This window comes from Chiloscyllium plagiosum, chromosome 11, assembly GCF_004010195.1.
Source record: "Chiloscyllium plagiosum isolate BGI_BamShark_2017 chromosome 11, ASM401019v2, whole genome shotgun sequence".
In the NCBI taxonomy this organism is placed as follows: domain Eukaryota; kingdom Metazoa; phylum Chordata; class Chondrichthyes; order Orectolobiformes; family Hemiscylliidae; genus Chiloscyllium; species Chiloscyllium plagiosum.
In genome coordinates, this window is record NC_057720.1 from 65,337,737 (window position 1) to 65,409,825 (window position 72,089).

At 39.5% G+C, this 72,089-nt stretch overlaps 3 protein-coding genes and 1 long non-coding RNA gene across 6 annotated transcripts in view; 1 reads left to right on the top strand and 3 right to left on the bottom strand.

The window, feature by feature from the left end:
• Positions 1-1,916, top strand: part of dusp12 (dual specificity phosphatase 12) — a 17,940-nt gene extending 16,024 nt beyond the window's left edge. For both annotated transcript variants that reach the window (XM_043699590.1, XM_043699589.1), the window contains exon 6: positions 1,672-1,916. In XM_043699590.1, the coding sequence (XP_043555525.1) occupies positions 1,672-1,833 (162 nt within the window). In that variant the 3' untranslated portion in view covers positions 1,834-1,916. The remainder of the gene's footprint in view (positions 1-1,671) is intronic.
• Positions 1,917-15,467: 13,551 nt separating this feature from the next.
• LOC122554487 (E-selectin-like) lies at positions 15,468-26,800 on the bottom strand. Of its 2 annotated transcripts, XM_043699594.1 has the most exons (5): positions 26,722-26,800; positions 26,432-26,617; positions 21,439-21,558; positions 20,600-20,627; positions 15,468-16,551 (listed from the first exon to the last, which is right to left on the bottom strand). In XM_043699594.1, the coding sequence occupies exons 2-5, from the start codon at positions 26,574-26,576 to the stop codon at positions 16,518-16,520; spliced, it is 327 nt and encodes a 108-aa protein (XP_043555529.1). In that variant the 5' UTR covers positions 26,577-26,617; positions 26,722-26,800; the 3' UTR covers positions 15,468-16,517. The 2 variants fall into 2 exon arrangements, with proteins under 2 accessions (XP_043555529.1, XP_043555528.1); XM_043699593.1 differs by lacking the exon at positions 26,722-26,800 and having other exon boundaries at positions 26,432-26,678.
• Positions 26,801-30,447: 3,647 nt separating this feature from the next.
• On the bottom strand, positions 30,448-40,058 carry LOC122554488. The gene is made up of 4 exons (XR_006313006.1): positions 39,984-40,058; positions 38,639-38,711; positions 35,374-35,747; positions 30,448-30,569 (listed from the first exon to the last, which is right to left on the bottom strand). It is a non-coding gene; the product is annotated as an uncharacterized LOC122554488 (long non-coding RNA).
• Positions 40,059-49,509: 9,451 nt separating this feature from the next.
• LOC122554486 (L-selectin-like) lies at positions 49,510-61,539 on the bottom strand. Its single transcript, XM_043699591.1, has 11 exons — positions 61,382-61,539; positions 59,357-59,450; positions 58,366-58,758; positions 57,926-58,033; positions 56,462-56,647; positions 56,153-56,338; positions 55,398-55,583; positions 54,246-54,347; positions 52,456-52,483; positions 51,582-51,652; positions 49,510-51,388 (listed from the first exon to the last, which is right to left on the bottom strand). The coding sequence occupies exons 1-10, from the start codon at positions 61,382-61,384 to the stop codon at positions 51,598-51,600; spliced, it is 1,341 nt and encodes a 446-aa protein (XP_043555526.1). The 5' UTR covers positions 61,385-61,539; the 3' UTR covers positions 49,510-51,388; positions 51,582-51,597.
• Positions 61,540-72,089: the final 10,550 nt, after the last annotated feature.

Here is a 72,089-nt window from a genome sequence, read left to right on the forward strand (position 1 = left end):
TTTTATTAGCTCTGATGAAGGGTCACTGGACATGAAACATTAACTCTGTCTTCTTTCTGCAAATGCTGCCAAGCCTGCTGAATTTCTCCAGCAATTTCTGTTTTTGTGATGATTTACAAAGTTTTTCTTTTGTTTTATTTTACTCCGTGAATAATCTTGGACTATTTACTATGTCAGAATAGCATTTATATAGCATTTTCTGAGATGCTGTATTAGTTTCAAACCTTCCATGTTTTCCTGCTGACTTCACACCCTTTTTCCTGTTGTGTACCTCAAGCTTCCTTCCAACCTATACATACCTGGCCTTTGCCTTCTGACAGCCCTAAAGCTGGGCCTAAATTTCCCATATGACAGGTCAGTAATATTATGATGTGATGGTGCTGGTGTTGGACTGGGGTAGACAAGTTCAGAAGTCACATGACACCAGGTTATAGTCCAACAGGTTTAGTTGAAATCACAAGCTTTTAGTGTGCTACTCCTTCGTCAGGCAAAGAGTTCAGCACTGCAAAGGCTTGTGATTTCAAATAAACCTGTTGGACAATAACCTGGTGTCATGTGACTTCTGACCCAACGGATAGTATGGTGGAGGGACAGCAGTTGACCTTTGTGGGTTCTGCTTTCCCTGATCTTGAGGAAACTAGAATGATGTTGCTGAATGACTTCCTTCTTGCCAATAAAGGATTGGGAAGAACAACAGTCGAGTGAAAGGAAATTTAAAATTGGTGTTTTGCGTTAAGGTTTGAGAACCAGACATGTTTGAAAGAGATCAGCGGTAATCGAAAGTGGAAACAGCCAAATGTACTGAGTCCTCATCGTTTTAAAAATGTTTAAAAGTAGCTTGTCCCTTGAAATTTTGTTTTCTTTTTTAGATAAATTGTTATTATGTATCAATAATGGTGGCAAAAATGGTATCCTTGCAATAAAATTATATTTATGCTTTCTGTCAAAGAGTGACTATCTCTGTTTTTAAATTCATTTGTGGCATGTGGGTGTTTCTGACTGAACCAACATTTATTGCCCATCCCAAGTTGCCCTTGAGAAGGCAGTGGTGAGCTGCCTTGAACTGCTGCAGACCATGTACTGTATGTTGACCCACAATACCATTAGGGAGGGAATTCCAGGGTTGTGACCCAGCAACAGTGAAGGAATGGTGATAGGTTTCCAAGTCACGATGGTGAGTGGTTTGGAGGGGATCTTGCAAGTGGTATTGTTCCCATGTATCTGTGGTCCTTGTCCATTTGGATGGAAATGGTTGTGGAAGGTGCTGTCAAAGGATCTTTGGTGAATTTCTGCCATGCATCTTGTAGATATTACGCACTGCTGCTACAGAGCATCATGGTGGAGGGAGTGGATGCTTGTGAATGTTGTATCAGTCAAGCCGGCTGCTTTGTCCTGGATGGTGTCAAGCTTCTTAAGGGTTGCTAGAACTACATTCATACAGGCAATGAGGGAATAGTCTCTTACACTGATGACTTCTGCCTTGTAGCTGGTGAATGTGCTTTGGGGAGTTTTGGGGGTGAGTTGCTTGATGCAGTATTCTTAGTTCCTGGTCTGCTGTTGTAGCCATTATATTTTACTGAGCATTACTTGTTTCGTTCTGTTTGAAATGATTTATAAAATAAGCATGAGTTACTCTTTGCATTTCTTTTCAATATTTGATCTTTTTTCCAGATACTTTGCCCGAAGTGCAGATCTAAGTTAGGATCTTTCAACTGGTATGGTGATCAGTGTTCCTGTGGTCGTTGGGTAACCCCTGCCTTCCAGATTCACAAGAATCGTGTTGATGAAGTGAAGCATTTAAGTTTCTCCAATGTGAAAAATGTCAGTAGTTGAATAATACTTTCATGTAAGTGTTGAAAAACTGGATTATCTGATCAGCTACGAAAGCAGAATAAACTTTTATCATCACTCCTTAATCTAACTTGTAATATACGATATGTGAAGGATAGATGGTGGTGTTTACTTAATTTATCCATTTTATATATGTATTTCAAAAATTGTCAAACTATGTACATTATATTGGGAAACAGTTTATCAGAAATGATCTAAAAAATCTTTAAAGTAGCTATAATCTGTTACAACCCCTGACAAATAATCAATGATCAAGATTTAGTTTCCAAAGGGTGAAATTTTCTTAAGTCACAGTTGAGCTATAAAGAGCAATGATAGCCAGATTTTGCAATCAAAATGACAATAAGGCTGTCTGGATTCAACACACGTGGAGCTAACTGCAAAACTCAATCTAAGTTAAGCTAGTCCACCAGAAGCTGTGTTCCACCAGTACTTTGCCAAGATACTGATCATTAATAACGTTGTAACAACCTAAAGATTGGTGTACTTATCCAGTAAATATACCAGAAAAAGTGGTGCATGCAGGTTGTAAGTTCATTTTTAAAAGCATAAGAACTCTGAAGTAAGGCTAAACATCATCTCTGACGTGGATCCTTTTAATTTTAGACGGGTGAAATTTAATTTCTTTCTAATGTAATTATATTTGTCTTTGACTTATTTATCACTGTCTCAATCCCAAGCTTTTTCCACCACTATCATTATTTCTTCACTGTTTCAAATGAATTAAATGTTCTCATTCATACTTTAGACACTGCATATTTACCTGCTTCCTAATCTATGTCTGGTCCATGAAAGTTCCCTGCCTGACCTGAGTTTAAAGCCAATGTGTTGATGCATAGTAACGAGCCAAAATGGCTGCCCTGTGACCCACTATTCATCTACATGGAAAGAGGATTGATTTTTTGAGGTCCTCTAGGCAAATGATCTCATAGAAGTTCATGGTGTTAGTTTTAAATGTCTGTACCCATTGGTCCAACGCAGGCTGTTTAAGCCATTCAAAGTCTATAGTTATGTGCTTTGTCAGGTAGAGTAGAGGAGGTGAGTATTAATTAAACAGAGAAAGACTGCAGGTAGTTGCAGCACAGACGGATTTCTGAGTCCTTATGCAAAAGTTGCAAAACGAAAGAGTCCACGTTCAGGGGATGCTAAGACTTTATTTCAAAATCAACAGAGTATAAAAATAGGGAAGTTTTCCTGAAATTATGCAAAGCAGTAGTCAGCCCACCGATGGAATGTGAACAGTTTTACCACCTTTACTAAAGAAAGATACAATGGCATTAGAAGCAGCCCTGAGAAGGTTCACAATGTTGATCTGGGCATGGAAGGTTTATCTTACAAGGCAGGCTGAGTAGTTTGGACCTGTCCTTTTTAAAAAATTTTATTCATCTTGTGAGATATGGGTGTCGCCGGCTAAGCCAATGTTTATTACCCATCTCTGGTTGTCCTTGAGAAGGTGGTTAGTGAGCTGCCTTCTTGTACTGCTGCAGTCCACCTGCTGTGGGTTGACCCACAATGCCATTAGGGAGGGAATTCCAGGAAATTATCAAAGCGACTATGAAGGAACAACAATATATTTCCATGTCAGGATGATGAGTGACTTGGAGGAGAACTTGAAGACGGTGGTGTTCCCATATATCTGCTGCCCTTGTCCTTTGAGATGGAAGTGGTCATGTGTTTGGAAGGTGCTGTCTGAAGATCTTTGTGAATTTGAAATTCAGTGGAGTTTGGAAGAAAGAGAAGCAACCTTATTGATATCCACAAGTTCCTTAGGGTCTTGGTAGAGTAGTTGTGGAGATCGTTGTCAAAAGGTGAGGAGCTGGAAAAGCATAGCCAGTCAGGCAGGCAGCACCTGAAGAGCAGGAAAGTCGATGTTTCAAACATAAGCTCTTCAGGAATTCCTGATGAAAAGCTTATGCTTGAAACATCGATGTCCTGCTCCTCGGATGCTGCCTGACCGGCTGTACTTTTCTAGCACTACACTTTTTGACAAAGGTCTTCAGCATCTGCAGTCCTCTCTTTCTCCCAGGTGTGGAGATGTTGCCCATGTAGGAGAGTCTAGGACCAGAGTAAGATTGCCCAGTTATGTCGGAGATGTACAGGAATATCTTTTCTCTGAAACTATTTACTGAAGAGGGCTATTGAGGCTGGAATTTTAAGTTAATTCAAGGCTGAGACAGATTTTTAATCTGGAAGGGAATCAAAGATTATGGGGAAAAGGCAGCGTTGAGGGTTATCAGATCAGACATGATCTCATTAAATAACAGAGTAGACTAAATGGGCCGAATGGCCGACTGCTACCTCTACGTCTTATAGTCTTCTCCTCCACACTATATAATAAAAATGAAAAAGTTTGGGTCTATATAGTACATTTCCAGACCTCAGATTGGTTGCAAAGTGATTTGCAACCAATGAAGTACTTTTAAAGTGTAGACAGAGTTTGGAAAAGCTGCAGCTAATTCATCAAATTTCCAAAGAAATAATGACCAAATGGGAAGTTGGTTGAAGGATATAGACCAGATATAGTAAGAACTCCCGTGGTCCTCGAGGTCTTTTACATCACCTTGAGAATACAGACAACATGTTGATTTAACAATACATTTGAAAGCTGGCATCCCCTGCACTGCAACAGTCTCTCTACTAAACTGCAGTGTTAGCTTACATTATGTGCTGAATTAGAATTTGAACCCACAACCATCTGACCCAAAGGCAAAACTGCTAGAACTGAGACAATACTGACTCTTGATGCCAAGTCGTTTTAATGTTTAGTCAGTAGGAGACGCATTTCACATGACAAAAATAACCAAAAAAGCATCGTATATTAAGCACACCTCTCATAATGCTTTTGAAATCTCTGAACTGATAGATGCAGATAGTATTGTATATTCTCCCTAAAATGGTTATTCATTATTCTGATGAAATACCTGTATTCATCATTGTGTTGTTTTACATTGAACGATTAATGAAAATCAAAATAATCCTTCGTAGAGATGGTGTATTATAGGAACAATGCAGATTGATGAATTTTTTAAGGAAAGTTATCATTAGCATGTAGTGTATTTGTATTTGCATTTAGTACCATGGGATAACCAGAGTTATGTGAAATTTCTGCTACTTTGCCTTGTTACAGCTTACAGTAATAATGGATATGAAAGAATATAAAGTTGAAATCTGGAAGAATGAATAGTAATCATAATGAGTGCCTAGTGGTATTATTGCTGGACTGTTAATCCAGAGACCCAGATAATGTTCTGGGGACCCGGGTTCAAATCCGACCATGCATTATTCTTCAATGTAAAAAAAAAGAAACATCTGGAATTAAGAGTCTCATGATGACCACGAGTCCATTGTTGATTTTGGAAAAATCCAGCTGGTTCACTTAAGCCCTTTAAGGAAGGAAATTGCCATCCTTACCTGGTTTGGCCTACATGTGACTCCAGAACAACCCCACGACAATGTGATTGATTCTTGACTGCTCACTGGGTAGTTAGGAATGAGCTGCATTGCCAGCAACACCCTCTTCCCATGATGGAATAAGAAAAAATAGGTTTAAAGACCAATCCATTTGAAAATGTATTCTGTTGCGTTTGACACATTTCAAAGTACTTCACTAAAATGTCCTGAGCATTTTACTGGATCCATAAATTATCATTCAAGATTAGGATGCTACAATTTCTGCACCAATAGAAGGTTTAGTTTTAAAGTATCATGTATATGTTCTTGTAATTGGTTCTATAAAATCCTTTTATTTCAGTTTTCAACAGTACAAGTTCATGACTTTTTTTAAACGAGGAAGAGTTGTCAATCTTCAAGATAGGTTTTGATAATTTTTCTGTGATACTTAATCAGCTTATCAGTCCCAGTGTTTACTTTCTTGTAATGTCTTGGCTCTTTGTTAAGCTTTCATACTCAACTCCCTTACTTGTGCTGACGCCAATTTAACCAAAGGGGGGGAGAGAGAGCTGTTGAATTACTAATTCACCAAATTGAACACCTGATGATATCAAGATACGTTGGAATCAAGGAATACTTTGACTTTTAGTGTTATCATAAGTGACTTCCCCAGATCATTTTTCCACTGCAGTGTTGTAGGAAACTTGGAGGTTAAAAATGTTTAGCAAGGGAACGAATGATTATAAATTAACAAATATGTTTTTAAGAAGTCATTTAATGTATCCAGAGGCAACTTTTGATTTGTAGACTAATGTTCAGCAATGCCTAACAAATGGAATTCAATTGCACTTTCAAAATATGCAAGTGAAACAGTATTATTGAATCATTATAACTTGAATGATCCAGACATCCTCATTCAATGGAAAATGAAGAAAATGCAGTTTTAATTCCATAAATGTTTACTTCATGAACGAACTTTAGAGGCCTTGCTGATTTTTCATTATTTTTATTTTATCAATTTTGGTTTGGAGCTATAAGTTAAAAATGACTTTTGAGCTGTAGGGTAACAGCTTGTGTTCAAAGGAAAACAGACCAAATGAAATTTTGTTTCTTCATGAGGCCAGTCCTGAAGTTGATTTCAGGTAGGTACCTGCTCAAAAGGTTCTGCAGCCACTTTGTCATCAGGGAAGAGCATTGTGTTTAAACATAGCAAAATTTAGCTATAAATGAGATCAGAATCTGGGTATTAGTTCCAGCAAGTCTGGAAAATGCGTTATACTCAAGCAGATGGCTGATGCTCAATGGTAACTCGATGCAGAGGAGATAGTTTGTAAGTTTGAATTGGGTTTTGGACTGTTTTCTGTGAGAAGGAACCTGGCTGTTGCTGCAGCATGAAGGTTTGAAAGCTTCATGTCTCACTCCCTGGTGCTCCTTGAAGCTCATAGAATAGAAAATTAAGTTATAAGTATTGCTACCTTTTATCTGAGTGAACTGAAACCCTGATTGACATCTTCAGAAAATCGACCATAAAACCATCATCCATGCCTCTGGAACAGTGCTTCATGAAATCATTTAAGTAATTTAGTCGGCTTTGTTATTTTCTTTTATTTATCCCGCTATGGGCGGCACGGTGGCACAGTGGTTAGCACTGTTGCCTCACAGCACCAGAGACTGGGTTCAATTCCCACCTCAGGCAACTGTCAGTGTGGAGTTTGCACATTTTTCCTGTGTCTGCGTGGGATTCCTCCGGGTGCTCCGGTTTCCTCGCACAGTCCAAAAATGTGCAGGTTAGATGAATTGGCCGTGTTAAATTGCCTGTAGTGTTAGGTGAAGGGGTAAATGTAGGGGAATGGGTCTGGGTGGGTTGCTCTTTGTAGGGTCGGTGTGGACTTGTTGGGCCGAAGGGCCTGTTTCCACACTGTAAGTAATCTAAAAAAAGTAATCTAATCTAATCTTAACTGTGTGTGTTTGTCTGTCTCTTGTGTGAATGGGTTTAAAGCATAGTCCAATTAGATTGCTCTGATTAATATTTGCTGTGCTGAAGTTACTACTTTGTTAATAAATCATTAAGTCTTTCATTAAGGTATAAGTCAGTGTCTGGAATTGATTATTTGCAGAGTCTGGAATTGGTTATTCAAATGTCTGGCTACCATTGGGGTCAATTTTGAGTGTCTTTGAAGGTTTTAATTTTACTGTGTTGTCAATACAGAGGTAGAAAGGCTTGGTTCTGTTTGTCTCTGTTTTGTAACATGAGCAGTAAATGAAAGTTAACATGATTTTGAATGATGCAATTTCAATAGCATATCATTAATTTTGCAAAACATTCTGCCCCTTCTAATTACAACTGGTTTTTCCCAGGCTCCTCATTTGCATGACATGAGCAGTTCATATATAATTAGTTCTTTATGCAGTCGATTTCACAACCCACCAGACTGTCACACTGTAGACATATAATGTCTGAGGTACAGTCAGGTTCTGCTATAAAGCGGTAGTTCTGTTCTCGTGCAATCCTGTGTTATAAGAAAATTTGTGGAACAGCAGCACCATTTAAACTAATGAGGCTGCAATCGTGTTATAACCAATACACACTTCAGAAGTTTGTGCGATAGAAGCAGTGTCCCTAATTTGTCAATTGCGTTACAGTGAATTTGCATTAAGGAAACACGCATTATAACAGAATGACCTGTTTTAAAAAGGGATAACATCAGGAAGCAAGTTTGGGAAGCACTGCCATACTTGCTACTTGCTTCACTAGTGGCATTTAAATTATGCTTTGAGGCGTTATGTACATCATAGGATCCTGGTTGGCATGTTAGAATATGCAAAACTGCTGGGCCAGTCTTATGAGCCAGTGACAAAAGCACCTGGGCAAATTGGAATGGGAGCAGTGCAATAGATCAGATTCAGTTTTCAGGCTGTCACCACTTTTGTTCTACCTTACTGGATGATGTAAAGTTTGGTCAAACATACTCATCTGCAAGGTCAATTTCTATCAAAAATAATTAACAGATACAACGTGGTGGCAACAGTATATCAAGAGAAACTTGATCATTTGAAGTGCTGCAGCTAATTTTTAAAGATGTGAATTAACTAATAATGGAGTTGGCTCACAGATTAATATGTTAGTCTGTTGAAAGGCACAATAGACCTTTAACAATAAGGCAGAACAAAGTGCATATTTTGTATGCAGGGTTTGTTTCGATTAGGAGCAAGTTTTAAAAATATGATTGATAATTGACTTGGTAGATTAGAAATAGTAAGGACATTTCTGTAAAGATGTTAAGTGATAGTATTTCCACTCAGCAGCCTTACTTAATTCTCTGTGTTTGTATGAGTTGGTCATATAGATCTGAAATAAAAATACAGTGACACTGGTATTGACCATGAGTTCTGCAGGTGATGAATGAAAAGTACAAGCTGTAGAGAAGTTGCCTTCACCATAAAAATCCATATTCTCAAATAAAGATGTTAATTTAGTGTAATGGAGTAAAACATAAAAATTCAGAATAAGCATCCGCTCCCAAAGAGTGGTAAGAATGTGGAACTTACAACCACATGGGTTTGAACTGAATAGTAAGGAAAAGACAAACACGTGAATCAGAATGAAATAAAATATTGCAATGTTAGATTTTGATGAGGAAAAATGGGAGGAAACTTGTGATACACTGAAATGAGGTCAGAAATGGTAATGCTGTTTTGTCTCCAGAGATGCTGCCAGACCAACTGAGTTCCTCCAGCAATTTCTGTTTTTGTGTTTATTGACATGAGCTGGTTCTGTGCTACATTTCTGATGTTATTTGTTCGCATACGTTTCAGAGATGGGTGTGTAAAGGTAATATTAAATGACTGAATTTGAACACTTAAGAAAAACACAAAGTAATCTCAAATAACGTAATCTTACATTAATGTAAATTAAACTTGTACTGTTGTTACAAATAAAATAAATGAAACATCATGGCTTTGCATTTGGCTATTTTTCCATTTATTTTAGGACTGGTTACTGAATACATTCAAAATAAATTAATTCCCTACAGTCTGGAAACAGGCCGTTTGGCCCAACCAGTCCACACTGACCCATCGAAGAGTAACCCACCCAGATCCATTTCCCTCTGACTAATGCACCTAACCCTATGGGCAATTTAGCATGGCCAATTTACCTAACTGCACATCTTTGGAGTGTGGGCGGAAACCCACGCAGACATGGGGAGAATGTGCAAAAACAGGCCGTTTGGCCCAACCAGTCCACACTGACCCATCGAAGAGTAACCCACCCAGACCCATTTCCCTCTGACTAATGCACCTAACCCTATGGGCAATTTAGCGTGGCCAATTTACCTAACTGCACATCTTTGGAGTGTGGGAGGAAACCCACGCAGACATGGGGAGAATGTGCAAACTCCACACAGTCGCCCAAGGTTTGAATCTTAACCTGAGGTCCTGGTGCTGTGAGGCAGCAGTGCTAACCATTGTGCCACCATACTGCCCCATATTATCAAATAAACTTGATATTCTTAAACAAAAAAACACACACTAAGAACTGCAGATGCTGGAAATCTGAAACAAAAACTAAGTGCTGGAAAAACTCAAAGTCTGGCAGCATCAGTGGAGAGAAAGCAGAGATAATGTTTGGAACACTTTTACTTAGAGTCTGAAATATTTATATGAAAATGAATACTTAAGGAGTAAATATTATAACTTTTAACTTCATTACTGAACTGTTTATGCATGCTGTTCATTTTTAAAATAAAGTTGATCCAGCCATTGCATAATTTTACACATTGGACATTTTGATATGATGCATATTATAGCTTGTCAGCAACATTGAAGGCCATTGGATAAAAGGGCTGTCACAGAATTGGCGCAAAATTGCGAAAGGAATTAAACAAAGTTGTGGTGGGCGACTGATTGAAGGCAAGTATGCAAGGATACAAATTGTGGCAGAAGCAGAGCATTTGATCCCTCAAACCTCCACCACTCAACATGATCAAGACTGATCTGCCTATGCTTTCAATCTGCTTGTGTTTTGAATTCTGTGTTTCCATACATCCTGACCACTCCTGCGCACCCCTTGATAACTTTGACTCCTTTAATAAGAATCTATTCACTTCTATTACAAAAATAGTCAAAAAGTATGGTGCTGGAAAAGTGTAGCCAGGTGGGTAGAATCTGAGTAGCAGGAGAGGGGTGACCTTTTGAGGGGCATGGATAGGGTAAATGGGCAAAGTCTTTTCCCTGGGGTCGGGGTGTCCAGAGCCAGAGGGTATAGGTTTAGGGTGAGGGGGAAAGATATAAAAGAGACCTAAGGGGCAACTTTTTCACACAGAGGGTGGTATGGGTATGGAATGAGCTGCCTGAGGAAGTGGTGGAAGCTGGTATAATTGCAGCGTTCAAGAGGCATTTGGATGGGTGTATGAATAGGAAGGGTTTGGAGGGATATGGGCTAGGTGCTGGCAGGTGGGACTAAATTGGGTTGGGATATCTGGTCGGCATGGGTTGGATCGAAGGGTCAGTTTCCATGCTGACATTTCTATGACTATCAGGAATGTCAGGAAGACCTTATGCTCGAAACGTCTCTTCTGCTTCTTGGATGCTGCCTGACTGGCTGTGCTTTTCCAGCACCACACGTTTTGACTCTGATCTCTAGCATCTGCAGTCCTCGCTTTTTCCTCTATTATAAAAATACTTAATGACTCTGTCTTGACTGCTTTGTGACAGAGTTTTAGAATTATACAATCTTTTAAGAGAAAAGAAAAATCATTTCAGTTCTGAGAAAGTAACCCCTAGACAGATCCACAAGAGGAAGCATCCTTTCCATATCCACCTTGTCAGGATCGTGAATACTTCAATCAAGTACCCCTCACTTCCATGCTCTAATGAAAGAAGCCCATTTTTTTTTGATTACTTAGTGTTAAAACAGGCCCTTAGGCCCAATAAGTCCACACCGACCCACCAAAGTGCAACCCACGCATACATTTACCCCTTCACCTAACACTACGGGCAATTTAGCATAGCCAATTCACCTCACCTGCACATCTTTGGACTGTGGGAGGAAACCGGAGCAAACCCACGCAGACACGGGGAGAATGTGCAAACTCCACACAGTCAGTTGCCTGAGGCGGCAATTGAGCCCGGGTCTCTGGCGCTGTGAAGCAGCAGTGCTAACCATTGTGCCACTGTGCCGTCCAACGTATCTCTAAGAGACAATGTGCTCATTCAGCTATCAAAGTGATAAACCTTCTCTGAACTGCCTTCAACATATTTTCATACTGTCATAAATAAACAGACTGAAATTGCATACAGTTTTCAAGATGTGATCTCACCAATGCTATATAACTGAAACAGAACATTTTTATGATCATGCTCAATTCTCTTAACAAAGGACAGAACTCCATTGTCTTAATTATTTGCTGTAGCTGTATTCTAACTTCTTGTGACTTATGCACTAGAACACCCAGATCTCTCTGCACCTCAGAATTTTGCAATCGTTCATTGTTTTAGCCTCTGACAAAAATGAAGTATTTTACATTTTCTCGTATTTCATCTCCCTGATTTTTGCCCACTCATTTAACAAGGTTACAGACTAATGTAGATAGGTTTTGTTCTGTTTATGACATAAATGCCTGTTTATCTTTGTGTAAAGTTTAGCTACCATGTCTTCACTCCCATCATCGAGCTCATTGATATTAATTATAAAAAGTTAAGGCCACAGCACAGACTGATACAGGATCCCACTTATATCTGGCCAATCAGAAAAAAGGCCAATTAATACAAGCTCTGTTTTTTGGCAGTCAACTAAACTTCTATCTATGCTAGCATTTTCCTTCTGTACCATGAATGTACTTACTATTCATTTGTCACCTTTTATGTGACACCTTGTCAAATGTCTTCTGAAAATGTAAGTACATAAGGTAAACAGGCTCATGTTTATACTCTGTGCAAGTTACTCCTTCAAAGAATTCCAATAAATTGGGTAAATGTGATTACCCTTTCACAAAAAAAAAGACTTTTCCTGATTAACTTTGAATTTTCTATCGCAGTTATAATTTCCTTAAAAATTGATTGAAACACCTGCACCACAACAGGTGTCAAGCTGACTAGTCCATAGTTATCAGTGCTGTGCTTCTCTCCCTTCTTGAATAGAGGAGTTATGTTTGCTACTTTCCAGAGCCTAAGAGCTTTTAGAAAATTAGCACTGATGCATCTGCTACCTCATTAGTCGCCTATTTTATACATTTAGGATGAAGTCCATCAGTACTCAAGGACACATGAGCCCACAGCTCCATTAGTTTGCTTTGTACTGCTGCCATGGTGATTGTAATGTCACTATGTTCCTCTATTTCTTCTGCCTCTAGATTTGCTGCTATTTCTGTTTTTTTTATTCATTTGTTCCACCATTTCCTTATCTACCATTAGCTTCCAATTCTTTCTCTCATTCTAGAGGACATACTCCTAACTCTTTTAGATTCCTGTAGAAACTTTTACTATCCATTTTTACATTTCTAGCTAGCTTCTGCTCATATTCTAATTCCTTTCATCAGATTACGTTTTTAACCATCCTTTGTCACTTGTATTCTGACCAGTCATTAGACCTACCACTTACCTTTCCACAATTGTATGCTTTTTACTTAAGTATGTTGAATACAATAGTTTTCCGCAGATGTAGCTACCAGGGCCACTGCTGTTTCTGATATGCATTACATAATTGAGACTCAGGATTATGGGGCACAATTTTGAAATTTGCAGATGCCCTTCTCAAATTGAGCAGTGCATTAACTGAAAGTTTGTTGGTTTGAGACCAACCATGGATTTAAACATCAATATTTATTCTTATTCACATTCATTGCCACACAATTCTGAATTTTTATCTATTCTCATAAATAAGCCCTTATCTAGTAAATTATGACACAAGCAGTTTGCTAAACACCATCATATAAAGGCCAAATGCTGGAAAATAGGACTAGAGTGGTTAGGTGCGTGTGACTGATAGAGACAAAATGGGCTGAAGGGTCTTAAAACTCTACGATTCTATGATTGAATTGAATTTATTTATTACTATGTGTACCGAAGCACAGTGAAAAGCTTTGCCTTGTGAGCAATACAGGCAGATCACATAGTTAAGTTGCATAGTTAAGTAAATAATAGGTAAACAGCGGCAAAAACAAAAACACAGGTACAGGTGAATATTAAGAGTTTGAGAGTCCATTCAGTATTCTAATAACAGTAGGGTAGAAACTGTTTCGAAACCAGCTGGTGCGTGTATTCAGGCTTCTGTACCTTCTCCCCGATGGTAGAGGTTGTAGAAAAACATTGTCAGAGTGGGATGGATCTTTAAGAATGCTGGCGGCCTTTCCTTGACAGCGGGCCTGGTAGAAGGATTCTATAAATGGGAAGTTGGCCTTTTTGATTATCCGGGTCGAGTTTACCACTCTCTGTAACCATCTTTGATCTTGAATGGTACAGTTACCATACCAAGTAGTGATACATCCAGACAGAATGCTCTTGATGGCACACCTATAAAAGTTGGCAAGGAAGAAGCTGACTGAGGAAGAAGAGACGTTGTTGGGCCTTTGTAACCAGTGTGTCCACATGAAGAGTCCAAGAAAGCTTGTGGATGACCACTCCCAGGAGCTTGACACACTCCACTCCTTCCACCTTTGCGCTGTTATCTTCCTTTTTCTCCAGTGGTTCTCTACTGTTGCCCATCTGGGTGGGACTATGCTTGTCTAGTCCCATTCTTAACTTCTAATTGTTATCAGAGTATGAATCATAATGGATTTTTTCTTCAATTTCACAGTTACTTCTGATGTGCTCCAAGCTCAACAGTCAACATTTGGCCCTCGTATTTCATACATCCTCAAAAAGCACTGCAGCTTTCTTCAATAGCAACTTCTGAACTTGCGATCTCTACCATCCACATTACTTATAACCTTACAATTGAGGGAAGGTCATTGATGAGAATAGTTTTGTCTAGGACACGTTCCTGAGGAACTGCAGCGATGTCCTGAGGTTGAGTCAATTGAACCCCAAAACCACAGGCATCTTCCTTTGTGCCGGGTATAAATTCAACTAGTGGAGAGTTTGCTGCCCCGATTTCCATTGATTCCAATGTTGATGGGCATCATTGATGCCACACTCTGTCAAATACGGTCTTGATGTCAAGGGTTGCCATTCTCACCTCCCCTCTGGAATTCAGTTTTTGTCCATGTTTGAACCAAAGCTGTAATGAGTGGCCCTGGTAGAGTCCAAACTGAGCATCAATAAATTGCCACTTGATGGAACTGTTGAGGATCCCTTACATCACTTTGCTGATGTTAAAGAATAGACTGACTGGGCAGTAATTGTCTGGGTTGCATTTGTTGTGGACCCTTTATTACATTAAATATACCTTAAAAATTCAAGTTGCAGTACAATACAAAGCTAAGCAGTGCAACAAACATTGTGGAGGCGTGTAAAAGACTCTAGGAGGTTATAAGCAAGTGAAGTAGTCACACACACAGGAAATTTGGCTCAGAAAAGTGTCGTAAGATACATTTTGATTGGACTAATGAGAAAATAATGCAATTTTAAAGGATGTGTAACATCAGAGCTACACGAATGTTTGAAACTGGTAGGAAACATTAATGTAGGAACCTGAGCTTTATAAATATAGGGCAGAAAATTGGTCTGCCCCTGTTTTTAGGTGTGCAAGTTACTGTGTATATAGCTGCATGAAAATTTAAAGGGCCTGTACAGTCTAAAAGCAATTGGTGGAGACATCAAGAAAAGCTTTTTCATTCATGAAGTAATTATGGGTATGGAAACAATATCAATAATAGTTTTCAAATGTTAAAAATCACACAACACCAGGTTATAGTTCAACAGGTTTAATTGGAAGCACGAGCTTTCGGAGCGTTGCTCCTTCATCAGGTGGTAGTGGAGGGCGCAATCCTAACACACAGAATTTATCGCAAAAATTTACAGTGTGATGTAACTGAAATTATACATTGAAAAATTGATTGTCTGCTAAGCCTTTCACCTGTTAGAATACCGTGATAGTTTCACTTCTTTCATGTGTAAATCACAAAAATGTTTTTTTTTAAAGTTGCATTCTCGGGTTAGCTGTTAACAATGGTGATAGCTAGACAATATGTTGAAGGTGTTAGCCCCCTGTATTCTCTGTCTATGCCATGATGTTTAGATTGATTCTAATCTAAAAAGTGAGATAACGGAGTTTGACATGAATTCATGCAGTTTTTGAGCTCAGAGTTCTACATGTATGTGTGCAGTTTTTGAGCAAAGTACAATGTAACCCTGCAGGTTTTCAAATGGAAATGGTATAAATACTTGAAGAGTAGAATTGTAGGGGTTTACAACAACAGCAATGGAAGAGAAGTATGTTGGACAACATAAACCATCAAAATATGCTGATTTTAGTTGTGCATAGTCTAATCTAGCAGCATTATTAAAATTAAAAATGCCAGGAATTACAAATGCAAACCAAATGAAAGGAATTTCAAATAGTTAAAGTATTCTGTATAACACCACTTACTTCTACGTTTTTCATATGATTCCCAGAAGTAAATATAGTTTTTTCACTGTTTACATTTTCTGTCTCTGTCCAAGCTACATTAACCTCCACTTAGATTTAACATTGAGTGATTGATCTACTTAGCAAGCTGTTCCTGCATGACTGGGTACTGTCTAACTGTTGTGTTTCAACATACATTATTTCTAACCTCAAGTAAACATCTGAGCCAAGCGGAAAAATATGGAATTGACTTCACTTGACATATTTGGCTGAAAAGAGTGAAATATTCTTTGTGACAAAGAGGTACACGAACAGGAATTCATGCATCTAAAGCACTTGAATATATTACAAACTTCTTTTTACAAAATGCAATTTCAAATTTAAAGGGAAACCAAACCTTGAATTTACAGATTTCATTGTTGATAGAATCTTCAGATCAGTGCTACTTTTGCAAATCCTTATAGGCTTCCTTGATTCTCAGGTGATATATTTTGTTTAAGATTTCAATCTTTGCAAGCAGAAATAAATCTTCCGGAGCAACCCACTCCATCTCCGTTGCACAGCATGCCAATTTCTGCATCATCATTCGAGTAAATCGAGTAAAAGAGACTGCTTCCTGGATTTGCTGCAGAATTGTGTCTTGCTTTTTAAAGAGTTGCTTCACTGCAAGTCAGACCATGTCAGTCTTTTATGTTGTTGAAAGTTACTAAATCCTCATTTTACCAATGTGAGCAATTGAATGCTAGTTGCAATTTAGAACACATCACGATTAAACTGGAGTTGTTTCCATTTTTTCATCATTTCTGTAAGAGGCAATAAAATATTTGAAGCTTTACTGTTGGTGTTGAGTATATGTGTTTAATAAGCAGAAATGTGCCTACATGTTCTAATTAAAGGGTTTCCGCATAGCATCATATTTATGAATGGTTTATTTCTCGCATGAGATAGATCATGGCCTTGAACATACTGCTTTCCTATCTAATTTTTATAATATATATACTGGAGGCCTTTGTTAGTGTCACTTCTTTTTATTGGATGCGAGCCATGTTTATTGCTCAGCCCTCATTGTGACGAGAAGGAAGCTGCTGCTTTGAACAAGTGCAGTCTGTGTAGCATGGGTAATGTCAGACTGGGAATTCCTGGATTTTGTGAAGGAATTGCAATATAATTCTGATTGGACAGTGTGTGATTTGATGATGATGTTCCCATGCATCTGTCACCTTAAAGTTTCTGGCTATTGAAGGCCAAATACCTTTAGAAGGTCTTGTCAAAGGAGTCTTGGTGAGTTGCTGCAATACATCTTGTAGATGGTTGGTACATACTGCAGCTACTGTGTGTCATTGGTGGAGGGGGAGAATGTTTAAGTTGGTAGAACAAATGGACTACTTTGTCCTACCTGAATCGTCTCAAGCCTCTTGAATGCTAAAAGTGTTAGCCTTATCATTAATATTTGCTTTGTTTGTATCAATAGAAATAAGATTACACGTTCTGTGGAGAATGGATGAAATAATTCGTCAAGTACATCAGACTTGATGTACAAGTACAAACTCTACAATGCAAACTTGCCACCAGGTTACATGAACATCAACTGGCCACCAAAAGACATGACTCACTATCACTAGTTTCTATACATACAGACAAAGAAGGACACCACTTTGACTAGGATAACTCATACATCCTAGGACAGGCGAAACAAAGACATCCACGAGAATTCTTAGAGGCATGACATTCGAACCAGAATTCCATCAATAAACACATTGATTTAGATCTTATCTGCCTTCCCTTGAAAAAAAAATAGAAATGACATCACCCACCTTAAGAAACCAATAACTATAAATAGAGAGGTGGGACATACCACTAACATTTCACTGGAGACTCTCACTGATGATGTTACCTAGTATGGTGATGAAATGTCTGAAAACAAACCTTCAAGCTCAGTGAGCTAACTTACATACTTATCATTAACCTGAGCTACAAATCTTCTCAAAAATCATTTTACAATGATGTCTACAACAAACAACTATGTCATTGTCAAGAGTAAAATTCTCTCTTCATAATAGTTCTGAAGTTCCTTTCCAAATTTCAAAATACATAAACTGTCCTTCTATGATAAGAGGTGTAGTATTAAAATAATCTGGAGATTTGCTTTCAAATTCCACGACGGCAGTTTATAAAGTTGAATCCATTCAATTAAATAAATCCAGAAGGAAGAACTAGTATCAGCAATGGTGGCCGTCAAACTATTGGGTCATTATAAACTCTACTTCACCAATATTGCTCTAAGGAAGGAACTGGTTTGGTCTATGTGTCACTTGAGTTGAATTCCAACATGTTTGCCTCTTAACTGCCTTCTCAAATGTCCTAGCAAGCAACTTAATTTTCACAAAGCCTTCTCAAGGACAGTCATCAATGGATTTTGCCAAGAATAAGTATTCACATACCATGAATAACTGAATATTAAAAAATATATACTCAGACTAAGTTGTATTAACAAATCAACAACACAGTCTGAAAGCACAATTGAAGGGGTAAAATCTTTTTGTGAGTATTTGCCATGAGCTGACATTAGTCATGTTTTTCCTAATTTCTTTCGACATAGTACAATGCATATCCCTCTAAATTACTAAGGACATTTCAATAATCTTTTTCATTTTACTTTTGAAAAATAAGTGGCTTAAGATTTATCATGTAAGTCTTCAGTGACGTGGAAACTAAGAGGGAAGAGGTGTGATTGAACAAATGCTCAACCTGTAGGAGGTGTGAGTTGTATCAGTCATAGAATGAGATTGAAGGAGCCAAGGAATTCCAAGGTTTTGATATCCTTGGAAAAATCAATGAAGTGGCAGACAGCTGGAGGTGTAAAAAAGACCAGTAGCACAATTTGGACACATTAGACTTGAGCTAGAATCTAATGTGGGTGAGAGCAAGTGACTCTATATGGTGGTTACTCAAGGAGTAAATAAGAGTGAAAGGGAAGATCAAAAAACAACAGTGCTTTGGGTCTAGTGACACTTGGTCAGAGTGGTTCTGAAGAAGGGTCCCTGGACTCGAACTATTGATTCTGCTTTCTCTCCATAGATGTTACCAGACCTGTTGGAGATTTTCTCCAGCAATTTCTGCTTTCGTTTCAGATTTTCAGCATCTGCAATTGCTTATTTTTTTCTTTCATGTAAGAAAATAATATAAAATTAAGTTTCAAAAGATGTTTGAATGCTGAATGAGCAGAAGATACGAAAGTTTGAATACACGTACAAACAGATTCAAGAACTGCTTCTTCCCCACTGTTATCAGACTTTTGAATGGACCTTGCAAATGTTAACGATAATCCCTCTCTCTTTGCACCTTCTCTGCGGCTTGCGTACTGCACTTTATTTTCCTAACCTGACACAATTTATATGGCATGATCTGCCTGTATAGCACGCAAAACAACACTTTTCACTGTATCTCAGTACATGTGACAACAATAAGAACAAAAGAAATAGGAGCAGGAGTAGGCCATCTGGCCCATTGAGCCTGGTCCACCATTCAATAAGATCATGGCAGATCTTTTTGTTGGCTCAGCTCTGCTTACTCACCCACTCATCATAACCTTTATTTCCTTTACTATTCAAAAATCTACCTGTCTTTGCCTTAAAAATGTTCAATGAGGTAGCTTCAGCTGCTTCACTGGGCAGGGAAAAACACAGATTCATAACCCTTTGGGTGAAGAAATTCCTCCTCAGTTCAGTGCTAAGTCTGCTCCCCCACTATTTTGAGGCCCTGCCCCCTAGTTCTAGTTTCACCTGCCAGTGGAAACAACCTCCCTGCTTCTATCTTATCTATTCCCTTCATAATTTTATATGTTTCTATAAGATCCCCCCTAACTCTTCTAAAGTCCAATGAGTATAGTCCCAGTCTCCTCATAAATCAACCCTCAACTCTGGAATCAGCCTAATGAATCTCCCTGCACCCCCCCCCCCAGTGGCAGTACACACTGTTATCAAGTAAAGAGACTAAAACCATACGCAGTATTCCAGATGTGGTCTCACCAGAACCCAATACAGCTGCAGCATAACCTTCCTATTTTTAAACTTCATCCCTCTAGGAATAAAGCAAATCAAATCAAATTAAACGGTGGCTAAAGCAAAGACGTCTGAACCTAAAGGAGAAACTTCCCATCCAGCTATAGTTTAGCTGATGTCCTAACAGTCGTGATTCGTAGAAGGCAAGCTAACTCTCACTTTAGAGACTTTAATGCAAAATGTATGCTATTCCTGTGTTGCAGTACCGAAGGAGTGATGCAATGTTATGATCAAGATGAGACTTTAAACCAAGAAAATATCTGCCCTCTAACATGGGATTCCATAGCATTCTGAAAAATAGCTAAAGGGTTGTGTTGTAGCCAACATTTATTGCTCAGTTGACATCAATAAATATTACTGTTAGTGGCACTGGCTGTGCTCCAAATGGCTGTTGTATTTATGACATTACAATAGTGACAATACTTCAGAAGTATTTACTTTGGTGTAAAATACATAAGGATGTCCTAATGTTGTTAAAGCTTCTTAATAATTGCAAGTCCTTTTCTTTCTTTTGAGAAACAATTTCCTTCATATTTACCCATTTCCTTTCAATATTCCAAATAATAAATGTAAATTATAAGGGATTAATTCACTTGCCTTTGTTACTGTGAAGGCAGCAGTGACTGGCTTTTCCTCTGGGAGAACACATGGGCATTTAGCCACCTACTGCCTTCTGGTTGTTCCTACTATGAATGGGTGAACACCAGAGACTCTGTGCACTCTGATAGACCAGAGAATGAGGTCTCTGCAGCTCAGATTTGTAAACCCTTGTAATGAGTTAAAGTATTACCTTGTGATTAAAAAATGTTCTTGTTTTGCTATAAAAGAAAATTGACAAGTCGGTTAATACATTTGCCATGGCCTTTTATAATTTACATAATCCCTTTATCTCCTCCCCACTATAGTGCCTTACTACATTTCTCTAGATTCTGCATTCACAGCTGCAAGCTGACCAGTTGCTCCTAGAAATTCGTTATTGCTGTTTTTGAGAAATCTAACTGGACATGCATTGGTATAGCACAGAGTGATGTTTAACATTTAGCTCATTGTTATACCCGTTGTTACTTGCCACAGAGTTCAATTCAGAAACCACCTTCAGGACAATAAGGAATGGCAATGGGTACCTCATTGTTCCAAAAATACTGTAGCACAATTTTGATGACAGTAGGAAGTTCACTCAGCATCTTAAGAAGTTGTTGCCCATCCTTCACTGCCATTAAGATAGAAAATCTCATTCTTTTTCTCATTTATTGTCAATAGGACCTTGTGGTGTAAAAGAAATCTGCTGTGTTTTCCCAGGTAGCAAATGTGACTACAGTTCTAAAGTAATTAGTTGCAGTACTTTAGAAGAACCTAGTGATGTGGTGGTCACAATATGAATCTAAGTTTGTTTGTTGGTTCCTTAGTTTCCTAATATCACTTGAACCACCAAGAGAAAGAGAAGGAAACAGCTTGAACCACCATCTTCATTTCCTCAAGCCTGACTATCTGACAGCATTTCTAGAAAAACATCAAGCTTCACAGGTCACTCTTAAACACAAAGTGATGGAAGGCCTGCAGAACATTGAAACAAGCAGAGCATCACAGAAGTCATGCAAAATAATAATAAAAATTATGACAAGATCTTACCCTTCCCATGATGGCGTATAATAGCACAAACTAGAAATGACAATAGAAGAAAAACTAATGATGGTCCAATAATTGCTCCTATAGATTTATGTAATTCCCACATCCTGTCTGAAGTATGAACTGCAGCAAAAGAAAGTTTAAAACCTAGAGGTTATGTTATAAGTGTAGGAAAGCAGTGTTATAGTAACAGCACTATTAATCCAATGTTGATGGACAGCAAGGCTTCGACACATTATTTCTGAGAAAATGGTGCTAACACTGGGATTTGGCCACAAAAGTTTAGCTGCTGTATCACTTCTTATCCCTTGAGAGAGGAGTAAAGCATCAGAACTGATATTATCTTCCTTTCACTGAGCTTATAAATAGACTGGAGATCTGTACCACTGATGCACTCATGGCTTACACAATTCCACTCATCAGGCTCTTATTTAATATGATTATGATTTTGGCTCCACAGTTCCAGTATGACTCATTTTAAGTGACTGAAATCCCAGTCATTTGGAAAACAGATGTATTAATATGTTAAGCTCCAGCTTTAACCAGGACCTTGATAATGCGCTGTGACCTCGAATCATCTGATTTCTAAATCCTTGACTAAATCCCAGCTTCCTCTCTTGAACTAATTTTCCATGTTGAGAGATTTTCACTGTAACAGAACCATAAGTCACTTTACTTTGTTCACTGATTGAGCCTCAAACTTTTTGCATGAAATCATCTCTGGATCTAATCAATGTCCTACAGCGTGACTAGGATGTGTCATCTGATTTGTTCAGTGTTGAGGTGTAGGAGGATGTGTCTGTGAGTGAGGTGCGTAAGTGGACCCAGAGGGCAGGGGCTTCAGTCTTTTCAATTATCCAGTGGGTTTGAGGTCCTTTCAGCTTGTCTGATTGAGAGTGAGGACGACAGGGTGGATGAGATAACTGTCCAGTACAGGAAGCCACTCAAAAGGGGAGAGTAAGAAAGAACATAGTGGTAGTAGTTGATGATATAGCAAAGGGTTTAACAATAATCTCTGCAGCAAAGAGATTGACTCTCGGTGACTGTGTTGCCTGCTCTGTGTCACAGTTCTGGACATTTGCTCAGGACTGGAGACAAAATGTGAGTGGGAGGAGGAGAGAATCCATTTGTCGTGATCCAGTTAGGGACCAATTGCATTGAGCGGACAACAAGGAGGTGATTGAAAAGCCATATAGTTGTACAAAACATGAAGATTAGACAATATAAAAGAAAACAAAGAATAAATTTTAAAATGAGGGAAAAATTAGAGTACAAGATAACGAGTCAATTTTTTATATTAACAGCATGTGGCTATTGACACATTTATTGTCCATCCTTAATTGTCCAGAGGGCAGTTAAGTGTTAACTGCATTGCTGTGAATACGGAGTCACGGGTAAGGATGGTAGTTTCATTCCATAAAAGACATTAAAGAACAAGTTGGGCTTCTTCCCCCAGCAATTGTTTCAGAGTCAACATGAGACACCTAAACTCGAGGTTCTTTTATTGAATTCAAATTCCACCATCTGCTGAGATTCAACTGAGATTCAAACCCAAGGCCTCCCAGAAGATTACCTCGGACCATTAATAATCTTGGGGGAATACCATTAGGCCATCACCTCTCCATATTAAAAGCAGACAGTAAGAGTTTTTATAATATTTAAAGAAGAAAAGAATTAACAAAATTGTTCTTCTAGAAAGTCAGACTAGAGAATTAATAATGGAAAATGAAGAAATGACAGGTGATTTAAACAGATATTTTGCACTAGTCTTCACTAAAAGGGATACAAGTATCATTCCAGAGGCAGCAATAAATCAGGAAATTGTTAAAAGAAGGATGTAAATGTGTTGGAGGTAGTCCAGAGAAGATTTATTAGACAAATCTTTGGAATGGGTAGATTGTTTTATAAAGAAAGATTGGAAGGAAGGCTTCTAACAGCTGAATGTAGAAGTGTAAAAGGCATCTTGATTGAAACCTGTAAGGCCCTGAGGGGCCTTGACAGAGTTAATATGGAAAGAATCTTTCTTGTCAGAGAATCTACAACTTAGGGTTGCTATTTAAAAATCAGACTATTTAAAACCGAGATAACACAAAACATTTTGTCCCAGAAAGTCATGAGTCTTTGGAACTCTTTTCCTGAAAATGTGGTGGAAACAGAGTCAATAGACAATAGACAATAAGTGCAGGAGTAGGCCATTCTGCCCTTCGAGCCTGCACCGCCATTCAACATGATCATGGCTGATCATTCCTAATCAGTATCCTCTTCCTGCCTTATCTCCATAACCCTTGATTCCACTATCTTTGAGAGCTCTATCCAACTCTTTCTTAAATGAATCCAGACACTGGGCCTCCACTGCCCTCTGAGGCAGAGCACCTCAAATTTGGAGACCAGAACTGCACACAGTACTCCAGGGTGTGGTCTCACCAGGGCCCTGTACAGCTGCAGAAGCACCTCTTTGCTTCTATACTCAATTCCTCTTGTTATGAAGGCCAGCATGCTATTAGCCTTCTTCACTACCTGCTGTAACTGCATGCTTGCCTCCATTGACTTGTGTACAAGAACACCCAGATCTCTCATTACTGCCCCTTTACCTAAATTGATTCCATTGAGGTAGTAATCTGCCTTCCTGTTCTTGCCACCAAAGTGGATAACCATACATTTATCCACATTAAACTGCATCTGCCATGTATCTGCCCACTCACCTAACTTGTCCAGGTCATCCTGTAATCTCCTAACATCCTCATCACATTTCACCCTGCCACCCAGCTTTGTATCATCAGCAAATTTGCTAATGTTATTGCTGATACTATCTTCCATATCATTAACATATATTGTAAAAAGCTGCGGTCCCAGCACAGATCCCTACGGTACCCCACTGGTCACTGCCTGCCATTCCGAAATGGAGCCGTTTATCACTACCCTTTGTTTCCTATCAGCCAACCAATTTTCAATCCAATCTAGTACTTTGCCCCCAATACGATGCGCCCTAATTTTACTCACTAACCTCCTGTGTGGGACTTTATGAAAAGCTTTCTGAACGTCTAGGTACACTACATCTACTGGATCTCCCTTGTCCATCTTCAGAGTTACATCCTCAAAAAATTCAAGAAGATTAGTCAAGCATGATTTCCCCTTCATAAATCCATGCTGACTCTGTCCTATCCTGTTACTACTATCCAGATGTGCCGTAATTTCATCCTTTATAATAGACTCCAGCATCTTTCCCATCACTGAGGTCAGACTAACTGGTCTATAATTTCCTGCTTTCTCTCTCCCACCTTTCTTAAAAAGTGGTATAACATTAGCCACCCTCCAATCCTCAGGAACCGACCCCGAATCTATCGAACTCTGGAAAATAATTTCAAGAGCCACCTCCTTCAGTATCCTGGGATGCAGACCATCAGGCCCCGAAGACTTATCAAGCTTCAGACCTAACAGTTTCTCCAACACCAAATCCTGGCAAATATAAATTCCCTTAAGTTCAGGTCCTTCAGCCACTGTTACCTCAGGGAGATTGTTTGTGTCTTCCCCAGTGAACACAGATTTGAAGTGCCCATTTAATTCCGCTGCCATTTCTTTGTTCCCGGTAATATATTCCCCCGTTTCTGTCTTCAAGGGCCCATCGTTAGTCCTAACCATTTTTTTGCCCTGCACATACTTAAAAAAGCTTTTACTATCCTCCTTTATATTATTGGCCAGTTTACCTTCGTACCTCATTGTTTCTCTGCTTATTTCCTTCTTAGTAATCCTCTGTTGCTCTTTAAAAGCTTCCCAGTCCTCAGTTTTCCCACTTATATTTGCTAGATTCTCCCAGTCTACCTGCATGTTAAAATCCCCCATAACAACTGTAGTAACATCTTTACGACAGTCCAATTTCAGCTCTTGATTCAACTTACATCCGACATCCAGACTACTGTTTGGGGGCCTGTAGATGACTCCCAAGAGGGTCTTTTTACCCTTAGTATTTCGCAGCTCTATCCATACTGACTCTACATCCCCTGACTCTAGGTGCCCCCGTGCAAGAGACTGAATATCCTCCCTTATCAACAAGGCCACCCCACCCCCTCTGCCCGTCAGTCTGTCCTCACGATAGCACGTGTAGTCTTGAATATTCATTTCCCAGGCCCTGTCCACTTGAAGCCATGTCTCAGTTATCCCCACAATATCCCCACAGTTATCCCCACAAGTCCTTGAATATTGTCAAAAGTTTAGTACATTCTTGTTAAACAAGGTGTTGAACAGCTGTCAGAAGTAGGGGGGCTGTGGATTTGAGGTCAAAATCATATCAGCGACAATCTAATCGATTGGTGGAGTGGGCTTGAGGGCCTACATCTCCTGATTTGCATTTTTATGTATATGTTCATAACAGTGTTAATAATGAGTACTCTAAGGTGCCTCCCCTTTGCTAGCCAAGATTTTGCTTTTGTTTAAACTTAGGAGAGCACCTCCTACTGTTTAAATGCACAATGTACCATCTACCACTAGTGCCACTTAAAATCATGTGGATTCAATAAAGAGTGAATGATCCATTCAAGCCAGGAACTGAAGAGGAAAGCCTATCTCTAGTTGCAAGTTGAAGAAAGATTCCATTCCCACATCATTAAGATTCTTTACCAAACAGATCCGATTCTATGGAAATGATTGTATCTGCTGACTCCAGTAGCCTTTATGGTTAATGACCCCACTTCCTGGAGTCCGGGGAGCAACTCCACCTTTGCAGACGGAGCATGCTTTCTAAGCATTATTCAGAAGCTCCACAATGGAACCTGATCTATAAGGATCAGATCTTTGAAATAAGATGGCTTGGAGTTGTAAATGAAATCTCTGATCTGATGGGAACAGTTCATCAGTCCTTATCCTGAACAAGCTGCGAGTCCACACCTTGCATTGAACCATAAAGTTTAGAGTTCAATGCAGATTTGCAAACATGAATTACAAACTAATATAAAACCATAGGTGACCTTTGTTCTGTATTATGGTTCAGTATTGTATGTACCTTCACACATGGGGTGTTCTGCAGTCCAGTTCCCAGAAGCTCCATACTCCAACTTATCAGATCCATAAAGATCAAACCCTTCAGTACAGCTAAAGTGGCATGTTGAGTTGTAATTGAATTCTCCAAAGGGATATGTGCAATTCATCAATTCTTGTTCAATAATCTGAAGATTTCTACACTGTATAACTAAAGAATATACGTCAGGTACATCTATATTAAATTAAGCTAGTCAGGTCAGACAATCATCCATCTATCATTATTTTTCCAGTATTGCTTTTCACTGATTGTACCTTACAGTTGGGTTCCTGCCCTGTCCATTGTCCAGAGGTTCCACACTGTAATCTGACTGCTCCATGAAGCTCAAACCCCTTATCACAGCTAAACTCACATGAAGAGCTGTAACTGACAAACTCAAAGGGATGCATGCAGTTCAAAAATCCATGCTCAGGAGTTCCAGACTTTCACATTTTACTGCTAAAATCAAATAATAAGAAATTTGATGTAAGTAAACAAATGCAAAAATAATGAAATTATATGATTGATTTTCTCAAACCTGCTTCTAAATGTTCTCTTTCTGTTAGTGGATCTTATTTGAGTGCATACCTTCACAGTGGGGGGTCATCGCTGTCCACATTCCTGTTGCATTACACTGGAGCCTCTGTGGGCCCCGCAGTGTAAATCCTGCAGCACAGTGGAAGTCACATGTCGAGTTGAAGCTGAAGTTTCCATTAGGATGGGTGCAGCTCATTGTCACTTGGTCAGGAACATTGAGGGTGGTACACTGTTCAACTGCACAGGGGGAATTGGAATAATTTCTGAATTATTATGTGGTTAACGATTATCATGATTACCTGCAGTTAAATGCTTCCCTGAGAAATTGGACGTATGTAACAAATTGGAGATCTGTTCTATTGCTAATCATAAAGAGAATAATTATTTTATATTTATTCATTTACTAATATTGTTTCACGGCATGGAGCCATCTTTGCCTGACTAGACGTCTTGCTGAATGTTAATTGAAGTGTCCACATTAGTGACAAGAACACAACATTGATTATCATGCTATGAGATGATAACGTAGCTCTGGCTAAGACTAAAACAAATTACTCACAACTTAAGTATGCTCTGAGTCTTTTCCACCACATAGACTGCCTACTTTCAATTCTGGATGGAGTCTTTTAATTTCTAATGAGAATGTGCCTGTTGTTCCAACCTTTTTAGTTTAAGTCCTTTACTTTTGGTTCTAGAGCACTCTTACCAAATTCACATTCTGGACCATGGAATCCTTCATTGGATTTACATTTGTAATTTCCAATAGTTTCCACACATTCTCCATGTCCACTGCATGAAGTAGGCTTGCATGCTCCTATTAAAGAAAGCAACACAAACCCAGAAACCTCTTTATGATCAGAAGAATATGAACAACGTCTTATACGCAGTTATTGGTGGAACGGTGAGAATTTAATTTTGCCTGCATTTCAGTGTAAATCTAATTAATTACCATTTCTTATGTAGGTGGTTATCAATTTTTTAGATTTAAAGAAGATGAATCTCGAAGGCAATAATTAGTTGAAGAAAAATTAATTCCTTCCAATTGTGCAAATATATTTTTAAAATTGTTTACATTTTAATGCAGTCATTCTCCCTTTATCTTATTAGAGTTTTGAAGAACACAGGAAGTTATTTTACAGTGTGCCATTAACATGCTCATACCAGAAGACATTAAATTTCCAAAGGTCACTTCCTAAATCAGTAACTCGTTAGAACTTGAAAAAAAAGGTTGAAATTATGAAAAGAAATTGAAGTGGCACTTGTGACCATAGTTTGATTAACACGCAATGGAAGTGGACACCGAATTTGGTTTGACTGAAGTAAACAATTCCATTCACGATCGCTGCATTTATTAATCTTGAAGTGGCAAATGATGCTTGTTGTCCAGGAACAAAATAAATGTTTTAAAATCTTTCAAAGCAGCTGAATCAGTGCATCCTGTTGTAAATTTAGGTTTTCCCAGAGTGGCAATCCTGGTAACAGAAGCAGAAAAGATGTGAAAAATCAATCGCTGTTTTAATTTAATCAAAAGCTCCAGAAATCACCCTCTCATTTTTATGTTTTTAATATTTCATTTATGATTTAGTATCTCTTTATTTCTCTGTCATCTCTCTCCATTCAGGCATCGTTCTAACAGTGCTGCGGTGTAGGTGATTGTGCAGTTTAGAAATATTTATGTAAAGGTATTATTTCTGAGACATCAAATCATAAGGCAAGAGACAGAAAGAAGAGGTAGCATGTTGCTTTTCAAACTGGAAACCTGTGACCGGCAGTGTTCCACAGGGATCGGTTCTGGATTCTCTTCTGTTTGTCATTTATATAAATGATTTGGATGAGAATATAGAAGACATGGTTAGAAAGTTTGCAGATGACTCCAAAATTGCTGGCATAGTAGACAGTGAAGGAGGTTTCCTAAGATTACAAAGGGATCTTGATCAAATGGGTCAATGGGCTGAAAATGACAGATGGAGTTCAGTTTGGTTGCAAGGTTTTGGTACAACAAATGGGGCAGGACTTATACAACTAAAGATAGGGCCTTGGGTGCTGTTATAGAAAAGAGGAACCTAGGAATTCAGGTACATAATTCCTCTCTGAAGTTTGTGTCGCATATAGACAGGGTGGTTTAAAAGGCATATAGCATGCTTTCCTTCATTGCTTTGAGTATAAGAGTTGGAAAGTCATGTTGAGGTTGTTCAGGACATTGGTGGGGGCTCTTCTGGAATGCTGTGTCCAGTTCTGGTCACCCAGTTATAGACAGGACATTATTAAGCTGGAGAGGCTTCAGAAGAGATTTACCAAGAAGTTGCCAGGTATGGAAGGTTGAGTTATTAAGAAAGGGTGGATAGGCTAGGATTTTATTCACTGGAATGCAGGAGATTGAGAGGTGGCATTATAGAGGTTCATAAAATCATGATTGGTATGGATAGAGTAAATGGTAGGTGTCTTTTCCCTAGGATGGGGACATATTTTATTAAGGTGAGAGGAGAGAGGTTTAAAAAAGACATAAGGGGCAAATTGTTTACACAGAGGGTGGAAGTTGCAGGCACAGTTTAAAAGACACTTAGTCTGTACATGAATAGGAACAGGGAGGTGGGACTAGTTTAGTTGGGACATATGTTAGGCATAGGCTGGTTGGACCAAAGGATCTATTTCCAAGCTGTATCACACTATGATTCTACAACTCCAAGTTAAACTCCACAGTGGCTCAGTAGTTAGCACTGCTGCCTTGCAGTGCCAGGGATCTGCGTTCGATTCCAGCCTCGGGCGACTGTCTATGTGGAGTTTGCACGTTCTTCCTGTATCTGTGTGGGTTTCCTCTTACAGTCAAGATGTGCAGGTTAGGTGAATTGGCCTTGCTAAATTGCCCAGGGATGTGGAGGTGCATTAATCAGGGGAACTGTAGAGTAATAGGGTAGGGAATGGGTCTGGATGGGTTACTCTTCAGAGGGTTGCTGTGGACTAGTTGGGCCAAATGGCCTGTTTCCACACTGTAGGGATTGTATGATTTGCACATAACAGATGAAGGAACTGGCACCATAGAGCCAGGTTTGGCAGGATGAGCTAGTTTTCAGAGGGTGTATTTTTCACAATCAATCGATACCTGGTTTAAGGTGTTGTTGCTAAATCTCATCATTCTATTAAACGCACATGCCATGAACTCCCTACTGAAATGAGAACACCAAGTGATTAACAAGAGCTTCTGCTACAAATTATGAGTTGTGCAAATTGAAGGACATCATGGGCAGATTTTCTTTCTTCTGTACTAGTTTTTATTCGATCCCCAGTGACAGAGGACAGAGGAAATTCAGGTAAGATGGAATACTGACCCATAAAGCACTCTTGCCTTTATTTTCCATTAATGACAGCAATGTGGTTAGCTCTTCTATAGGTCCATGCTGCTTCATTCCATATACTTTTCTAATCTGTTCCCTGCATTCCAATGATCCAATACACAGAAACAGACTCTGCTTGTTACTGACCTCTGCAAAAGCTGCTGACAAAGATGAGTGGGATCCAGAAGGTAGATTTGCTAATTTCTAATATCAATTCCAGTTTAACACTCCCCAGAGGGATCAGTTGCTTCTAGCTAAGGAAAGACAGTAGGTCTGCTTATCAATCAGTTGTCACAGACAGCAAAACAGATAACAAAAAAAAAACTGGCATGTAAATCACCTTTAAATCATTATGTAAGATTCAAAAATAATTGGCATATAAATGTGGACTTAAAGGAGAATGTAAATAACAGAGCAAACTTTCAAAAAACTTTAGTTTTGAATGATTGTTACTGCACACATTTAAAGTTAGTTTTTATAGACCAGAGCAGCTATGCAGAAATATTTATGACTTAGTACATCATTAAAATGTAGTTACTCGTGAATGAAGCAGGTTTTGCATTTTCACTCATTTGTTTGGTGAGAATAGTGTGCACATAGTTGAAATTAGCTAGTGATTCTTTTATGAAGATTCCATCTATGAAGACTACAACATTGTAAGCTGTGGAAGAGCAGAGAGAAAGTGAAGACTGTTGATACTGGAGATCAGAGTCAAAAGGTGTGACATTAGAATAGCCCAGCAGGTCAGGCAGCATCTGAGGAACAGCAGAATTGACATTTCGGGCATAAGCCCTTCATCCTGATATACGACTGCAACACAGGTGTGCTTTAACTAAGAAGTGGGGGGAGGCGAACAATTTGGGAATTTAAGAAGGAAGTTAAAGGGAAACTGAGAATAAGAGAAGTTAAGAAAGACAATAGAATCAATGGAGCAGAAAACTCAAGAAGGGATCATACAGTATGGTCGAGTGAAATAGGGATTGATAGGAAGGGTGAGGGGAGTAGTTAAAAATATTATATATGAATTCACAAAGCATAAGAAATAAGGTGGATGAGCTTGAGGCTCAGTTGGAAATTGGCAGGTATGATGTTATGGGGATAACTGAGGCATGGCTTTAAGTGGACAGGGCCTGGGAAATTAATATTCAAGGCTATACGTGCCATCGAAAGGACAGACTGATGGGCAGAACGGGTGGGGTAGCCCTGTTGGTGAGGAATGATATTCAGTCCCTTGCGAGGGGAGGACATAGAACCAGGAGATGTAGAGTCAGTATGGATAGAGCTGAGAAATTCTAAGGGTAGAAAGACCCTAATGGGAGTTATCTAAAGGCTCCCAAACAGTAGTCTGGATTTAGGGTGTAAGTTGAATAAAGAGTTGAAATTGGCCTGTCACAAAGGTATTACTACAGTTGTCATGGGCGATTTCAACTTGCAGGTAGACTGGGAGAATCAGGATGGTACTGGACTCCAAGAAAGGGAGGTTGTGGCGTGCCTCCAAGATGGATTCTTAGAACAACTGGTATTGGAGCCGACCAGGGAGAAGGCAATTCAGAATCAGATTTGATCAGGGACCTCAAAGTAAAGGAGCCATTAGGAGATAGTGACCATAATATGATAAGTTTTAATCTGCAATTTGAGAGGGAAAAGGGAGAATCGGAAGTGTCAGTATTGCAGTTGAACAAAGGAAACTATGGAGCTATGAGAGAGGAGCTGGCCAGAGTTCAATGGTTCAATACCCTAGCAGGGATGGTAGTGGAACAACAATGGCAGGTGTTTCTGGATATAATGCTGAAGGTGCAGGATCAGTTTATTCCAAAGAGGAAGAAAGATCCTAAGGGGAGGCAGGGATGGTCGTGGCTGATGAGGAATGTTAAGGACTGTATAAAGATAAAAGAGAAGAAGTATAAGATAACAAAGATGAGCGGGAAGCTGGAGGACTGGGAAACATTTAAAGAGCAACAGAGGATAACTAAAAAGGCAATACGCGGAGAAAACACGATGTATGAAGGCAAAAATATAAAGGAGGATAGTAAAAGCATTTTAGGTATGTGAAAAGAAAATAAACGGTTAAGATTAAAATTAGGCCCTTGAAGACAGAAACGGGTGAATTTATTATGGGGAACAAGGAAATGGCAGAAAGGTTGAATAGGTACTTTGGATCTGTCTTCACTGGGGAAGACACAAGCAATCTCCCAGATGGCTGAAGGACGCAGAGTAATGGATGAACTGAAGGGAATTTATATTAGGCAGGAAATGGTGTTGGAGAGACTGTTAGGTCTGAAGGCTGATAAGTCCCTGGGACCTGATGGTCTACATCCCAGGGTACTGAAGGAGGTGGCTCTAGAAATCGTGGATGCGTCGGTGACCATTTTCCAATGTTCTATAGATTCAGGATCAGGTCCTATGGATTGGAGGGTGGCTAATGTTGTCCCACATTTCAAGAAGGGAGGAAGAGAGAAGACAGGGAATTATAGACCAGTTAGCCTGATGTCAGTGATGGGAAAGATTAGGTTAGATTTCCTACAGTGTGAAAACAGGCCCTTTGGTCCAACCAGTCCACACTGACCCTCCGAAGAGTAACCCACCCAGACCCATTTCACTCTGACTAATGTACCTCACACTATGGGCAATTTAGTATGGCCAATTCACCTGACCTGCACATCTTTGGTCTGTGGGAGAAACCAGAGCACCTGGAGGAAACCCATGCAGACACAGAGAGAATGTGCAAACTCCACATAGACAGGCGCCCGATGCTGGAATCGAACCTGGGACCCTAGTGCTGTGAGGCAGCAGTGCTAACCACTGAGCCACCATGCCGCCTGCGATGCTGGAATATAAAAGATGAAATTACAACTCATTTGGATAGCAGTAACAGGATAGGTCAGAGTCAGCGTGGATTTATGAAGGTGAAATCGTGCTTGACTGATCTTCTGGAATTTTTTGAGGATGTAACTTTGAAGATGGACAAGGGAGAGCCAGTGCATGTAGTGTACCTGGGCTTTCAGAAAACCTTTGATAACATCCTACATAGGAGATTAGTGAGCAAAATTAGGGCCCATGGAATTGGGGGCGAAATATTGACTTCGATTGAAAATTGGCTGGCTGACAGGAAGCAAAGAGAAGTGATAAACTGGTCCCTTTCAGAATGGCAGGCAATGACTAATGGGGTACCACAAAGTTCAGTGCTGGGCCTGCAGTGGTTTACAATAAATGTTAATGATATAGATGATGGTATTAAAAGTAATATTAGCAAATTTGCTGATGACACAAAGCTGGGTGGCAGGGTCAAATGTTAGGAGGATGTTATGAGAATACAGGGTGACTTGGACAGGCTTGGTGAGTGGACGGATGCATGGCAGATGCAGTTTAATGTGGATAAACGTATGGTTATCCACTTTGGTGGCAAGAACAGGAAGGCAAATTACTACCTCAATGGAGTCAAGTTAGATAAAGGGGAAGTACAAAGAGATCTGGGTGTTCTTGTACATCAGTCAATGAAAGCAAGCATGCAGGTACAGCAGGCAGTGAAGAAAGCTAATGGCATGCTGGCCTTCATAACAAGAGAAATTGAGTATAGGAGCAAAGAGGTTCTTCTGCAACTGTACAGGGCCCTGGTGAGACCGCACCTGGGGTGTTGTGTGCAGTTTTGGTCTCCAAATTTGAGGAGGACATTCTGGCTATTGAGAGAGTACAGTGTAGGTTCACGAGGTCAATTCCCGGAATGGCGAGACTATCATATGTTGAAAGATTGGAGCAACTGGGCTTGTATACACTTGAGGTTAGAAGGATGAGAGAGGATCAGATTGAGACATGTAAGATTATTAAAGGATTGGACACTCTGGTGGCAGGAAGCATGTTTCCGCTGATGGATGAGTCCAGAACCAAAGGACACAGTTTAAAAATAAGGTGTAGGCTATTTAGAACAGAGTTGAGGAGAAACCTCTTCACCCAGAGAGTGGTGGGTGTATGGAATGCTCTCCCCAGAGGGCAGTGGAGGCCAAGTCTCTGGATACTTTCAAGAAAGAGATGGATAGAGCTCTTAAAGATAGTGGAACCAAGCGTTATGGGGATAAGGCAGGAACAGGATACTGACTGTGGATGATCAGCCATGATCATATTGAATGGTGGTGCAGGCTCGAAGGGCTGAATGGCCTACTCCTGCAGCTATTGTCTACTGTGTATTGTTTTTCCCATGTCGCATGCTTTGACTGTGGAAGAGCAGAAGATCACTGACAACGGCTTCCAGATTTCCACATTTCTGATCCCAGTTACTGCTGTCAGTTTTACTCAGCACTCATAGTGAGGCTGACAGCCTTGCTGTTACTACTGCTGCAGATTCTGGTTCATTATTTATTTAAACAGACATTAGTAAGCAGCAAAATTGGCAATGCGATATTTTAGTCTTTTAAAATTATGAAACCTATTTCAATGGAAGATTTTGCATTAGGACCAAAATCTGTAGCTGACACTGAAACCTAAAAGAGGTGAGTTAAGATGGGAAGTGGTCATCATGTTACAACAAACTGATGCAGGAAATTATTGCAGGAAGGAGAATGAGGTGTGAGGGCAGAAGTTGCGGGGATTTGAAGCTGGTGTTTCACACCATTATAGACAAAGGAAGAAAAGCAAAAAAAACCCAATCAGTGCTATAGTGCCTGTCTGACTCATCGTTTCTTATTGATAAATGTTGCAATGTGACCCAGGTATCTCTGGTGCACACCTGCAACCACTGAATGTTCACAATGAAGTGAGGCAATGCAGTTGCTGTTTGAGTGAAGTTCTCCAGCTAAATAAAGCGGTGAGTTAGAATGTGGCATGTGCCTTCTTTACACCACAGTCATAAAGCTTCGTGAGAAAAGGAATGTTCTAAATAGCTTTGACTTTATCATTATTGGCAAATCAAACTGGGTCAGAGACAGAGAACTTTGAAGACTAAAGTTGAAAATGAATTGCCTATCAGACAACAGAGTAGGAACTCCTTCACATCTCCCTAATTTTTAGAGTGAATTCAATATTGACATCAGCAGGCTCTGATGAATGCATAAGGTTTGATCTTACCTAAATAACATAATGCACGCTTCATTTTTTTACAGGGATCGTTATTCCACCTTCCTGCATCTGTCGTTCTCTTTACATAAATTTCTACACAATCTTCAGCACCAGGAGTTGGTTCACCTGCAGCCCAGTTTTCTGCCTCTTCATCCAATGTTTTGTTAGTTCCAACCCAGGTCCAAACATTATTAATCTTTCTTATTCCAATCCAGTTGGGTTCCTTGGTATCACTGTATTCAGATGGTCACTTTCTTCGTGGTTCTGAATTGCAACGAGGTCAGTGAAGAAATGTTGGCAGTAGTTTCCGGCATCGGGCCATGTCATATCTGTTATTGAATAACTGTAGTTGCAGCTCTGAACCCCTTCCCAAGCTGCTAGTTCTGGGAAGACAATAGACTTTCTTGTAACGGCTGAATGGCGTGCTCAAACAGAACGTTATGAATTTGCCTCTAAATCTACATAGTCACTGTTACTCACTAATGCTGTTCATTGAAATTCTCAACAAGAATCGTAGAGTACCCATCTCGTGGGAAATTGGGAGAGAATGGGTTGGCTGGACCAGTCCATGTCTCAATGGTTCATCTCCTGCTGAAGCAGCCTTAAGTGTAACTACCAGAAGTCTAAAGACCATAAGTTCTCTCCAATGCAGTGGAAAGAAAGAAGATTTATGCAAGAACCATAAATAATGTTAGAAGTGTGGTTAATGGGTGTTAATTATATGAGAAAAGTTTTCAGATTAAATTTGAAATCCAATCATTAAACAGACTGGATACAAAAGTGGGGCAATAGTGGCCTTGATTTTCGGACAGATGGTATTTTAATGTCAAAATAATCCTGTTATCCAGGTTGCTGTAATAAAATACAGTTAATTAGAAAATTTCAGCTCATGTTCCAATTATCCCAACATTAACATTCTGGGGGTTACCATTGACTAGAAACTGAACTGGATAAGTCATATAAATACTTTGGCTTTGACAGCAGGTCAGAGGCTGGGAAATTTGGAGTGAATAACCCATCTTATGTCTCCCCAATTCTTGTCCACCATCGACAAGGCACAAATCAGGAATGTAATAGAATACTCTCCACTTACCTTGATGGGTGCAGCTCCAGTAATGCTTGAGAAACTTGACACCAGCCAGTATATTGCAAATTATTTGCACCCTGTACACCACCATTCACTCACTTCAACAATGATACACAGTGGCAGAGTGTGTCTAAAAGATGCACAGCTCATTTAGGATCATTCAACAGTATCTTCCAAAACTTTGGTCTATATTCCATAGAAGGACAAGAGCAGTAAATCCATGGACACATTGACCATCTTTACTTGGAAGTTTATCGTTATGATAAAGGTGTTTTATTAATGCCAAATATTAATAAATGCCTTTTAATCATTTCTTTTTCCAAGTGATCAGCCTTCTTCAAAGTGGTTAGCACTGCTGCCTCACAGCGCCAGGGACCCGGGTTCAATTCCTGTCTCGGGCAACTGTCTGTGTGGAGTTTACACATTCTCCCCATGTCTGCGTGGGTTTCCTCCGGGTGCTCCGGTTTCCTCCCACAGTCCAAAAAGATGTGCAGTTAGGTGAATTGGCCATGCTAAATTGCCCGTTATGTTAGGTGCATTAGTCAGGGGTAAATGTAGGGGAATGGGTCTAGGCGGGTTGCTCTTCGGAGGGTCGGTGTGGACTTGTTGGGCCGAAGGGCCTGTTTCCACATTATAGGGAATCTAATCTAATCTAAATGATTAAGGAGCACAGAAGCTATCCCCAACCACAAATCATCATGAAATTAAACTTTAATTCATTGCTCATGGGATCACGCACCAAGTTAGTCAGACATGTTCACTTTGGAAATCAACAGGATATAATAAGGCAGGAGGCAGGATCACACATCAATTCCTCAGCCTTTGCAAGTTCTGACCTGACAGGATTTGATTGTTTCATTGCTGAGATAAGTCTTCTATTTCAGATTTATTAATTTAATTCTCACCAGTTACTAGAGTTTGAATCCATCTCCCCAGACCATTAGGCTGAGATTTTGGATTAGTCCAGTGATATTACCAGCCACCATTTCTCTAAGTCTCCCTCTTTGTGTGGGAGGATATACCAGGATTTTAGAAAGGTCCTCAGTGCAACACTTAATCCAATACCAGAAGATCGGCCCACTATTTTCTCTGCTGTAATAGTAAGCTCTTCATAAACCAGTCTATCATTGCCTAGTACTATAACCGACAGTCTTGCTATTGGCACTGACAATTGCTTTAAATGTATACTGTCATTTTGACTCTGGTTATTGAAATTCAAAATTATTAAACTCTGCAATATTGTAAAAACTAATGCACACAAAATATCACTTTCAGGAAAAGATGAATAAGCTGAATTTAGTATCTTTAGACATATAAATTACTTCCAATCCAAGTTTATGATTCCTCATATTCTATTTATTGTTAATCTCACTTCACGTTTCACCGTAATTGCCAGTCACTCTAACAAACGGAAGGCTCTCTCTTCATTCGTACAAACAACAAGCATGAAGCTCCCTCTTTTCTGGATGACCAACAATATCACAAAGACAGAATTCTTCACCACGTCCACAGACACAACTCCCCTCTTACAAATAGATTTCCAAGGGACTGGAAAACAGATGGCTATCTGATTAGAATGACTGAGAAAGCAATCTCAGTGCAACAGTGCATGCTGCCAACCACCAAGAAACTCATTGCTGTCGTTTGCTTCCCCGGCTCTCAAAGTGACCATTAAGGGAAGATTTTTAAAAAACATTCTGAGTATAATCTTCACCTTTTCTCCTTGCTGACAGTCACTCAGCTACTTCTGCTCCTCAGATGCTACCTGACTGGCTATGCTTTTCCAGCACCAAACTCTTTGACTCTGATCTCTAGCATCTGCAGTCTGCACTTTCTCCTAGTCACTCAGCTACTGACAGCACTTGCACACAAATTTTTTTTATGGGACAAGATGGGGTACATGTGATTTTTGCATGAGGGGTGGCAAATGCTCTCCTTGTAGTTTTATTTATTCTGTTAGCTGGACTAATGTGACTTAAAATGGTGACCATGTTTCCTGCACTCCCCTCTGAACTTTGTAGCTGCCTGTTGGCATTCTTTAATCTTCCTACAATGTTCTCTCCAGTGGTTCAGCAATAAACGAAAATGATATTAAAATGAATTGCATAGTTTTCCTGACACAACTGAAAAGGATTTACAAATAAATTATGTCACTATTATCATAAAAACATAAGAGAAGAAACTTACCACAGATGGCAACTAAAAGCCAAAAACAAGACTGACAGTGCTTATGCCTATGATGGATTTCCATACAAAATGCCTGTGGAATAGAAACATGTCATTATATTCTTATCCTGTGAAAATTAAGTTAGAATACAAAATGAAAAAAAAACTTCCTCCATGTGTACTTGAAAGAAAAACCTAATTTCACTAATGTTAGAACCTGATTCCTGGTGTAAAATTTTCACATTTATCACAGGCCTTCATATCATATTACAAAAATGATCAACATTTTACCGGGAACAGAAAGCTGTTTTTCTTTTAAGAAAAGCCTGCAGTTAAAAAGAAGAAAAAGTAGTTAAGGTGATACTTGTGGATGTAAGATACACTGATTCTTAGTGCTTTTGCTGAGGTATTAACTAATTTAATTTGAATGAACTAACACTCACACTGCAATAATGGAGCAAGGAACATCAAACACATAATCTTGCAACTGTTAATAAGGTCAACAACATTTTCAAGGCAATTAAGTGAATAAAATTACAAGGGGATGATGCAACAATGAAAACCCTGGAAGATTGTTCCATCTGATTCCAGTGCTTTTCCTGCTATCAAGTATCATTGGGTTATTGTATCAAACAGATTGCAGCTACTGCAGAAAACAAAAGCATCATCTCTCTAATTTTACTCAAGTGAAATGCACTCCTTATCAAAGTCCATGTAATATACATACTATCTGATACTCAGTGTCAGCAGTGGCTCAGTTGGTAGCAGTCTTGCTTCTAAGTCACAAGGTTCTAGGTTCATTGTTCGGGCTTGAACAGGGAATCAATATTGATATTTCATAGTACCTGGGAAGCACTGCATTGTCAGAGATGATTTGGATGATGTCAGAGATGCAGTCTTTCAGATAAGATGTCAAACTGAGGCTCCATATGCCTTTTACAGATGAATGTCCCATGGTACAACTTCAAAGAAGATTAGGGCCATTATCCCTGACATCCTGGCTGGTATTTATCCCTCAATCAACATTATCATGTTGCTGTTTGGAAGAGCTTGCTGTATGCAAATTGTATGCTGTAATTTCTATATTACTTCAAAAATACCTAAAGTGTTTTGAGACATCTAGAAGTTTAAATAATGCCGTATAAATGCAGGACATAATTTAAGGCAATAATCACATTTCATCATGAAAGCTGAAATAAAAATTCAGATCATATTTGCACATGTTGCTCTACTTTTCTTGACCATTTTATGCATTATTTATTTTATATTTCATATATACAAAAACTCAAGTTTTAAAATATTTCATAGTAATGCTTTTTTGCACTATGAATCAACAGAATTCATTCCAAAAACAAGTGCATCCTACCATTTTTGATTTTTTGGTGCAGAGTCCTGTCTTCACTTCTCCAAGTCTTCTGGTGGTAAAGAAATTGGAGATTTCTGTGTCTTTCTGGCTTTGCACATACTGCTCCTTTACCTTTTAAGTGTTGTTCAGGATATTATATCCAACCCTCTGATGATGTCGAAAATCAGCATTAAATAATTGCGTGTTCAACACCCAAACATACCAAAATAAAAGTTTTTATCTGCTATCAGCATCCCATTCAGTAAGTTATTTCCAAATAAACTCAGTATTTAGTTTCGCATGTAGAGGAGGCTACATAGAAGAGGTAATGTTATTGGCTGAATGGGCACTCTTCCAAAACTTACTAAACAGGAAAATTGGAATTAACCTCTTAGTTAATGCAGTTAAGATGCTTTTGTACAACTGTTTAGCATCGCACATTCTATTTACCACATTGGCTCAGCTGGGGCACTTTTACCTCCGGATCAAAAGATTTAAAATAATAGCTGAGGAAGCTCGATATTGTCAGATGGTGTCTTTCTTTAGGGGTGTTGTTGAACTGAAATCCATTCTCTTTAGCAGAATGATAACTATATATTAGTTAGAAGGAAGGAGTGGATATTCCAGATGCATGAAATCAAATGGGCCAAATGATCTTCCTGAAGTAACGTATTCTTGTGAAAATGATACATTTATTGAAAGAATTTACTGTTGGAGAGATGGTATGTTCACACAGTATGTCAGGGCATTAACATAGAATCCATACAGTGTAGAAGTGACCTTTTGGCCCACCAATTCTGCACCAACCCTCTAAGGAACATTCTGTCCAGATCTAGCCCCAGCCACACATTTACCATAGCTAAACCAGATAGCCTGCACATTACAGGGCAATTTAGCATGGCCAATCCACATAACCTGCACATCTTTGGACTGTGGGAGGAAACTGGAGCACCTGGAGGAAACCCACGCAGACACGGAGAATATGCAAACTTGACAGGCGGTTGCTCAAGGTTGGAATTGAATCCGTGAGGCCGCAGTGCTAACCACTGAGCTACAGCGCCACCCCTTCACTGATTTTGTTATCCCTATTTTCATAAGAAGGGGAGAATATTCTAAGACCATTGTTTGATTGCTATCATTGGCCACCTGGTGGCTGACTCAAGGACTGCAGTTGTGGAATCCTTTGAGATGGATAGGCTAGTATGGCCTAAAACTTGTAAGATCAGAAATAACATGGGAATGTGAAGAATATTTTTGAAGAGGTGTAGTAGCATCTTAGACCTCTTATGCTTAATTGATGTGCCAACTTTTATTTTATAATATTTCATTCATTAAAGGAACAAAAGCCTTGTTAAATGCTTGGTCTGTGTTCAAAAGGAAATGGTTTGGCTGTGGTATTAGTGTGAGTACAATGTTTGGAGCCTTTAATTAGCTGTTGAAAAATAGCAGTACAAAAAGCTTATTTACTGCTAATGTTTCCTGCATGTTCTCAAATGAAATCACATTTTCACTTTATTGTACATAATTAATTCATGGCGGAAATATATCTGAATTTTATATCACACTCACTTTGTTCGCTTCCTAGTCTTTCACTCATATTCTTGAGTCACGCTAAGCTCATGTTTTTTTCACTAACTTGGTCTTTGAATGATGTATAGATAGCAATTGCCCATCAGTTCTATATTACTGAAAAGAGCTACATATTGCCAAAGCTTTTTCTCTTGCGCCTAATGCAAGAGAAATTGCAAGAATCCAGATTTCAAACAATCACAACAGTTTATACCACAAGATAAATGGACGCTGATCGGTAAATGAATGATGTGTATTAGGCCTATTATGGCTGAATAGTTGGAGGTATGTGGAGATAGCAGTAGGTTGAATGTGTATCTGGTGATATTGGTAAGTATCTGAGGATGATGTGGAGCATCTGGAGTTTGGTCATGAGGTCTAAGTGCCAAGGAGTGCTGCTGGCTGACTGATGATGCCTTGAGCAAGGTGAGAGTTCAATGGTACATCGAGCAAGTGTTGTGTGAAGATACACTTCCCGACTTTTATCATTACCTGAGGTCGTTTCACCTCTTGTGGCATTGCAGCCAGGTCCTTGGGTCCATGCAATGGAAATGGGCCTCCCTGGTCACATGCTCTCACTCCCATCTGCAGTGGTTTTGTAGTTCTTCAACTTCACCTATCCTCAACTTCAGTAAAACCGAGGCTCTTCCTGCCCACATCAGTCATGATGGATCCCTGCCTCTGCCATTGTATTGCATATTCTATCTTTTATTTTACAGTGCCTGTCTCTGGAAGTGTTCAGGGCTCGGTCCTTATACAGTGTTGTTCTTCGAAGTTCTGCTACTGACTTATTTTGGTGTTGAATTCTTATAAAATTTTCTCTCTTTCAAGTCTATGGTGTGACATTATTGATGATCCTTTAGATTCTTCATCCCCAATACTGTTTACTTTCTTGGAGACCTCAGGACTGCAGCTTGCCTTCTTATCAGAAATAGCTCCCCTGTTGCTTGTTAGATTTGGGGTTAGCTGACTGCTTAAAATACAGCTTTTATTGCAAATAACCCCTTAAATTCTCCTGCAGGGCAATCATGTCCTTTATGGCAATAAAGCATCCAGTTTATTAAGCAGATGTTATCTGCTATTTCCCAGGAAACAGATTATGATGCTTCTCCCAGAGATGGTTAATTTGTATGTTGCTTTCAATCCCTTTTGTGACAGTATCTCCTTGTCTCTTTGATGTTATACCAGAAAGAGTTATTGTTGATTCTTTCGATCTGTGAAGTTATTAACGTTGTGAAGTTTACATTGTGACATAATAAGAGCTGTTTTGCTTCTGACAACTACATCTCCCTCATCTGGTAAATCAGCAGTCTTTGGGTCACCTCCACTCCCCCCACAGATGCAGTGCTTTAAGCTCATTATTCAGTCTGTCATGGCTAGTACAAAGTGCCACTTTCCCCCTTCAGAACTTGTGTGCAATCACACGAGACGGTTTGTTTTGAGAGAAAGTGACCACCCAGCTGGGTGGTCAGGCCCAGAACTGTCATTGTGTTTTGGTGAGAGGTGCCTGTTTGTTGTTGTTGATCACTACCCCACTGTAGACGACTGGCTATCACCAGCACAGGTCTTGTGCTTGCCTCCTCCAGTGTTCATTTTTGTGCTTTGAAGAAAAGCCTGCAGGGAGCACTGAGTAAGGGTTCAAAACTGTGGAGTGCTGCAATATCTGTGAATCCTCACCTCCAAAAAAAAGATGAGGCCTTTGAAGGTGCAGACCAAGGGAGTGGCTGCTGTGTCACTGATGACGAAGCAATAGTGTCCACCTAAGACACCGTGAGTGAGTGTGGGGTTACAAAGGTGCATGCTTCGCCCATTTCTTTGTGCAGAGTCTATTTAGGAGGAACCTATCAACCCAGAGACAGAGACAGCTGCATGCACAAAAGGTGAAGATAAAAAGTCACAAGAAATCAAAGATACCAATATAAACAGAGGAATTGGATGAAATATAGAGAATGAGGGATGCAGACAGAATGAAAACAAAACATTCAAAATAAGACAGAACAAAATAAGACACATAAATAATTATTAACTTATTTTTTAATGCAGTATTGTAGCAACTAAACAAGTATTTTGAAGGTTTAATTGAGTCTTATTTTCACCTCTCTTTATTAAGAATATGCTGATACCTAAATTAGTCGATCCCATCAAATGTAATCTGCAAGCCAGCTTTCCACATTCCTGTTAGGCTGACTACTGAGAAAAGGCCAAAGCTATTAATAAGAGGTTATAATAACTGTTCCAAATGTATTCAAATCGATACTTCATTGTCTGTAATCTGCTGTGGCTTCTCTTTGGGAATGGCTGCGTGGGGGCTGGGTGCCAATGGCTCTATAGTGAGCTTATCCGTTCTACCTTTGCCTTGCAGTGTCTGCCACAATGAGGTTATCAGTTGTCGCCGGTAGAGGTGGTGACAGATGCTCAGTACAGCAGCATGCCCTCCCTTTCCATCACTCTCACTGTTCTCTCTCAGTAGCTGCTTCTGTACATTAATAAGTCTTAACTCTGTTTTTGGTCATGGATTGTCATTTTGGACATGATGGGGCATCTGCTTCTCATGTGCCGTTGTTAATAGGGTAGATCTTTGTGCAGATTTTGGACCTTTCCATTGTGAACGGGGTCCATGGCTCAGCTCTGATTACAGCCATGGTTTAGCATGAGGGCATCCCAGTGACATGTCTTCCCCATCTCAGCTGATGTAACATTATGATGACTTTTATGCTTGGCAGGTTTGTGTCTTGGAGGCTGCTCACGTTTGCTCTTTTGTCTGATATGTTTCCTGAAAACATGAGTATTTAAGAGGCTAATCTAGTACATTGGATTCAGTCATGTAACCCTTCATCTATTACAGGTTTTGTTTGGGTTAGAAAACTGCAATGAAATGGGAAGTGAAAGTCATTTCTCATACTTCATCATTGATCTCAGCTGAAGGCAATAGATTTAAGACATTTAGTGTCGGATGGAAGAGGACCACACCTCCTTTCTTTGTACATTCCAAACCCATAACTGTTACCATCTAGAAGGACAGCAGCAGCAGATGCAGGGGAATATCACCAGTCCCAGTTCCCCTCCAAGCCACACACCATCCTGATTAAGATTTCTATGAATATTCTTGCAGCGTTGCGAGGTCAAAATGCTGGAACTCCCATCATAACAGCGATGTCCCTCCACTTCTATGGACTGCAGCAGTTCAGGAATGGAGCCCAGACAACCTTCCCAAGGGCACCTAGGGATGGACCATAATTACTGACCAGAAAATGGGACTTTGATATTCCTTAAGGGCAGTTCCAAGATGTTCTGGACTTTGGATAATTGCATCAACTATCCATTGTATTTCTTCTACTGAGTAAGTGCTAACTTGTGCATTGTCCATATCCTATATTTCTATTACAGAAGTGTTGTTCCTTTTATTTTGACATATAGCTATTAAGCTTGAAGAATTTACCATTATTGCAATAAGTCATGGACACTGTGGAAAGCCTGTCAATAGTTAGGTGTAGCATTGCTGAGAAGAATGGAGAACACTGTTGGTGCACCTGATTTGACAGAAAAGGCTCTGTGCTTTCACAGGCTCAATATATCAAACTGCTAGTTATATATTGTCTCGTAGAACAGAGAAACTAATGACATTAGACTTTCATTAGATTAGATTCCCTACAGTATGGAAACAGGCCCTTCAGCCCAACAGGTCCACACCAACCCTCCGGAGAGTAACCCACCCAGACCCATTTTCCTCTGACTAATGCACCTAACACTATGTAATTTAGAATGACCAATTCACCTGACCTGTACATCTTTTGTGACTGTGGGAGAAAACCGAAGCACCCGGAGGAAACCCACACAGACATGGGGAGACTGTGCAAACTCCACACAGACAGTCACCCCAAGGCTGGAATTGAACCTGGGTCCCTGGCGCTGTGAGGCAGCAGTGCTAACCACTGAGCCACCATGCTGCTCAGTGTAGTTCTTTCCAAAGGGCAGTTCAATTCCCCAAATCGCAGGCTTTTGTGATATCCATAGAAACATAGTAAATAGTAGCAGGAGTAGGCCATTCGGTCCTTCAAACCTGCTCTGCCATTAGTTATAATCAGGGCTGATCATCCAACTCAATAGCCCTATTCCCACCTTCCCCCCTCATATCCTTTGATATCTTTAGGCCCAAGTGCTATATCCAATTCCTTCTTGAAATCATACAATGTTTTGGCCTCAACTGCTCTGTAGAGATAAATTCCACAGGCTGATAACCCTCTGGGTGAAGAAATTTCTCCTCATCCCAGTCTGAAATGGTTTACCCCTTATCCTTAGACTGTGACCCCTGGTTCTGGTTCCCCTGTCTTTGGGGACAACTTTTCTGTATTTACCTTGTCCACTTCTGCTTGAAATTTATAGGTTTCTATGAGATCCCATCCCCCACCTCATTCTTCTGAACACCAGCGAATATAATCCTAACCTTTCCTCATTTGTCAGTCCTGCCACCCCAGGAATGTCTGGTAAACCTTTGAAGCACTCACTCTATAGCAGGGACATCCTTCTCCGGATAAGGAGACCAAAACTATACATAGTATCCCGTGTGCAATCTCACCAAGGCCCTGTACAATTGTGGCAAAGCATCCCTGCTTGAATCTTCTCACTATGTAGGCCCACATACTATTTACCTTCTTTACCACTTTTTCATTTGCCTGCCTACATCAGCAACTGGTCTTTTTTGCACTTTCCCCTCTCTCAGTTTATAGCCATTCAGGCAATAATCTGTGTTCCTATTTTTGCTGCCAAAGTTCGATAACCTAATATCTATTCACATTATACAGCATCCGCCATGCATTTATCCAAACCACAGTGATGCATCTCTGCATCATCCTCACATTCTAACCTTCCCACTCAGCTTAGTGACATCTGCAAACTTGGGGATATTACATTTAATTCTTTCATCTAATCTTTAGTATATATTGTGAATAGCTGGGGTCCTAGCCACTGATCCCTGGGCTACCTCATCAATCCTTCTTGCCATTTGAAAAAAAGACTCATGTATTCCTACTGTTTGTTTGCTGTCTGTTTAATAAGTTTTCAATCCATCTCAATAAACTGCCCCCCAATCCTGTGCGCTTTAACTTTACATGCTAATTTCTCTTGGGGGACTTTGGCAAAAGCCTTCTGAAAATCAAAATAAACCATATATATAGTCCTCACTCCCATCAAATGTATGAGTTACATTCTCAAAGAATTGCAGTAGATTTGTCAAGTGTCTTATGAAAATCCACGCTGATGTTATCTGACCGTGCCATTGCTTTCTAAGTGATCTGCTATGAAGCCTTTTATATTGGTCTCTAGCATTTTCCCCACTACTGATGTCAGACTGACTGGCCTATAGTTCTCAGTTTTCTCTTTACCTCCCTTTCTTAAACAAAAGGGTAACATTATTTACCTCCTAATCTGTAGAAACTGTTTCAGAGTCAATAGAGTCTTGAAAGATGAAGACCAATGCATCCATTATTTCTAGGACCACTTCCCTAAATACCCTGGGATGCAAATTTTCAGGCTCTGGAGATTTATCAGCCTTCGAGCTTTCAATTTCCCCAACACCACTTCCCTGCTAATATTGATTTCTTTCAGTTTCTCCTTCTCACTGTTGGGGAGATTTCACTGGGGTGTTTAATGTAGGGCTAGGGAGGGTGACACTTCCAGCCCTGAAATGGTTAACAACAGCCAAGCGAGCTGCTGCAGGCGACTGCATGACTGCTGGAGCTTGTAAGGGATATGCATAATGTTAATTAAATCTTGGAGCCTGTAAATACCAGCCAGTATCAATTGCCCCATCGAAACTCGGGATTAATAAAGAAACCGATCGGAATCTGTAACTATTAGACAAGTGTGAATTGCTCTATCGGAACCTGTAACTAGTGAGTGTGAATGGCTCTATTTAAGTCTAAAGTTGATAAGTGTAACTGAAACTATTGAAAATGGCTAGCCTGTCAGACGCATAGTAATTCCTTGAAACAATGAACTATTGAATACAGGATCGGAACCGCTCCCGGGGATGGCTGAGCCATTGTCAAGCACAGCAGGAGCTGGACAGGCACTTCAATGCGGCCAATAGGAGGACGGATCCCCAGCGCGCGCAGATGAATGGACCAATGGGGAAGGCGAACTGACCGGGGACTCCAGGCAGCGCGAAGTATAATTGTGTCAAGTTTGAACGGGAAGACAGAACGCCTTCTCCAACTAATGCATGCTTGTAGATTCGTTGTACCAGTTAAGATTCTGTGAATAAACTGCTGTCTGCGTCTAACCATAGTTGCCAGTGTGAGTCTCTCCTTCCGAAAGAACACGCAAAGACGAGACCCCGCGGGTCCGTCTTAACATCACTAATCCTTGTGTTCTGCAACATTTTTGGTAGGTTAACTCCAATGAAGAGTTACCTAGACTTGAAATGTTATCTTGCTCCCTTCTCACAGATGCTGCCTGACCTGCTGTGAATTCTACCATTTTCTTTGCTTTCAGTATACATTTAGTTGGTCAGCCATTTCTTTGTTTCCCATTATAATTTCCCCAGTTTCTGGTTGTAAGGGACCTACATTTGTATTCACCAATCTTTTTCTCTTCTTATACTTATGGGAGCTTTTCCAGTCAGTTTTTATGTTCTCCGCAAGCTTACTGTCATACTTGCATTTTCAATTTCTTAATCAATTCCTGTGAGAAAACTCCACAAGGAAACAAGACCTGACAATTCAGCTTGCCTCTTGCTCTGAAAGATCTCCATGTTTAAAGCCAGGCATCAACAGCTCAGGGCCCATTTCATAGGCAGCAGCTACATGTACCCCAAGTCCGTGATATTGGCTTTCGACATGTGCCAAGCTCTAAGAACCCTCAGAGCACATCCCTGATCCACTTGCAGGACACTTCTGCACTTCAAAGCTGTACCTCAGGCTGCATTAGCAACACTCATTGTAAAGCTGGAGCAAGGGCATTGTGTGCTCAGGGGCACACATTCAGTTCATAGACTAAATCAAGCTGCATCTCAGGCTCTTTGTTCACTGTCATTGCTGTCGCTCAATGTCACCCCCACCTGGATGCTCACTGCATTTCTGTCCTGCACTGCATTGCCCTTATTTAAGTTTAGGACACTGGTTTAAGGCCTAAGTTGCCCTCCCTCAAACTGAATTTGGAATTCGACTATGTTATGATTGCTCGCCCCAAGAGGATTCTTAACTATGAGATCTTTTATTAATCCCTCATCATAACATATTTAATATAGCCTGTTCTTTGGTACCGCTCTAAAGAAAACTCTGATACCCTGAACATATTTGCCTTCCATCTTACTTTCGTCCATTTGATAGGTGCAGTCCATATGCTGATTAAAGTCACCTATGACAGTCGTCATATCCTTTTTGCATATCTCCAGTATTTCTGACTTCATAAATATCAGTGATATGAGTGCAATAGATGATGATGTGGAATCAGATTTGGTGGAAATAAGAATAGCAAGGGATAGAAGACATGGGTGGGAGTTGTCTATAGGTCTCTGAAGAGTTGTCACATAGGAGAAACTATAACTAAGCAATCAAAACAGTTTCTCTCAAGACAATAACATTGTAAAAGCAAAATATGTGGCTGCCTGAAATCTGAAACAAACACAGAGAAATGTTGAAAAGATTCAGCCAGTCTGGCAGCAACTGTAGAGAGAAATAAAGTTAACGTTTTGAGTCTGGTTTGACTCCCCTTCACAACAGAGTTACTCCAGTATTCTCTGTGTTTGTTGCCTTGAGACAATCTAGTCAACTGATCTGATTGTTGTGTTGGGTTAGGCATAATCATTAATAAGAGGCAAGGTATTAATCTCATGGCTAAAAACAGGAAATAAAGATCCTGATAAATGGACTGTTCAGTGTCCACACTGTAGGAAACTAAGAAAGCTATTGACAGCACAATCAGTTTATGACCATTTTTTTATTAGAATTATATGTACAAAGGTCAACCAAGAAATTAATCAACAACAGATATACAAATAAATTATATAATATACATGTACAATTATGTTAATTTATTAATGTGGACATCTCGAAAATATATTAGAAACATCTTAAACACTTTCCTCTTTCATACTTTCTGGTGAGCATTATGTAAAATGATACAATGAAGTTTTCCAATCTGTGTACTTTTTTACGTATATGTATTTATTTTGTGAGGAAAAGCACTGCTGCAGAATGGAACAATTTTAAATTTCCATGTGCAATATTTTACGAACAGTGTTCGTGCTGCAACATTTTCTCTAACTGGTGTCTTTCTTCCACATAGATTTGTTTTTATCAGCTTATCTACAATCTTGTTGAATTACTCTCACAAAAATGTATGGGGCGTGGGGCAGCTAAATGCCTAAATGCATTATGTTATGGTCAATTTATTTGTTCTGTAATTTTCACACAAGGTTACTTCATAATTAGCTTTTAGATTGAGAGGGACGAACTTGGTGCATTAATGGATTATCCAATTTCTATCAGATCTCCAAAACAAAAATGCATTTGAACAACTCATGAATTGCAAGTGAGATATAGCTCTATGTTAACAGATCATAGTAACATCATGTCATACACAGGTATAGAGCCATATAGATAACAGAAAGTCACAACGGAAATCACGCCGTAACTGCAGTTTGCCCGATGAGATGATGATACAAATCTAACATTCACCTTTCATACACTATCTCAGCCATAGGGAGTAATTAAATAAACCGATAATAAATAAAAATGTGAACACAAATGTGTAACCAACATATACAGATATGGAGAGTGGATAAAACGTACAGAATAATACTATACATTCAGTGTTCATTGTGAATATTCACTTTGATTCTTAAAAGAATCATTTAGGTTGTTTATACTATAATATCTGATAAATGTCATTCTTCAATTTATTGGCAGTAAGGGGTTTGACTATTTTACTATCCAGTTTGTTGTTCTCAATATTACCTTCTTTATTATTAATAATTAAATCCTTCTTTCCGCGAGTGTTGTAACCAATTAATTTTGAAACAGAATTTTAGGTCTGTTGAAGATAGCTTTTATAAATCTTAAAATATGCTGTAATGGACTTAAAGCATCAAACTTCTGACTTTGGGAGTTCTATCAGAGCAAACCACTGGGGAGAGATTTGGAACAAAGGAAAATAAAATGGGGAACTAATCTGAGACTTGAAACAGAGGCTAAGGAGCAGGTCTGGATAAAGGCTGGTTTAGTGCCTTCATTGAAAGCATTGTGTGATGTAAACGGCAATCTGGAGTGTTTGCTTGTGTTACTAGTGATAGTTGTTTCTACACATGACAACTCAGCATATCCTTTAGTGTATTTGTATTTTCTATACCAGTGACCGAAGCCTTCGGTAATGCACATATTCTATGCAGTAAACAAATTGTACAAAATCATAGCAGATTGTAAACTATTCTGACAATTTATCACTGATCTAACAAAGAACTAGATACCAATCATCGGACTACTGTCTCCTTTAAGTGGAAGTGCTTCATTTTAAAACTGTCCATTGTCATCACATCTCTAGTTAGCCTTTGTAAAAAGTGACAAGTTTATCATTAATGTATAGGTACAGGCTTTCATTTAATCCTGTGATTGTAAACACACATCACAAGTATGGGTAACTTTACATGATGAATTGGGTAGTAAAGTTTAGTGCCTTATTATTTGCATTTGTAATTCTGACAGATGGAACATTGCTGTCAAATAAATGAACTGAATTCTGATGGAAGAGGAGATCCACCTGTTCATAAATGGTACCAAGGTCTTGCAATGTTGAAGCTGCAAAATGAACGATCTTGAAAATTCTTGTTTTTCTCTTGTTTACAAAAAACTGTCAAAGACCTATATTAAGAAATGAACACATAGTTAGATATCTTTGGCATTCTGCCCAAATAGTGGTGCACTTACAATCTAAAGAAGAAATCAGCTTTAAGTTAATCAGAAACTACTAAGGATTGCAATGAGCTATCTCATTATTCACATCAGAGAACTCTAATATTGGTTCATGTTGATCAGTTAAGCATAGATCTCTTACCTCAACACATGCTGCCCTACACCTCCTCATATGCTGTGTAAGTTTCTCTTGGTAAATTCTGTTTTTCATTGCTGTGAAAAGGAAACAATGTCTTAATTAGCAGTCAAATTGAATTTACTTGTTCATTAATAAGTTTCAAAATGAAGTTGCCCCCCTTCCATTGCCCCAATAGTGCTGACTATTTCACAGTTATTAACCACCAACATTAACCTGTGAGCCTAGATACCACATTTCAGTGAAATATATCATGCAGACAATCTCAGCCATGTCCAACCCTATAGGTGACATGCCTTTCCATGGTTAATGACAGTGATTTTAACCAATTTGGATTCTTTGGCTTTGTTTCATCTATAGCTTAAAAATGTGTTGCTGGAAAAACGCAGCAGGTCAGGTAGCATCAAAGGAACAGGAGAATCGATGTTTCGGGTATAAGCCCTTCTTCAGGAATGAAGCAGGGCTTATGACCGAAACGTCGATTCTCCTACTCCTTTGATGCTGCCTGATCTGCTGCGCTTCTCCAGCAACACATTTTTAAGCTCTGATCTCCAGCATCTGCAGTCCTCACTTTCTCCCAGTTTGTTTCATCTATCTCTGCATTTTTTCCAGCTAAGAGCAGTTAATTCAGAGCAAACTCAGTGACACCAGTACTTTCCTAGTTTATAAGGCTCAAATTATATATTGGATGTTGTGAATAGTGACTGAGATGTCAGGGTATATATTCACTTTAATGTACAAAGCCAGTTCATATTGTAAATACAATCCTAGCATCTCTTGCACTGAGTTTACATAAAACCATGCAGAAGAGATAACATTTAAAAGTATTCATGTGGCATCTCACTTCTAAAAAAGCTGATTTAAAAAATGCAAGTTTTACCTTAAAAGTGAAAACTTCTCTGCTTGTGCTAGAAGGGAGAGAGAGAAATAAAATCAATTGAGTTTGTTTTCCCTCAAAACAGAACATCCAAGCTGAGCATTATGTTTACCTAACAACATTGTGCTACTGAGAGTTGAATATTTAAATAAACTGTCTTCAAAATAAATTACAAGCAATTCTGGATCACAATTAAACTTGTTGTAATTGTGGCAAATGGCTTATTGCAGCATAGGATTTATTACCAGAAGGAGATTTTTGAAAATCACTATTTTCACAATTTCTCCTACATTGTGGTACTTCACACCAAACTGCACTACAAACAGTATGGGTACAAATTTGCACTGAGGTCACAGAGTTTTACTACAGAGCCAGATCATTTTCAAAATGATAAAGTCCTCACTAGAAAGAGGCAAATTCTCATCTGCATTTAAATCTACAGCAAACAAAAATAATTAATGTGAGTTAGCATCATTCCAGGCAGGCACTAATTCCCTGAAGCATTCTCTCAAGGAGAACTGTATGTAAATTCGCATTTCCACAATGTTCTGACTTATATGGACAGGAAAATCAGTGCATTAGGATGAAATATGTTACCAAAGAACACACCCAGCATCACAACTGAGCACTTCCAAAATCAGTCTGAGGCAACAAAAAAAAAGGGAAACTTTCTCCAGTACATCTACATGCGCTATCTTGTCTTTACTTTGCCAACTATTCATAAGGCTTCGCTCATTGAGATGGCTAATTTAAGCCATAGTATGGACAGTTTTGATTTGTGGACCATTCTCAATAGTTAGGTTCTACAGAAAATTACTTGTCATATTATGCATTTTAGCTGGATTCAGGCCCTGGACCTGGGAAAATATGTTGTCCACACCTCCCTTTTTCATTATTTTCTAATTTTGCTTTTGACCAATGTAACATTTACTGTTCATAGTATTTTTTAATCTGAGGAAAGACTCCACCCATAAAACAGGAAACCCTTGATGTTTATCAATACAACACCGAGCAAGAGATGTTGGTAAGTACTTCGTAACTTCTAATAGATTTCTTATTTCCAGATTGCTTGTAATAAGCTAGATAAGTGTTGGAGTCACACTTCATGGTCATATCAATAAACATAAACTACACCCACATCATTGTGGAAAATTTATCTGTCTGGAATTTTAATAAAGGTGTAAATTTAATGAGTTATATGGCAAAAAAGTCATTTTTTTATAAACATATTGACACGTTCATTATTAGAATCACAGAATGATTTCAATCTCTGTTCTTTGTATTCTTATACCTTAGGATTTGTTTAAATTGTTACATTTTTGCCCATGTTTCACCACTGGATTCCAATCTCTACCTTCCATAATGGATATAGTACACAGCATCAAGCGATTGCATTTAACAATCTAGTTGAGGGCAACAGCAGACTGAGATTTGTGTTTGAGGGGAACAAAGTTAAATGGTAAAGAAACCCAGTGGATAGCTAATTCTTTCAAATAGACATAAAGGCAATAAATGACAAGGCAATAGGAACAATATGTATGATAGAGAGAGAGACAGACAGACAGAGAGAGACAGAGTGTATGTACACGCATGTGTATCTGTATGTGTGTGAAATAATATCACTGTACACATCAAGAAGAGGGCAAGCTCGAAAGCTCAGTTCAACCATGACACATCACACAAGAAATAGGCTATCAAAAACACTTTTAATAAACGTCAAAGAATTGAAGTCTGATCAAAAGAGTATACAGGAAACTGTAACCATAGAAAATGATTAGCTGAAGCATATTTACCTTTCTTTTTGAGTTGTCTTGCTATCCAGGCTATCAATGTCAAAGCAGAGATACCAGATGCAGTAACAGATGCAGTTAAAATAGATATATATGGAGCATTACCTGTGGACAGATGGAAAACTAACATTTTACAACATTTCATGTATGAGTTAACTTGAATTGAAATCTATATACAGAATGAATATAACAATCCGAGCACAGTTATAATGATTTTGCTTTGCATTATGCAGATAACATGAATATGACTTGACACTCCACTTTCAAAGGTGTGTTTTGTGTTTAGATCTCTTTTATGCTAAAACAATTAAATTCTATTTAACAGTGGGCTCGAAAATTGGTGATCAGTGCTGATCATTCTGTAGTTGTTCTGTACTCCAGTCTACTTAACCCTCAGAACTTGAACCTTCAGCACAGATGATGTAACTTCTTGAGCTGTAAACACAATCTCCAAGCGGGCTGAGAACAATCAATGAATCATTGTATGGGAACCTATAGAGTTGTACATTTTCCAGTTGTACGCAAACCAAAGTGCTCTTTCTACTGTCATTTACTCTGCTCTTCTTCACAATTCCAATTTTTTTCATGCACCATTTTCTTATCACTGTGAACTAATGGATCCAATCATTCTTTCATGATATTTCACCTTGCTAAGCCCCTGTGTTTGTGATTTTCCCATTTAACATCTTGCCATTTTTGCTTTTTCTCCCTTTCTCTGCAACATGTCACCAGGACTGTCCATTCCAATGTTAATAATTTATTGCTTGACAGGCCAATTTAGTTCAATTTAGCTCTGTTACAGAAAAGGAAGGTTTACTTTGATAATTTAACAACTTTGATTAGTCATTAACAAATATAGCAACCTGTCAGGGTCATTGATTTTGAACTATCTGCTACACTCCCAAGGGCCCATATACTGACATAAATGTACCTTTCCAACACACAACTTTCAGTTTCAAGGTTTACAATTACTCAGCTTAGCATATTCTCTAGTGGGAAAGCATACAGAATTACAGTAAGTAAACAAGTTAATTCATGATTGTCTTAACGTTAATCTCAGTTTCTCTTGCCTTTCTTTAACAAAATATATGTTGAAAATTCTCATGCTCTATTCAACACTTTTCCCTTTAGAACATTCAATGCTATTTACTCTACCTTCACAGCTGGGAATCGGTGCTGACCATTCTCCTGATGCTCCACACTCCAGTCTGACTGATCCTCGGAGCCCAAACCCCTCAGCACAGCTGAAGGCACATGTTGAGTTGTAACTGAAATCTCCAATGGGATGAGAGCATTCCTTGAATCCATGTGTGGGAACTTCTAGAGCTGCACATTTTTTAGCTGTAATAAAAAAAAGTGATGCTTATTGTAATGTGTCTTCATGACAGGTGTGAATTATCAGCTGGGATTGAATGAGGAGATGGTGGCCTCACTGATGGATGAGAACATCAGGGACATGCCTGCCTCTGTTATCCCTGAAGCCTGGTGCTCTGGTTAGGTACAGGATTGTTGTTCCCATCACTGTTTCAGAGCGAGCTCACATTATTAACCATTCCCATTTCCTTGATGTACTTCTTTCCTGGCACTATCAACCAATGAATCCAATCATTTTTTCACACATTTCATCCTGTAAATCTCTCTTCTCTATTTTCTCATTTTATAGCTTACACTTATTTTTTGAATGTCTACTCAGTTCAGTTTAGCCCTGGTACAGGGAAGGCAGTTATAAATTAAATTAACCTATTTTCTGGGGAGAAGTTATACAGGAGTAAATTAACCAAATAATTAAGTCGTCGTGATCTTTCAGTGTCAATCTTGGCTTCCCTTGTCTTTACATAATATCTCTTGAAACTTTTAGCTTTCTGGTAAACAGTTTTTCTTTTTTAAGTTTAGGGTTGATTTGCTCTCACCTTCACAGCTGGGAATCGATGCTGACCATTCTCCTGATGCTCCACACTCCAGTCTGTCTGATCCTCGGAGCTCAAACCCTTCAGCACAGCTGAAGTCACACGTTGAGTTGTAACTGAAATCTCCAATGGGATGAGAGCACTTCTTAAATCCTTGCTCGTGTACCTCAGGCTCTCCACATCTCTGAACTAAAATGTATAAATTATGAGATTGAATAAAAGCTGAAAAACCTTAATCGATATTAGTTCATCACGTCTTCAACTTTTCTAAATCTGTTTCTGAATATTTTCTCTCTAGGGCTATGCCCATACCTTCACAGTGGGGGGTCATCGCTGTCCACATTCCTGTTGCATTGCACTGGAGCCTCTGTGAGCCCTGCAGTGTAAACCCTGCAGCACAGTGGAAGTCACACGTCGAGCTGAAGCTGAAATTTCCATTAGGATCCGTGCAGCTCATCGTTGCTTGGTCAGGAACATTGAGGGTGGTACACTGTTCAACTGCACAGGGGAAATTGGAATAACTCATTGTAATTTTTATCTATATATTTGAGTAATATTCATTTTATGAAGCTAGAGCAAAGGATCACTGGTTTAAATCTTCATAAGTCTAATATAGGACTGATATTCAGATGCTATTTGTAACACGGAATAATGAATATGTGAAATGATTTGCCAGGCAGAGTTGCAGAAAACAGAATTTGGGAATTATTTCAGTAATAATTGTGTTGCAATACTGGGAGAAGGTATTTTTAGGATTTTCTGGATAGATGCAATACATTTCCAAACTTTATAACGTATTGTTATTCACTGCTCAAGTGAAGGAACATTAGATTAGATTAGATTACTTACAGTGTGGAAACAGGCTCTTCAGCCCAACAAGTCACACCGACCCTCCAAAGAGCAATCCACCCAGACCCATTCCCCTACATTTACCCCTTCACCTAACACTACTTAGCATGGCCAATTCACCTTAGCTTATCTAAGCTTGCTTTAAACCTTGAAGCTGATGAACTGGATAGGGTAGGGAAGTTTTGAGATGTGACTGATCAGCCTGACCTTGTTTCTGCTCATTCCCACATACTCTTGCAAGAGCCTCAGACATATCGACATAGAGTGAAGTGAGACTGCCCCACAAGAGGGTTTTGGATTAACAAATGAAGACTGATCATTTGGCGGGAAATAGTGAAAAGGACTGACCACATAATAATATCCATTACTAAGTTAAATGTTAACAAGAAGAGGAAAAGTTTACACAGGCAAAAATAAAACTGGTATAGGGAAACAGCCTATAATTCAGATTATCGATGGATAGAGAAAGAGGATTCTATATGTACCATAAATGCTTAGAGTCATAAAATCCTGACAGTGTGGAAAGAGAACATTCAAGTCTACACTGATCCTCCAAATAGCTTTCCATCAATCTCCGTAACTCTGCTTTTCCCATGGTTAACCCACTTAGCCTGCACATCCCTGGACACGATGGGTAATTTAGCATGGCCAATCCACCTAACCTGCACATCCTTGGGCACGATGGGTAATTTAGCATGGCCAATCCACCCTAACCTGCAGATCTTTGGACTGTGGGAGGAAACCAGAATGCCCAGAGAAAACCCATGCAGACACAGGAAGTACATGTGGACTCCTCACAGACAGTTACCCAAGGCTGGAATTGAGCCCAAGACCCTGGCAGCAGGGCTAACCACTGAGCTACCATGACTTGCTATGTTGTTTTATACAAGCTATTTTATTCACTCTGTGAAGGTAATATACCCTTACCATATTCACAGTCTCGTCCATAGTATCCATCGTTACATATACATGTGTAATTGTTGATTTCCTCCACACATTGTCCATGAGCACTACATGAAGTAGGAGTGCATGAAGCTGAAAAAGCAATTCAGAAATCCATGCATATTACTCACTGTTATATACAAATGTAAGCACAATTTAACTTCTATAGAGTCAGTGCAATTCAATAGTGACATTGTTATAATGGACAGGCTTTAAACAATTTCATTTTATCATATATACATGCTAAGTACAAAATACGTTGGTCCATGCAAATTATAAATTGGGATTAACTTAATGCTTAACCTCATGACTAAAGATAATATACATTTATTCTGTTTTAGTTAGAGAGGGCACTTGAAAGATTAGCATGATCATCATGGTAACACAGGGCAGTGTTTAAGATAATCTTTGGTCATTCTCCTTACCTTCATAACACAGAGGTCTTTTCCTGCTTTTGCAGTTGATATCATTCCATTTCCCGGTATCAGCAGATCTTTTTATGTATATTTCTACACAGTCTTCATTGCCATTTTCTCCTTTGTTATTTGGCTCACCAAATGCCCAGTTCTCTGCTTCTTTGGTGAGAGTTTTATTTGTACCAACCCATGTCCAACTGCCATTTATTTTTCTTATTCCAATCCAGTAGTAAGATTTTGAAAAAGGTAGGATTTTATTCAAATACTCAATTTCTTTTGCATTCTGGATTGCAACTAGATCTGTGTATTTTTGTTGACAGTAGCTTCTTGCATTGTCCCAGGGCATATTTTCTTCAATAGTTTCATAGGTCCAGCCATGGATTCTCTCTAGAAGCATTAGTTCTGTTAAGAAAAGAACAGTTCTGATAAATGATGCAGGTAAGTATTCTTTCCATGGCTGAATCAATTTGTTTCCCTATTTCCATGTTTTGTTTTGCACTAAATGTTTCATTTGTTATCTCTTGTGGATATGTTAGGAAATGGAACTCTTTCATACTTCTGGCTCTAATGTCAAAACTGAGCATTCTCAACTCAGGAGGAAGGAAGAGTTCCTTTGCCTGTACCCCTGTTCCAGGGATGAATTCTATCTGTGTCAATCTGATACTTTTTGCATTTCCTATAAAATCGTTCAGTTTTTTTTCTCAGTAAGGTTATTGTTAGCTCCAATTAGTGCAGAATTAAATTACATTCTGGTGCATACCTATTAGAAATGAGACCTGAATAGCCACCAGATAGAGGATCCTGAACAAGAATTCCAAATGTGAAAGCTCAGTATCTAACATTATAAACTATCAAGCTCATGTAAGTTTCTGGTTTGCTAGCTCTTCTTGCATTTCAAGAACATTCATCTCAACGCAAGACAGTGCATGGAGTATGATAGGTATCACCTGTATCAAAAAAAGGTATTTAAAACTTGAATTTTACATTGCTCATATCTTACCAAGGATGACGATGGTGAAGACCCACAGTTGACTTCCACTCTTCTGAGTCAATGGAGATCGTTGGTTTACCTTATTTGCCATTTTGCTGTTGGCCTACATAGAATAAGCTATGGTTAATAATTTTCAAAGTAGAATAGATTGGGTATGTAAAAATCAGAATAAATATGTAATATTGAAATTCTACTTCTCATTATATTTTCTATTTTAAATAAGAAACCTGTAGCACTCATTGGTCAATACATTAAAAAGATGAGAATTGATGTTATGCTGTGCAAGTCATTGCATTTCACAGGCTAAGTTTCCATCAGATACCCAAGGAAATCTCATCCATGTGCATTAAACAACTGTACACTTAATACTGAAATACCAAACTATAATTTCTCCTGCACATAACTGTGTGGGCTTAATACATTCATTTCAATTCATAATGGTACCAGCCTGTATATTGAAACAGTCTTCGCTTGTGATGGATGAATATAGCTATCTCCACTGTAAAGCTAACACTTATTAGAAATGCAGTTGTTACATTCTTCCTATGAAGAATAACAATGTCATCATCACAACCAATGTGAAATATCAGAAGTTTTTACTCACATAATTTTTGAACTTCATTTTGAATTTTATCAGAAACAGATTGCCCCATCAGCTATCTGTTGACAATACAGTTTTACCAGTGTCTGGCTATGGGATAGTGTCGTTGGTGCACATGTATAGAGCTCCAATTTTCCTAAGTCAGCCATGGGCATATACTGACTTCATAACTTGAATTTCTAGTTCCACATCATTCTAAGGAGATACCAATCTCTTATCAGTGTCTGTGCTCAGACTATTATCAGATCAAGAGCAGCTGTAACATAATAGAGGATTAGCCAGAATGGACCTTCTGGAGAGCCAACATTTATTTGTTACAAGTGTGTTCTTTGTGGCTGGTCATTTTTCTACAGTGTGCATATGTATAAATTACTAATAGGTCCTGAAAATATTTATAAACATGTGATTAACAAGGAGCGAGGGATCAATTACATTTTAGGAAAATAAAAATTTTGTGAAAGGTTGGCGGAAGGGTTTGTCAGCACTAGTTTGTTACAATATTCAGGGTCAAAAACACTGGGAAATGAACTTGAACAAGCAATTTGCAACAAGTTTGCTCTCAGTTTTCTGAGATTGCTTATCTTCAGAACCTGGTTTAGCTGTTTGGTGTCAGCTGATTTGTACCAGCCTGTCTAGTGCAGGTTGAAAACAGATCATCTGTTACCCTCTCTAAAGTATACAACATCTGGCCGGTTTGTTGAGATCACTTGATTCCTGAAGGAAATTGTTTTGTTTCAGTTCAATGAAAACACAGAATCTTTTCCTTAATCTCAGATATCCTATTTTGACAGACAGTGAAATTAACACCACAGCTTGAATATAATTTAAATCCAAAGACCACCAATTATTAAGAAATCTATGCATTACAGTTTCATTATTTTTGCACCTATCATTTTACTTTCTTGGGTTTAGAGATGGGTCTTTTTTTACCCAAACAGTACAAAGTTTGCATCAAGTCTCAGTATAATTTGAAGCCTGAACATTTTGATTTAAATGCTTCCTGACCCAGTGATAAATTCCTGACTGGTTTAACACTAATAGACAATAAAGATAGCTTTTCTCTTCCTTCCTTTAGTTCCCATTAGCTGATCTAATTTGGGGCTCAGGCTAGGGACCACAAAGATCTTCAACACTGGGCTCAGGAGAGGACAAATTTGCCAGAGAATCCCGGTCTAGATTGCTATCCAATAGCATTAACTGGATAATACTTTGTTTTGTCACTGGATGACAAGACAATTTGACCTCAACTGTGATGACCTTGACATTGATTATTTTGTTTGGGGCAATATGTGAAGTGTGACTATAGGACCACACTTCAGAGACAAAGGCAGGAGAAAAGAACTTTGAAACAAACAATAAAATAAAATTTGAGAAAACTATTCAAAGATTTTGGATGTAGTAAAGTACATAGCCTTAGTTGTATTCTGGCTTACCATGACAGATTTGGACTGAGATCACTGCCTTTGATCCTGGTGCTCGGCAAATGTTCAGTTGAAGTTCGGCTGATTTTCAGTGAAGGTTTCTGGCTGTCTATCTGCACAGAAAAGAAGCAATGCCCAAAAGGATTATCTTTGCAGACTGACATGTTCACTGCAGCTGCTAGCTTAACTTTATATCCTTGTTCATGCAAGCAATTACACAACTTCCTGGCTTTCCCAGAAAATTCCCAGTGACGCTGGCTGATTAGAATAAAATCAACGGAACTCCTCGCTGAAATACCCTAAGGTATAAGGACAGACATCAAAGATTTTATCAGTCGCCTATTATGAAACATATACAGCCATCTTTTGTTACCTGTCATTTTCTTATTTTCTGTACAACCTTTCAACAAAATTAGGATTATAACTCAAAAGTATTCGGTCATCTGAGCATACTGCAATGGAACAGAATTAAACTTCAAATCTCATAGCCTCTCCAGCACTGTTCCCATTCATTCAGTATACCTGTGTAATATCAGCCATTTCTCCCTGTAGCAACTCTTTACGCCTTTTAAGATCACTAACAATTTGTCCATCCAGCATTTTCTGTATGACACCACTGATGGTCAAGCCTTTACTGTTTCAGCATTAAACACAATTTTTAAAAATAAATAATTCTGCTTTTGCACCTCTTTTTAATTAATTTTTAAAAATTTGATTAAAAATTATTCTGAAGTGTGATAAGGGATGCAGTTTGACATTGTTTTGTTGGGGGGGGGAAGTCATAAGAAAGCATGCACTAAAACATTTCATGGAATGAAAAGATAACTTTCTGATAGTTCTAATCATCCTGTTCAGATATACTTCAAGAGTTCTGTGAAGCAGTTAGGTCTTGAACCTGGGACACTTAGTTCAGAGGTAGGAGTCTCCCTTCTTACTCCTTGCATGTTAATTACATTTTAATTGTATGTCAGAGATGGTCATTAACTGGCATCTCACTTGCATCCCAATTAATGGAAGTAGATTGAAGCTGTGATTATTGAGTCATGAGGTAATGTTTGGAACGTGTATTTTGGTAAAAACATGTTTAGAAAAATGTGCAGCCATTGGTTTCTGCTCTCTCCTTTAACACATGGCCATCTAGTGTGTAACAATCCTTGGAAGGAATACATTCAATCTTAACTTTATTATCTGAATTTCCAGTGAATGTTACCAGGCTATTCAACCAGGGGGGCGAAAATTAAGAGAACATGGTCTTCGAGCATCCACTGGTCAGATGCATGTGTCCTTTTCACCTATCCCTGTCACCCATACAATTACCTCCTCTATCCTGTAGACACTGGCTTTTCCTTGGGTGTAGTTCCATTGTGGCAAATACCAATTTTCCATCTTCCCAACGTAGCAATGTTCATATCTAAGTATAAAAGGTGACAGTCAGCTGTTTCTGCAATGGTGGCACCAAAGCTGGGTTTGATCATATCCTGACTGGACGTGTTGGAGTCTGTGGATACTCATCAGGAACCTAGTTCCTGGCCAGGTTTCCTTTTCTCAAATTTCACTATCCTGGCCAGAGATATCCGGACTCTGCACGGGCAAGAAATTGAATCTGGGGATTTTCCTGAGCTGCATGGATTAAATGCAAATTGCGTTTGGCCCTTGAAGGAACCTGTAATCTGCTTTTCTTATTCCAGTACGTCGCTATGTGTTAAAACACCCATTTAAAACAAACATTTCCGTTAGTTTGTATGAGTGTTAAGAGAAAAGAAATTCCAGATTGACAGCCAAAAGTGCACTGCATCCATCCTGACAGTAATTGACGGTATTCCATCAAGGCAGGAAACGTATACTTGTCTAAATAAAGGCTTCTTTGTCCTCTTCCTGTTAGACAGCCTGTCGCTAGTTACAGGCTGAAGAAATTGTTGAATGGAGCTGGGAATTACCTACATTAGTCCTTTTTAAAGTTAATGCAAATCTTGTTCTATTTTTGTTGTTATCACATACTCTGGATGAAAGACAAACACGCACTTCAATCTAATACACGTTGATATTTGTGCACCCCCTAGCTTGCTTCTGTATTTATGGAATTCTTCAAAATAAAATAAATGCATTTCTCCCATTTCATAAATATCTTGTCAGTTCTTGTATTTATGCAGTATTCAAAGGTCAAGTCAATTTAATTGATACCTCCTGTAATGAAAATATTGCAATGGATCTGCACTTCTAGTAACATCTGTTGAGTGAGAAACAGAGGTACCAAGGTAGGTAGATGACCTTCCATCTGAATGTAAGTGTAGTGATTCTAATAAGGCCAGCCAGTTGGACCTCACAGAATATGAGTTCCCTGATTGGGCTGTTTTCTGGTCCAATCAGGGAGCCCTGTCTGACAGATATAAACAGGTGGTTTATATCTTTCCCTCAGGGACCTGGTGTGGAGGGTGGTACATGCAGCAGTCCCTTACAACTGCAGATTGTGGTAGGTCATGGACTCCAGCCCAACTGCTTATTTTGCAGCACTGTAGAGTTTGTGTACCATATATGGATTGGTTGGATTTTCACTCCCTTTTTAGTTACTTGAAAAACCTTTGGTTATGTTTCTGGTTGCATTTCAGTCCCGCGCTCCTGGTATTTGGGCACCAGATGTGGAAGGGGTGTAGGCAGATTGGAAACTCCCTTCGTGGGTCTGCTTCTTGGCTGGCCAGGCTGGCTATAAACAGGTACAGGCAGTGGGCTGTGGAGGGGGGTCAATTCTGCTATCTGCCTGCCCCTCTTCCAGAGTAACATTCGAGCCCAGATGTCAGTGTCCACTAACACTCTCAATGTTTATACATAGAGGTGGGAACTGCAGGGGATGGGCTGCTTTATCTCCCCCTCCAATCCTATTTTGATTTAGACCTCACATTTCTCCCTAACCACCTCCTTCACTTTTTGACATAAGTATTGCCCTAATCATGCTTTGCTCGTTAATGTTTCACTAGCCATATGTGTGTTTTCCTGTTGGTGTAAAATACAGAATAAAGTCTTTGCACAATGGTGTCTTTTTACCATATCACTACGTTAAAAATAAGGAACAGGAGCATCAGACATCCTGTTCACTCTGAGAGTTGGCTTTGAGGGAGCTGGATCAGTATTAAGGACTCTCCACGTGTAAATAAAGAGTGACTCTGTGGAGTTATTTCAGTAAGTATAGTGTCTGTGTCTGCTGTACATATGCAATGTTCCTGGGTACCGTAACCTAGATGTAGTTAAGAAGAAACTAGCTAAGTACAGGCAGGAGGGAGAGGATCAAAAGTGTTAGCTGAAAGGTATCTTCAATTGCACCTTCGCTTTCCTACCCAATCCTCATATCTCTTGTTTCCCTAGAACGCAAAGTCCTTTCTATCATTGTTAATTCATATCCAACAAATCTGCACCATGACCATCTGAAAGGAGAATGTTAAAAATTCACAGATCTTTGAGTGAGAAGCTTTCCCCTCAGTTCAGTTCTAAATGGCAATTAAGCAGCTAATCCTGAGACTTGTAGGCCCTACTCCTTCTTGATTCTGCAGTCAGCCAGCTGCAGAGCTGGGCTGAGAGGTGGCAAATGGAGTTTAATGCAGAAAAGTGAGGTGATTCACCTTGGAAGGAGTAACAGGAATGCAGAATACTGGGCTAATGGTAAGATTCTTGGTAGTGTAGATGAGCAGAGTGATCTTGGTGTCCATCTACATAGATCCCTCAAAGTTGCTACCCAGGTTGGGAGGGACGTCAAGAAGGCATATGGTGTGTTAGCTTTTACGAGTAGAGAGATCGAGTTCTGGAACCATGAGGTCATGCTGCAGCTGTACAAAACTCTGGTGCGGCCGCACTTGGGAGTATTGCATGCAGTTCTGGTCTCTGCATTATAGGAAGGATGTGGAAGCTTTGGAAAAGGTTCAAAGGAGATTTACTAGGATGTTGCCTGGTATGGAGGGAAGGTCTTACGAGGAAAGGTTGAGGGACTTGAGGCTATTTTCATTAGAGCAAAGAAGGTTAAAAGGTGACTTAATTGAGACATATAAGATAATCAGAGGGTTAGATCGGGTGGACAGTGAGAGCCTTTTCCTTGGTGGGTGATGGCTAGCATGAGGGGATTTTAAATTGAGGGGTGGTAGATATAGCACAGATGTCAGGTGTAGTTTCTTTACTCAGAGCGGAGTAGTGCGTGGAACGCACTGCCTGCAACAGTAGTAGACTCGTGAACTTTAAGAGCATTTAAATGGTCATTGGATAGGCATATGAATGAGAATGGAATAGTGTAGGTTAGATGGGCTTCAGATTGGTTTCTCAGGTTGGCACAACATCGAGGGTTGAAGGGCACTGTAATGTTCCATGTTCTATGTTCTAATCTAGGTGCTTCAAGGATCAGGTCTTGACCCCTGACTGCCTCTTTAAAATTGTCTCCCTGATTTTCACAGAGGGCGCCACAATCAGGAAGGCTTTCCAAAGCACAACTGATGAGTGAAGCCATGAACTGTGACCTGGAGATGGAGAAGGTGTTTCCTGCTTTGCACTTCATCAGGACACCATGCAGTCTAGGGTGGATTTGTGTCACCCATCGCCACGGCTGATTCGGCTTTCAATGAAAAATGTTATCAAAGATTGCCAGGTTGGCTTTAACAGTTCTACCATTTCCATGGTTCTGGTACTATGATTATAGAGAGACACTTATGAAAGTCCATATGGGAGCATTTTCCTTTCAATGGCTTATTTAATTTTGTTTATATTTTGACACATTTATGTGTTTTTGAAAGGATGTACCTGGTTATTATAAAGGCAAAAATGAAAACTGGGTGAGGGAGATGGAAGGGTCAGACCACGTGGATGGGTTTGGGTTGATGATGAGATGTATAAAACTGATCTGCACCACCTGATCTATTGGTTTAATTCACTGATCAGTTCTCATCCAGAGGCAGATCTTGAACTAGACTATATCCGCATCATAGCTTAAAAATGTGTTGCTGGAAAAGTGCAGCAGGTCAGGCAGCATCAAAGGAACAGGAGAATCGACGTTTCGGGCATAAGCCCTTCTTCAGGATCATCCGCATCATCCTGACTCCATCTCTGGCCCCATTTCCACCTCCACTTGCTTCCTGAGGTGATGTGTCCAACTGCATGTTTTGTCCCTCTCCCTGAGTGGGTGGTCTCCTCCAGAAACAGGTATATTGGGTCAGAAAACTTCCAACTCCAGATATTCACCATAACCATTAAAATCTAGCCTGTTATATCCTCGATGTTACTTACTTCCACTCTTCCCTCCACCATATTACCTACTTTTCCCTGCCCGTTTATCTATCTGTGTGTATGTGTGTGTGTGTGTGGCTAAGGGGAAGTTTATAAGGGGGATTAGAGTTTAATTTGTAGTGCCATATGCCAATGGTTTATAACTGTAGACTTTCCTAACTTGCACTAAATAGTCATTCAGGTTCAGTACAGAATGCTGGTCTGTGCTTTCTATCAACCTGGTTCTGAGAATCAGGTAAATTGGGGAACTTTCCACACGTTTTTTGAAAAGCCTTTAACTTTTGTGTGACTTTGGGAATAGTAGGGCTTAATATCCGAAGTGCAACCCTATTGAATTGTGGCAAGTTTGTCACTGCATTTTAATTTCAGCAATCCCTTGATCATTTGTGTCACTGAGTGTGGGGATCATTCCTTTTGTTTTAGTTGACCGTAATTATTTAAAGTTAAAAATCGCACATCAGGTTATAGTCCAACAGGTTTAGTTGAAGGCATTAGCTTTTGAAGTACTACTCCTTTATCAGGTGGTCAACCACCCGATGAAGGAACGGCGCTCCAAAAGCCAGTGCTTCCAATTAAACCTGTTGGACTATAACCTGGTGTTGTGTGATTTTTAACTTTGTCCATCCCAGTCCACACCTGCACCTCCAAATCATTACTTATCTAATACAGGCTTGCCAAAGATTGACCAGCATACAGTAAGGCTCTAGGGCACTGGAGTGTCTATGTTGAGAAGAAGCAGTGAGCATCAATCCCAACAATAGACTCAGCACTTACCGGGTCTTAGAATGATTGAGCCTATTCTAAAATGCACCAGGATGAATTGGCAAAGGGCAACATGTGAGCTTTGAAGTAGATTCCAAAGAAACCAAAACAGAAATTGCTGGAGAAACTCAGCAGGTCTGGCAGCCGCTGTGGAGAAAAAGCTGAGTTAACATTTTGAGTCCAGTGACCCTCCTTTATTTCAAATAAACTACAGTGGTTGCAACTGAGGTGGCATGGTGGTGCTGCCTCACAGCACCAGGGACCTGGGCTTGATTCCAGCCTTGGGTGACTATCTGTGTGGAGTTTGCACGTTCTCGCTGTGTCATAGAGATGTACAGCATGAAAACAGACACTTCAGTCCAACCCATCCACACCAACCAGATATCCCAATCCAATCTAGTCCCACCTGCCAGCACCTGGTCCATATCCCTCCAAACCCTTCCTATTCATATACCATCCGAATGCCTTTTAAATGTTGCAGTCTGTGTGGGTTTGCTCTGGTTTCCTCCCACAGTCCAAAGATGTGCAGGTCAGGTGATTTGGCCATGCCAAATTGCCCACAGTGTTCAGGGATATGTTAGTTAGGGTTAAATAGGGTAGGAAATGGGTTTAGTGTGATACTCTTCAGAGGGTTAGTGTGAACTTGTTGGGTCGATGGGCCTGTTTTCACACTGTAGGGATTCTATGATCTAGGCAGAAACCACACTGTAGAAAGAGAGTGAGCACCTGACAGAAGAACTGTAGTTCAAGGAGGAACAGCAGAATCAATCCATAGTAAGGAGCTGTCTGTGTCCATTTTGCATCTGATGCATTGCCAACATTTTTCAGTTTATTTCAGACTGCCAATATTGAGATTTTTTTCTTTAATTTATGGAAAACAATGGAGAAATGCCACAGAAGAACCAAAGCATTTACAAATAAATATTAAAAGATAGATTTGGGTTTAAGACTATGAAAAATCCCCACATTTACTTTATATGATTAAAGATGAAGAAAAATTTCCTTATTCTTTTCTTTATCATTGAACACTTTCTTTAAGTGTTCAAGATTGGATATGATTTTTATGTGAGAAATATTTGTTTTTGACAACTGCACCTTGCTTGAATTTTCCAGACCATGTCTGTGATCTATCATCGACCTGATAATGTCTCTGGAAATTTACCCCAAATGAGTCACTGTTCTTAACACAGGAAAGAGAATGTTTCCTGTTTTGGGTCACGCAAACTGGCTGACTCCATTACGTTCCTTGTGCATATTTTAAATCAACCACTTGCAGAGATGATATGACAGACCATTAGAGCTGTGCAACTTGGACCCGGCTTCCTGACCAAGGAGGTAAGGACATTGCCACCGCACCATAACAGCCCCTACAGAATTAACAGCATTGGGATTTGAACCCAAGGTTTCAAAGAGACAGGAATTGAACTGCAATACCATAGTTCATGTGGCTACTGTATAATACTATGCCCCTTATATAATTTGAAAATTCACCTATAGGTAGGCTGAAACGCTATTCATTTTCTTTCCTATTTATCTTGCACCCAATCCTTGTATTGAATCTTCCATCTCCGATTTTCCATCTCGCTTCTTACCTCTTCTGAAAGTTTTTTAAAAGTCTTTTACGGATCTGGGCATCGCTGGCTAGGCCAACATTTATTGCCCAACATTAATTTCATTTGTGACAGGACAAAGTGGGGAGCTGTCTTATTGATCCACTGCAGTTCCTGGGAACAGCGGGTGGAGAGAGAATGTAGCTTGAGGAGGATTGCAGCTTACCTGATGGCTACTGACATAACATTTCAAGGGTGGTGCTTGTAAAGAAGTGGATGCCAACTGCGCAAGATTGTACTGTCTCAGTCGATGTACAACCATATGTAACAAATTTGCAGATCAATGCTGGGGTATCTTGACAGGGCCAGATGTCTTCATTCTGTGGTAAACTATTGTATCATGTGCATTTCTGTCAACAAGACAAATCAGACAGTGACTACTGAGTGACAAGGGTTGTCCATGACTTTCTGCCCATGGTTTCAGTCTATATTAGTTGCACAATTGGGCAATATGAATATAATAAAGAGCCTTGCTGACACATCAAATGTCACTGAGCAAATCTTTGGGGATGTAAACAAGACATCCATCGCCTGGACTGTTCTGGAGGAGACATTCAATACTCAGCAGAATGCGCAGTTTCTACATTCTGCACCATCATACAGGCACCACACATGCCATCCATTATAAAAACAGTGGCAATTGGAACTAGATTATTTTGGGAAACTTAGTTGGCCATGAATAAGTTGGACTGAAAAGCTTGTTTCCGTGCTGTATGACCTGATGACTGTATGGCTGGAAAGGTGGCCCGTATGAACCATAAGAAACAGGCTTGGGTGTAAACCATTCAGCCCCTCATGCCTACTCTATGATTCAATTGGATCATGGCTGAACTGACCTTCCTCACATCCTCTTTCTCCCCCTTTCACCATAACCCCTGATCACCCAACTGATCAAGAATCTACCTATCTCAGCCTTAAAAATACAAGAGAATTCTGCCCCCACAGCTCTCTGTGGCAAGGTGTTCCAAATGCACTCAGCCCTCTGAGAGAAGTCTTTCTTCCTCATCTCAGTCTTAAACTGTGGCCCCTTTATTCTGTGACTATGCCCTCTGGTGTTCGATTGTCCCAGGAGGGGAAACATCACTTAACATTTACCTGTCAAGCTACTTTAAGGTCCTATTTGTTTCAATGAAATCACCTCGCATTCTTCTAAATTCCACTGAGTAGAGACCCAACCTGTACAATGTCGGCCTGTAAGACAAGGCCTCTATACCGAAAATCATCCCAGTGAACCTTCTCTGAACTGCCTCCAATGAAATGATTTCTTTCCTTAAATAAGAGGACCAAAACTGCTCACAGTACTCCAGATGTTGTCTCACCAGCACCTCTTATACTTGCAGGAACCCACTCTTATACTCCAACCCTTTTGAATTGAGAATCAACATTCCCTTAGAGCTCCTGTTGACCTGCAGTACCTGTGTGCTAGCTTTCTGTGTTTCATGTACGAGTTACCCCATGTCCCTTTTTGTTACAGCTTTCTGCAGTTTTTCTGCACTTAAACAATGGTCTGTTCTTTTGTTCTCCCTTCCACAATGAACAGCTTCACATTTTTCCACATTATACTCCATTTGCCAACATTTGGCAACTTATGTAACTTATCAATGGTATGGTGCTTCAGCAATCATATCAATATATCAGAGAGGGCCCTATAAGTCCCTTTGCACTGTGATATGAACAGAGATGATGACTTCAGGTTGAGTTTCATTGCAGCATTCAGTTGTTGGTGAGTGTGCTTTGGCGACAATCTGAGCTGAGGCTGCTGTTGCTGCATCATTGTTGGCTCCAGACACATGCCAATGGATTTAGCTGCTACTTTCTCATTGGGAACGAAGCAAACCCATTCTGTACAAACTCTGTGCCAGCTGAAGCCAATTTCCTCCATTCTCCTTGACATTGACAATTGGCTTTCTGGCAATCTTGCCAATGTACCAAGTATTTTAGTGTGGATACATACCTGCCTTTTCCTGTAAGGGACCCCAGACAAAGCACTCACCCAAAATCTCTGCAGTAGAGGAGGGTTATCAGCTTGCCTTCTGGGAAGCTGGCACCTATGCTGGCTATGCCCCCTGCCCTGGCTGTGGATTCCCCTGGTGCTGAGACATTGTATTACCCTCTTCAAAATTGCCTTTGAGTGTATGCAGTATAACGTGTGAAGTGATGGCTGTTAGGGTCAGAACTCTATCTTCATTGACTTATTGCTCTTCCACCTTCTTTCCTTCTACCACAAACTTGCTCTGATGCAGTTTGTGAGTATCAATAAGGAGAAAGGCATAAGGACAGTGTTGTGGTAAGGATTTGAGCCTTGGCATGTAATAGCAACTTGTAAATGGGAAGATACTGTGGAAATTCAGGGAGGAATAAGAGTCGGTGTGAGGATACCATTTATAATGGTTTCAGCTCTTTCACTGACAATGGCCTCAGTCATTGCTGCTCTAATGATCGCCACCGTCTCCTCCATAAGGTCAAGATCGTACAGGCTTCTTGGTCTCCTCCACATACATAACAGCTATCCTTAACTGGACTTTCTCATCCAAGGCCACCAAGTGTAACACTGGAAAACTATGCAGCTCATTCTTTGCTTGTTAAGTTGTCATTCTATGTTTTCGTGCTCGCATACTCTTCTTAAACAGTTCCCCTTTCCATTCCAGTGAGAATGCTTTTCATCTTTAAGAGTTTCAGGTTGGCTTTAAGTTGTGCTAACTCATGTGATTTTGTGTCCCTTGCTCAGACACACAACTGCTGAATAGCACAATCTGCACAGAGAAATCATTTGAATTAGCAAGCAGCATGAAGTTGATGTGCTCCTTGCATTTGACGTAATAGACAGGATTAATTGCACTTTGTGATTCCTTCATTATCAAATTTTACAGCCTCCATTTCTAAATACCAACAGAGAGCAGGCAGTGACTGATATCTCTGTAATTTATCTTGAACTTCAGTTGACGTCTGTTAACCACTCAAACTTTCCTTGTGTGGTTTATACAGTTATCTATAAGCAATGACTTTTACTCACACTCAAACACGCCAAATTATTCATGAGCCCTGGTGTTATCAGTGCTGAGAGAAGCAAATAAACTGACACTGACCTTGTA

Coding starts and splice junctions, on each gene's coding strand:
- LOC122554486 (XM_043699591.1), bottom strand. Junction 58,034..58,365: donor AAGACCTCTGTGTTATGAAG/GTAAGGAGAATG, acceptor TTGCTTTTTCAG/CTTCATGCACTCCTACTTCA. Junction 56,339..56,461: donor GATGACCCCCCACTGTGAAG/GTATGGGCATAG, acceptor TATACATTTTAG/TTCAGAGATGTGGAGAGCCT.
- LOC122554487 (XM_043699594.1), bottom strand. CDS start 26,576: ATGAATTGCACATATCCCTTTGGAGAATTCAATTACAACTCAACATGC. Junction 21,559..26,431: donor AGAACACCCCATGTGTGAAG/GTACATACAATA, acceptor CTTTTGCTGCAG/TTCATACTTCAGACAGGATG. Junction 16,552..20,599: donor GAACATTTTTTAATCACAAG/GTAATACTTTAA, acceptor TGCCTCTTACAG/AAATGATGAAAAAATGGAAA.